At 42.3% G+C, this 72,089-nt stretch overlaps 1 protein-coding gene across 11 annotated transcripts; it reads right to left on the reverse strand.

Moving 5' to 3' along the window:
• Nucleotides 1-23,375: 23,375 nt before the first annotated feature.
• On the reverse strand, nucleotides 23,376-51,791 carry LOC121598604 (long-chain-fatty-acid--CoA ligase 6). Of its 11 annotated transcripts, none has more exons than XM_041925665.1 (9): nucleotides 51,664-51,791; nucleotides 45,752-46,434; nucleotides 40,058-40,212; nucleotides 28,977-29,150; nucleotides 28,590-28,876; nucleotides 27,620-28,516; nucleotides 27,324-27,552; nucleotides 26,002-26,175; nucleotides 23,376-25,935 (listed from the first exon to the last, which is right to left on the reverse strand). In XM_041925665.1, exons 2-9 carry the CDS (start codon nucleotides 45,828-45,830, stop codon nucleotides 25,798-25,800), a joined length of 2,133 nt encoding a protein of 710 aa, XP_041781599.1. In that variant the 5' UTR covers nucleotides 45,831-46,434; nucleotides 51,664-51,791; the 3' UTR covers nucleotides 23,376-25,797. The 11 variants fall into 11 exon arrangements, with proteins under 11 accessions (XP_041781599.1, XP_041781600.1, XP_041781603.1 ...); XM_041925666.1 differs by having other exon boundaries at nucleotides 51,627-51,791; XM_041925669.1 differs by lacking the exon at nucleotides 51,664-51,791 and adding an exon at nucleotides 51,539-51,557.
• Between the last annotated feature and the right edge of the window lie 20,298 nt (nucleotides 51,792-72,089).

The raw sequence follows: 72,089 nt of genomic DNA on the forward strand, positions 1-72,089 counted from the left end.
CTGGCTCCGCACGGCCCGAACTCATCCCTCAATGCCATGGCTAAAAGCGATGAAATAAATAAACATACCGAGAGAAGAGAGAAGGAAAGCAGTGACTAAAAAAACAACAAAAAAGTGTTTCCAACAGAACCTGAAATCGGGTTAAAACATAAACACACACACACACACACACATACATGCGGGAGCACTTCGGATGGATCGGATGGATCAGCAGGGAGATAGAGACATGGGAAAGGAATGGGCAGGGGAAATGAAGAAAAATGGCACAACGATGGAACATAACTGTTTTGTTGGTGGTTGATTTAAGAGAAGGAAGTGCATGCAACCCATTCGGATTCGTTCCGGTCGTTTCATAAACATCAAAGGTAAAGGAAGAAGTATGGCTTTTGGGGGTGGCGGTTGTGTGTTATTTTGAGCCCATTGAATGATCTCCAGGAAGTGGAGTAAAGCTAGTTACTGAAATTCTAAAGGAACCTTTGGTAGCCTTAAAGGTTAAAGCACAAAGAAGTTGATAAAAATGCTTACTTGCCGCGTCTTGCTCATGCAATTGATTCTAGACTGTTTTCTATTCTAGATTCTTTATTTACAGTTATTATAAAAGTCCTAAAATTTCAATTCAGAGCTATTTCTCGTAGTAGAGAGCTATCTCGAATTACTAATTTAGATAAATTTTTGAAGACTCTCTCTGTCCTTATTCTTAGCATCAAAATCCATTTTCCAGTCCTCGTTCGCCTTCCATTTTATCAAATTTTATTTCATTAAGAAGTAACACTTTTTCCCTAGACTTTACTGTTTTTTTTTTTATTTAATTGATAAGGCCTATCGCAAGAAGTTAAAGTTCTGATATTGAATTCCAATTTCCATAGACATTAAAATAACAGTGCAAAAACGATTTGAAACTGACCTCTAACTTTAGTTCTAGTATCGAAGAGCACCAATTTATTTGATAACCCCGTTTCTAATATGTAATTCACATTTGACATAGATATCGGGCCGAATCTGGAGCTTTATGCTAGAACATTTTAGTACCAAAAATCAGTAATATATTATCCAAGATCAATTAATGAACACCTAGAAAGATGATGTTTAATTAGTGGTTGTATGCCATATACGACACGTTTAAACAAGATGTAAGGAAGCTTTAATCTTCCTTCTCGAGAATGATTATAAAACAGAGCAATATTTTCTCAGCTGTTACGCACCAGTTGCTTTCCCCATTAGCGTCCATTTATCCTCATTCATCGCAAAAAGGTTTGATAATAACTTTTTCACAAGCATTGAAGTTTGATTCTAGCCATAACCGTCCACGATTAAAAGCGAATTTTATTTCATCGTTCTCATTTCAGGTGTTATTTTCTCCAAACGCAGCGCCATTCGCCACCAAATGCCGAGTGGGTGGATAAGGTGTGTATGTGCGTGTGTGTGTGTGTGCTGAGATAGAAGTAAATCATCGCAACCACTCGGCAGGCAAATATGTAAACATCGACAGCAAACATTATAACCACCGCACCAACACATAAGCGTGACACGAAGCCGGCCGGGATGCCCTCGGCCGGTCGCCGGTTTTACTTTGCCCCGGTGCCACACTACTGCTGCTGCTGCTGGCCCGGCAAATGGACAAGGGACGGAAAAGGAGGGTACATTTCCCCGTCCACACTCATCCACCCGCCTCAACCGCTGTACGCTTTTATGTTTGCTGTTGCTCTATACACAGCTCATGGCAAACTATGATTTTATATAGTTTTGGATGTCTTTTTTTTGTCGTTGCTCATAGCCACCATCGTGTGAGAGTGACAGAGAAAGAGAGAGAAAGCAAGAGAGAGAGATGGGTAATAAAACGCTATGTTTTATGTTTCTTTGTTTGTGCAGGTCGCACAAGCACCTCTCCCCCTGGGAGCTGCTGGTTAGCGGCTGTGTGCAGCACGGTAGCCGACCCCGTGCACGGAACGGAAAGCGAAAACGGTGTGCGAACGAGATGGCGCGGTGCGGTGAATGCATACATAGAGAGCAGAATGTATAGGGAGCGAACGAGAGCGAGATATATAGATGAGTGTGTATGTGTGTATGGGTATTGGATGCGAATTTATGCTCGCACATGATGCGCTGTTGCTAAGGGCCTCGCTCGACCTGCTGATGTTATCGGTTCCCCATCCCCCAACTCCCCCCCCCCATGCAGCTGCAGTTTACCTTTGCCCAAGCATGGGTGGTAGTTTTGCCCCATGTTGAGGATGCAAGAGGAAGAACACGCTCGGAGAACAGAACGGTGGGCCTTTCCCGAGGAGAAATTGACACAAAGTAACATTTGCTTTTTTTTTGCTGTCGGCAATTTGTTTTTGGGAATATTAAAATGTTTCAGGTAAAATCCGGTTCGAAGGACTATTTTTGTATGATTGCCTTTGACCTCTAAAATGATGTTGTTGCCTGATTAGCCTAATTAAAACCAGTTTTAAAGCGTAGAGTAAGTTCAATGGGAATGATTTTAGCTATATCAGGCTTTATTTTGTAAATTAACATACACAAAGTTCTTCAATGTTCTCGTTTTTTTTCTATCCAGCCATCGTTAATCATAACTGAAAACAATCAGAGCGTGTTCGAGAATATTCGAGAAAATGAATTTCATTGATTTTTCGAAGCAACAGCAAATTCCTTCCATAGCCAGTAATAACATTATTTTGAATAAGTCTCTTTGCCTATTAAAATCACTTCCAAATCCATCCGTCCACCCTCCTCCATCGCCTCCTAATCGATCCTAAGCGTTTCGCAGTGCATCGACGTGTATGTCGTTCATAAAAAGTGAAACACTCTTGTTGCTATGCGGATGCATCCAGTCCCGTCCAGTGCACTGGAGCACTGGAGAGCAAAAAAAAAAAAAACAAGCAAGCGGCAAGAAGAACAGCAGCAAGAGAACCTAAATTAAACATACATGAGAATGGGCGCTGCAAACTGCATAACCGAGAACATATGATGGCGAGAGCATTGCGATGCGATTGCCCGAGCTCACTACCACCAGCCCAAGCAAGCCGAGCGAAAGCCGGCTTCCCAGCATACAGAGCGCTGGTATTGCTTGTGTTTGTGTGTGTGTGTGTGTGTCTTGGTGCTTTCTCCCCGTCCGTCCCGGTAAATAAAATCAGCTGAGCGATCCATCCCCCCACAATTTCCGGTGAGGTGCGGGTGGGTCACGAAGCCCCCTCCAGTACATAAATGCACACATACACTAACATGTTATGTTATGCAGTGCTCGGTGTGTAGCACCATGCTCGGTCGATGACTATCTGGCATGGTGTTCGATACATACTGAGACCGTCGTCAGAACAGAGAAAGCAATATCCAGCAGCAGAAAGGCCAGAAGCAAACCGAGCGTAATGTAAAACGCTCGGCAACGCTTCCTTGGTGTTGGTGTTGCTCCGCGCGGAAAAGTGTTGGTGATGGGTCTTCGGTTCGGTGGTTTGTGTCATCCCTAACATCATCATCGCCATCGTCATTGCCATCATCATCATCGCGCAGTCATCTGGATGCCCTTTTTATTGACCTCTCACACTCTCGCTCTCTCACTTTCTCTTCTCGCAGCCCTTTTTTTGTTTTTTACACTGCTCTTCTTGCATCTCTTGACTCTTCTCTGGTACCTTTTTCGATGAGGTAATTATAGGGTGGTGGGAAGCGCTTAATTGAATGATTGTTCGTCCATTTGATTTCGTTACAGTAAAATTTGCCTGTCGGCGAGTGTCTTTGTGTGTGTGTGAGCGCTGGATGGGTTTTGCTTTTTTATGCTCTTTCATTTCTTGCTTTATTTGCTTTTGCTATCGTTTGCTGCCCTTACTGTACATCGAGTTTTGTTTACCACTCCTACGCATTAGCCATGATTACAGCTGAGAGCAAGTTCTGGGTTTTACGTGTGTTTTTTTTTTTTCATTAACAAAGAAGCTTTTACGAAATGTATACATAATTTAAAATTATTTTAAAAATAAAGCTTTTAAGATTGCGTATAATTTATCAGCCTGTGTTTTCGAACTATTTTAAACTTACTACCACCAACTGAAAGGAAAGATCAATAAATAAGCACTTCAAACAATGGAAAAAAACTGACTGAACATAATTGTTTACGATGAGCTCTTTACGAATATTGGATCGAACCCATAATAGCCTTTGCGCCTAAAAGCATGCAATCTTTCAATGAATAGTGCAATTTTAAGAATTACTTTGCACGCTTTTGAAGTTCATTCATTTGCATTGCATGTGTTTGTATGGTCTGATGGCTTATTGCAACAATTATTATTATTATTATCAATATTATTTTTACTAGTTTTATTGCTTTTTTTATTATTATTATTATTATTATTATTATTATTATTATTATTTTTATGATTTTTATTATTTTTATTATTATAATTATAAATATTATTATTAATTTTATTATTATTATTATTATTATTATTATTATTATTATTATTATTATAATTATTATTATTATTATTATTATTATTATTATTATTATTATTATTATTATTATTTTAAAATCATCATCATTATTATTATTATTATTATTATTATTATTTTTATTTTTATTATAATTATAAATATTATTATTAATTTTATTATTATTATTATTATTATTATTATTATTATTATTATTATTATTATTAATATTATTATTATTATTATTATTATTATTATTATTTTAAAATCATCATCATTATTATTATTATTATTATTATTATTTTTATTTTTATTATTATTATTATTAATATTATTATTATTATTATTATTATTATATTATTATTATTATTATTATTATTTTTATTATTATTATTATTATTATTATTATTATTATTATTATTATTATTATTATTATTATTATTATTATTATTAGTATTGTTATTATTACTATTTTTCTTCTTAAAATAAATAGTTCATCCTCTTTGAGCATTTTATTAACCATCAAATGACTTATTTTTGCCCATAAATGACCACATCCAATCCCATTGGTCCCGGTACACATTTTCCAAGCCGGAGAGCATCGAGAAATTACTTAACAATTTCCAACCTAACAGCTCTTCCCGTGCGCCCATCCCCTCCCGACACTTGTGCACGACTCCCGACCGAACATACTCGCACCATATGATTTCTTACACAATCATCCTCTCAGCTGCACATAGAAAAAGGACAACCCCCGTTTCGCCCTCCCAAAAAAAAAAAATCCTCAACTCAAATCGGAAAAGCAGAACCTCTCCTTGCTCTCGCACACACACACACTCGCGCTGCTTTAGCATTCAAACGTGCCCGGAAAGTTTGACGAACCTTCGTTTGACCGGAACGACCGGGAACGACCAGTTGTTGTTGATTTTTTTTTTCCTTTTCTTTCTAGTTTGCACATTTATTCTTGGACGCAGGCAAAACGACATCAGGGGCGGATGGGTGAGTTTCTTTTGATTTTAGCACCGTTTTTTTCCGCCGTCCATACCATTCCAAGAATCGAATGAAGTTTCCCTCCTGGGAGGAAGAAAAAATCGTTAATCGGTTTCACGGTAGCATAAAAAACAGCTGTTGCGATCGAAAGGAAATCGACCCGACTGGAGCGAACACACCAACACCAGCACACGCGCAAACAGCAAGCAAGAAGCAGTAAAAGAACGGTTCTCTCTTCTTATTTTTTTTGCTTTATTTGAATTGGAAAATCGATAAACAGCAGGCAACGAACGATTTGCCTGCGCATTGGAGAGAGAGAGTGCGAGAGAGCGAACGAATACAAGCCCTGTAAATGGAAACGAGTAGGGAAATAGAAGGGCTGAAGCATGACACACGGGGAAGAGTAAAGTGAAGCGAAACGGAGGAAGGGAAAACATACCGGTACATAAAATACCAACACACACACACACATACATGGGCTCGGAGCGCCGACACGAAGCTGTCAAATGCTACCGGCGTTTTTCTGTCTCTCTCCGCTTCCAACTGTACATAAGCTTTACCGGCATGCGCGAGCACACACACACACATACAGACACACCGATACTGCTTGCTACATGGGGGAAAACCCTGGAATAAATGCATGCCGAAAGTGGTGTTAGTGTGGCTTTGTTGGGGGTGCACTTGGGCTCGGACCGAGCCCGACCGGCTGTTTTATAACGAGCCAGGCGAGGCCAGTCGGGCGATGAGGAAGGGAAGGGAAGTGATTTTAACAGCCCCTGCTCCCCTCCTGCGAAAGGTGTACCCTGGTTGTTAGAATGTGTCAGTGAAGTGGTAATGGAAAAGCGGTGGATTTTCCTCACCGTCTATTTATATTATTATTGTTGTTCTTATTCGGTTGCAAAATTGGAAAGAGCAATGAGACAGCAAGAGAGAGAGAGAGAGAGAGCGCGAAATAAAGAGAGAGAGAGAGAAAGAGAGAGAGAGAGAGAGAGAGAGAGAGAGAACGAGCTATTGGATGGAAATAAATCTTTACACCTTAAAAACAAAGAAGGAATGAGAAAGAGAGAGATAGAGAGAGAAAGAGAGTGAGAGAGTTATAGAGAAATTAATGTTAAATGTAACGAAAAAAATTTACTTAAAAACCTGTTTTAAAAAAATTAAAAATCATTTGCTTCTATCATTACAAATATCTCAAACGTTTGATATTAGGCTCAGCAAATGCCCCGATTCTTATAAAAAGACATATATATTTTCATTTTTTATTAGCTTTTTAATAGAACGACATGCTTCCTTCAAATTCCGCCTGATCTTATTAAGTTTAGTGTTCGGATAACAAATAAATGATCAGTTTCTGTCAGTTAACATTTACATTTACTCAAATTCGGTCGCTTTTCACCTGCTCATTGAACTTCGCAATAAAGCAGCCATGCCAAAATGAACAGAAAACGAACAACGGAAGAACCGAGCAACCAGAACAGAAAGCAACATTATTTGCATGTTGGAAGAGATTACGAGCTTTACCCTGTGAGGGGGGGGGGGGGGGTAGTAATATTTTCATCCCTTCCCATGGCTCACGCTTGCTCGCTCTTTCTCCCTCACAACCCGTGTGTATTGGTGTAACCCGCGTGAAGCAACTGGGAAGGGAATGAGAATGGAGCAGCCCAGTACCTCACACAGGCCTGCTGCTGCTGCTGCTCGGTTTGAGTTTCGGTGACGGAAAGGTGATATTTATTTCGGTAGATAACGTTCACCACACGTTCACTGCTGGCACCTTTCTCGCACGCTCGCCCCCCCCCCCCCCCCCCCCCTTTTGTTACTATAAACACACACATACACACTATGTAATGGGCAATTAAAGAAGCATCATACTTTGTGCGCACAAGGTTTTGTTCCATTTTGGGAGGGGTGTTTAATGTCGAATTATGGCTACCTCTGCACACACCCACACACACCTCCCTTTCTTCAAAAATCGATCGAGAAAGCACGGAAATGATGGGTTCATCGGGTTTTGCGGTATTATTAATGCGCTGGTTGCTATTAGGTTGCGTCCGACGGGCGCATTATCCGATTTGAAAGCAAACGCACACTCACTCACACACAAAATCAGCACACGCAAACACAAATAAACAAACAAAACAAAAAAAAAGCTTAATTTCGCCTACTTTGTTTGCTGTTTCCTGATGGATACAAATAAAACTTGTTTCCTCCCCTTCGCATCGCATTTTCCCGGAAGTGTATAAAACTTTGCAAAGAAATCATTTCCGTACCCGTCCCCGGGGGTGTGTGTGTGCGTGTGCTGTCTTTGTCCTCGTCGTCGTCGATAATAAATTGATTAAAAAGCCTCCCAAAAATAGGGCGGCCAAACATATCCCTCCCTCTTCGTCGTTATCATCTTAATCTGCTTTCGATCAGCTGGTGGGTTGCCTACATTTAGGCGCTGAAGCGAACGAACAAACAAAAAAACGGCAGGACCTGCTACAGCTTTTCTAGGGTTTGTCTGTGTCTGTGCCAATCTTGTTTTTTATTCCCACTCAAAGTTCGATTGAACTTTGAGCCAGCACTGTTTGCCTTTGGCAGAAGTTTTTTGCCTTTCGTTTTGTTCCGCAATAATTTCGCATCGCATGTTTTGTGCATTGGTTTGTATCTTCGTTAGCGATTTGTTGTCGTTTCGTTTTGTTGTAGCTGATCCTTCCGGAGAAAAGTTTAAAATCGGATACAGCAAATAGGGAAGGAAATCCCTACTGACAGATAAAATTAAACAGCAGCATTGAAGAAGATGGGGAGCAACCAACAACAACAACAAAAAACTCCACCCCTGATGAAGATCAATACAGCTTCGATTGGGGCGAGGACAGAGTAAAGTTGGAACAAATCGAATGTAACAACTGTGAGGAAGAACAAGAAAACAAAACCTCGCCCTCCCGTTGGCAAACATTATTGGCAAACAATCCTGGAACAGTGTGTTCCCTGGGTTCCTCTTTTTTTTTGGTACTTTTAAACCCCCTGGAAGCGCAAACCTCCCACACGGTACCAGGAAGGCCTACCCTGCTGGAGGGCATTATCCCGTCGATGGGCTATCGTTAAATTTTGTACTTTGTTTTTAATTAGATTTTTATTGGCGGATTTCACCCCTCCCGATTCGGGTATCTGCTTTCACGGCAAAACTTTCCAACTTGCTGCGTGTGATGAGTGTACGAAAAAAAAACACACACACACACACACTCAGGGGGATGTACGTTTTAACTGGAACAGGCTGCCACTTTGTTGGCGCGGCTATTGTTGCTTTACATCTCGGACGGAATTTAATTACATTCCGTAATCAACTGAGGGATATAGATTGATTGAAATGAATGGATGCTGATAATGTGCAATGTGAGCGTGGTGGTGTTGGTGGTGGTATTGGTGGTTGGTGATGTTTGTAGGCTACAACAACAAGCGATTTAAAAGCTCGCGAAGGCAATAAATAAACTTGCAGCAGTGGAGCTTTCGATTGATTTATTACGGGAATGCTTTCCTTCCTGTGGCTATTTGTATCCTTTGATTCGGTGAAGGGAGTTAAAAGTGTACCGGAAGAAGAAACTGTGAAGAATATGGTTGGAATTCATACAATCAATTACATGGGGAGTATGTGTTTCGTTCAAAGTGTTCTTCTGTATCCAGAGTAACAACAACAAAATATTATAAATGAGGCTATGAAACTGTATTTTTCGAACAATGTGTGTCATATAATAAGGATATTTTTATTCAGCTGTGAAATATGTGCATATTTAAATAACAAAAAATTACGATTTGCTATATTGGACAGAGGACATTTGGCGGAATGAAATCTTAAAACTAAAAATCTTTTTAGACAAACTAATTTAGTTCCGATACCTATAAATTAAACTAAGAGAGATCCATGTTTTGTGTAGGTTTCTATTATGCTTTAAAGAAAACATATGGATATCTCTATAGCTATCCCCAAATCACAATATCCTGGCAGAAAATCAGCCCAAATTATCATTTTTTAAAAATTCAAACCTGTACCTGTAAAAAAGTCTCAAGAGCTTCTCAAGGTTCAAGGTATCAAGGTTTTATGTTCTATACTTTCTACTCTATACCATTGCCAGCCAGTAAGGAAAAAAACCCAAGGTGCGACCGAGCGCGACCAACAAAGTTATGATACATTCTAAGGGAAAAAATACAAAAAATACATGATTTTGTAGAATATACCCATGAAATATATTTAAAAATTATTATTAACCACGACTTAATGCGATTTCATATTTCATTCAATAAATATTCATGCTTCACAGTTTTATCCCTGCAGTTGCTGCAAACTACCCAAAAGTGCCTGCAGGTCAAAACATGACACACTTTCCGCGAAAGATATGAAGATAGATTTATTTATTTATGACGTATGGAAAGTTACTTTGTTACGAATAAGTAATGTCGTTACAAAACATCCGAGTAACTGGTTATTCTTGTCGTTGCAATAAATAACTCTATATTCCAAAGACGGGATACTTGACACTAGTCATTTTTAGCTAGTTAGTTTCGAGAGTATCGTCCATTTCAATCTGGAAATTAGTTATTTGTAACTAGTCACTAATTACTAAATGCATGTCTAGTTACTTTCACGTTTGAAATTCATTTCAATGTAATTCAAAGCTATTTGCAATTGCTCTACTAACACATTCAGTATGGTTTTTCGCTCTACCAGCTTTGATGGTTTGATAGCCAGCCCGAGGAAGCATGCTGGTTTTGTTACCTTTAGGAATTACTCTTACGAGCTACACTTGCCATCTGCTGGTAGCTAAATATGTTTGTTAAATACTATGAACCATGGTCTAATCTGGCGCCTAAAGATATGCAATATGAACTCTGAGGTACTTTGTTTTCCCACTGCACTGATACAGTTTAATTTTTTGAACTTGCCTCCAATGTTAAGAGTATTGTGCAACGTTCTAGAGATGTTGGAGATGTGATTGCGGTTAAATTTGAATACTTATCAGAAAACAATTTGACTATACTCCTCAAAAGGATGTGTGGTGGATTTGGCAGAATTTGCTTGTAATTTTGTTTTATTTGTTTTATTTCTTTTACTCCAGTTTTAGTCACATAATGCTTTATTATATTTATTGATCTATGAATAGTTTAAATAATATATTTTCCGTACTTGAATTTATTTAAAATTTCACATAATTTTTTTTCTGATAGGGAAACTTTTTACACTGGATAGATATATTTAAGATTAGAGTTTAGCGTAGCATTTTTGTAGTCTAACGCACAAGGTTTCCTAGGACTTTCCTTTATTAACGAATTGTATTTTGCTGCTGATTTCTCCCAAGAAAATGTTATTTAACATAAATTTTTGTCTATCTTTAAAAATTGAAAAAATGAACAGCTTTCCTTAGAATGATAACTTTAAAGCAGTACGGCTTGTTCAGCTCTTTTAAGCAAAATCAAAATTTTCCATCATCAACATTATGATTAGTAGCTTCAGGTTTTCCCTACCACCCAGACGTGGTGCAACCAAACGCAACCGATTGCATTGAATGCAATTGAATATATTCAAATTGTATGCACAATCAAACAAACAAAAAAAGAATCAAAACAAAACAACGCAAACCAAAAAAAAAAGCTAAAATAGCCTACAACACACAAACCAGCCACCAGCCGTTGTGCAAATGCGCACAGTTTCCGTTTTTAGTTTTGCATATGAAAAAGGGCACACACATCCATCGCTTCCTGGATGCGGAACGCAATCTCTCGTAGCTGCTGTGGTTTTCTTTTTAGCCGCTCGCCCTTTTTTTCCTCTCTCTCTCTATTTATTTCGTAGGTGAGCTTTGTGTTTGGTGCTCTCCTTTCATACACTCGCACACACACACACACAAATCTTCCATGGTTTGGAAGCAGTGAACCGATGCCTTATGCTAAATTAAAACGATGTCACGTTCACCGCACACTTCACCCTTTACTGGTAGGTGCATTGGTGTGTGTGTGTATGTGTGGGTACAAAGTGTCACTATGAATATTTGAACTTCACTCTTTGCTGAATCTGATGCAATAATTCATTCTCTGCCCCACCACGAGAACGGCAATCACACGTACACACACATACACAGATGCGGTGCAAAATGCATTTCATTGCCGGTGCTGCTGCTGCTGCTGCTGCTGCTACTAACTGCAGTAGTGTGTTGGTGATGAAAACGCTGTAAATAATTTAATCCAGTTGGCAGTGCCCCGTCAACCCTTTTCTAAGTCCTCCACCCCTTTTTCCTGCCATAGGTACACGGAGAACAATGCATTTTTATTTATTCTGCAAATGCACATGCGTCAATCTGGATTTGAAAAGCGTTGCGTTGGAGTGGTTTGCAAGGGAAAGGACCAGAGATGAAGAAGGGGAAAGCGGAGTGGGTGGGATTTATTTCATCAATTTCCAGCCCACACACACACACACAGCACACATTTCAGGGCAGCAGGAACACATTTTCCGTCGGTGGTGGCGCATGGGAAAGTCGGGGAAAAATGCAACCAACTAAAACAAAAGTTTATGGACGATTTTCTTCCACTTTATTGGCAACGCTTTCCCACCCTTCGGTTGCTCACCCATCCCTGCTCCCTTCCACTATCGCATGATTTATGCAGCTCGAAACAGGTTCTGGCTGCATCCTTCAAAAAATGGCTGCGCTCATCAGGCCATGTGGTCAGCCCGTTCAGCCCAAGGTGTAGTTGATGGTGGTAGTAATGATTTGCTAAACAATTGAATTCAATTCCTCTCAATAGGGCGGGTGGGGGGGGGGGGCGGTTGGACCGTGGGTGGGTGGTAGCAAGCACTCTGAAGTGGCCTGTCATAAACAGTCCATGGGGCCCCTGTTCGAGTGAATAAAATTGCCTTCAATTGCCACCCAGCGTGCAGCTAGTTAAGGGTGCCCGCGGGTCGGTGGGTGTGTGTGTGTGCCGTTGTTTGTCGATCGTAAAAATTAATGTCCAGCTCTGAATGTGTCGTTGCCTTTGTGGCCGATCGTAACCTGCTTTACTCTTCACAGACACGCCACATTGTTGTTGTTTTGGAGGGAGGGTTTCGGCTTTATTTTTGGCACCTCCAGCGCCTTCTTCGATTGGTAAAGAACAACTTCCGGATGGGCTGCAGCAAAAGGGGGAAATGAAAAACAATCCTTTAGGGAAGGGAACAGGGAAAATAAAGGCCTTATCCATCCCAAATCCATCCACAACGGAGGCAGTGTTTCCGGGCGGGAGAAGGAGCGGGTTTTGAGTTGTGAGCGTTTGATTGTGAATCGATGGTCGGAAGGTCGGCTGACTTGGAAGGAAATCAATTAATCACACACGCCGCTCAGGAAAGCGTCCATAAATTTAATGGTGTGCATACATTTTCGAGTGTAATGGAATAATCATAATATTGGAAAGGAAAAATGTTATGTTGGTTTATTACAAATATTGATCGGATCAAATGGTTTGCATAGTTTTTATCTTATCCTGTTAGCGTTTTATTTCCGATATGTTCCTAACAAACCTACCTCGGAACCTGCCTCGATTTGGGTTTACCATGGTCAAGTTAAAGCAGTTTTGAGAATTCTTATTGGATCCTAATTTTTTTTTCGAATTTTTCTACACTGACTCACAAAACTTAATCAACCTGATGGATATCTTACATGGTGCTAATAACTATGGGAGAGGACGAAATATTTTCTGAGCCGACCTTGAGTCAATTGAGCATCGAAATTGAAATACGTAAAACAAGGAATTTATACGATTTAAAAAAAATTAATTATTTTTTTAATATTTTTATCACTAAACTTACTAGCTCAAGACTTGCTGAGAATCATTGATATCATTTATTGGGAGTAACAATGTGCAAAGGCTGTGTAAAATTTGGCATGTTGGCATTTGGCAGTATAGGTTTCGAACCTCACAATTGACTGAATGTTTTGATGGACAATCTGAATTTAAGCAACAACTTGTGAAAATATGTTTAAATTTTCATAATTTTGTGATAAATTTAAATCATCTCAATGGCAATTCAATAAATATTGTGAACGCTTTTTTACTGTAATTGAAGTTGATTAAACTTATGAGAAAAAAGGATAATTCTAACGATGTTCTCGTTCATTTTTTAAAATTTCAAGCCGCTAAATTCAAGTTTACAGGATTTAACAGGGGTTCTCATAGTTGTTGGACACTTCCTTGACTCTTTCTTATTGGAAGTGAACTTCATGTGTTGGAAATTGGAGTCTACGGCACCCTTTTTGGAAAGGCTCCTTGGAAATGCCCATTAGAATAGTCCAACAAGGGTGCTATAAAGTCCAATTCCCAATAGTTGTTGAACACTTCCTTGACTCTTTCTTATTGGAAGTGAACTTCATGTGTTGGAAATTGGAGTCTACGGCACCCGTTTTGGAAAGGCTCCTTGGAACATGCAAATTAGATTTGTCCAACAAGGGTGCTATAGAGTCCAATTCCCATTACATTAAGTTCGTTTCACATATGAAAGAGTCAATAAACTGTTCCACAGCTCTGAGAACTCCTGGAAAACACTGAATGCATCACCAAGGTAGAGTAATTTCCAAATTTTACTTTCTGCCGTTATGACCTACTAGGTCATGGCGGCCTATACATTCTTTTGAGACTTATTAGGTATCACGCAGCCGGATAACGCAATCCTTCCTGCGGAGGACAGTCCATACAAGGCTTGCGCTCAAGACGGGATTGGTGATCAGTTGTCTGAATTAACAACTGTACCACGTGGCTGTTCCCAACTAATGAAAGCCATTAGTGACCAATTGGAAACAAATTCAGGAAAAAGCTATGGAAAATGGACACACAACAAAAAATAAAGAAATAGAGACGTTTCATGTTATTCACTGAAATGCATGAAAATTCTCCTACGAATTTACTATTAACTGGGACCAAGCAAAACGCTAAATTCAACAAACCGTCCCAAATTGATGCCCCCGTAAAGTGGCACATGTTATCCCGCCAAGAATAATTATCCGCTCCCGTGTGTCCCGAGCGTGTGCGCTAATTTTACAATTGTAATATCGCGCATTCCTTACATTCTCCGCCAGCCGTACAATCATCCCCCCAACACGGGACAGACAGAACATTTACTAATTGCACAATGCAAAATTTACACAACCCTTCGCTTCCCACCTAACGAGCAGTGAATCAATCAAGCTCGAGCGCGCCAGATCTCGAGCGCGGGTTCCGTTTCGTTCCAGCTGTACCAACACGAAATGGCTGGCAAGAAGCTTCACCGGCACGGTGGAATTAATGAATGGCGATCGTGCATGGTACAAGATGCAGCTTTTGCACCTCCACCAGCTGGGGGGGGGCTGCCCGTGTACCAAGTGTGTTTGTCTATTACATACGGTTTTGCAAACGAAGTGGCATGGCAGCGCACGGATGTGATGTAAGCTAGTGCGCGCCTTTCCCAAAGGCCAGCTTTCCCAAGAGCGATCGGAAATATTTCACTGTTGAAACATCGTTAAATACCACAGCTAGAATGCTTCCATACACATGAGGCAGCAAATAGTGTGCAATCATAAGGAAGAGAAGGAATAGTTGAAGGAAAAAAAAACAATGCACACAAAAAAGTATGATGCAAAGTAGAAAACCACGAGAAAGGTAGAAACCGATGCATCATCATCGTGCGCTGGGCTGGAAACGCGGGAAATCGGAAAACTTTATCAAAACTCTCTAGGGATCCTTCCCTTACCGCTGGGTGGAATAGGGCACGAGATAAGGAAAACAAAACCATTGCCCTTTCCACCGAGCGGGGTCTCGATGCGCAGCAGATGGCTGTGGTAATCAGAGGAGGAAAATCGAAGGCAGCGTTACATGTGATGTGCATCCTTGGTGGGCTGCATTCCTGGAGCGCGTAAAACAGGAACAATAAATTCCTGATCGTTAACTTCGTGCTTCGTGTTTCGGTGTTTCGCTCGTTCGGTTGAAGCGCCCGTGGCAAGACGTGGGTGGTGCCGCGAATGAACAAAACTCCCGAACATTTCATGTGGGACCTTAGGCTGAGGGGGGAAATCAACTACACACATGGTAAACGTTCCATTGATTGAAGCAGGATAGGGAAATGTTGTGGTAGTGAAAGTATGTTTTTTGAAAAGAATTTTTAATTTAATTTGTGTGTTTTTGCATATTTCCTGCACATTTTGAGAGTAAACGTTATCATTTATAAAAACAAGTTTTTGTTTTGTGTACCTTTATGTACACTCTAATGAACGTCTCTGTTTTTGACTGGAAAATATATATTTTTTCAAAATAAAAACAAATCGTTTACTCTTTATTAAAAGGTAATAAACACTGAAACGTTAGGTAACGTACCATAATATCTAGTTTAATTCTTTTTTATCTAAATGTTCTAAAGTTTGTAACGTTTGTCTCGGAACTGCAAGCTTGTCTCTACACGAATGCTTAATGCCCAAAAGGCCACAAACAGTAATCACATCAAAAAAGTATATTGAAAGGAATGAAAACTCCACTTTCCCCTGCACTGAACAGCTCTTTCGTCAGTGGCCCATGAAAGCACCGCAACTGATGATGAAGTTTCGATGCATTTGCTTGCGCACCGGCTCACACCTTCCCCGCGGAAGAGGAAATTCATATTTTCACACTTACATTTATTTCCACCGCCGAAACACCGTTTACCGTTCCGTCGTATCGTGTCGTGCAGGTAAGTTAGCGCAATCGAGCGAGAAGAAATCAACCAAGTTGGTGAAGAAACTATTCCCTACCATTCGGTGCACGACACAAAGATAAGACGATAGGGAAAAATGATCTGCAACAGCGTGGGTGCGAACAGAGGATGCGATGGAAGCGACGAGACGGAAGAAGAATCCTCCTCCTTGGGGTTGGTAAATTTGCACAATATTACAACATGTTTTGCACTCCCTGTCCGGGGGACCATTCTCCTCTCTTTTCTCGTCCTGTGCATCATTACACCCGGTTTGAAGCGCCGGTGCTTCTCCGATCTCCGGCAGATTGACTGAGTACGGTCCTGAGCTTGCCGGTGGGACAAGCGGCGGTCGTCGTGCTCTTTTCACCACGGGTAAGGATTACCGGTGCCGGTAGCGGTGCAAGCGGATCGTACTCGATGAAAATGCCCGTGCATAACGAGCAAGCTAACACCGTAAGACGTGGACCACTTGAAGCTGACGTGGGCTGCACAGAGCAGCATCAGCCAAGAGTTACTTAGTGCTGTTGGTTGGTTGGGACTGTCTGGCGTTCCACACGGAACATGCCAATTGTTGCCTTTTCATCCTTTCTAGGGGAGTGTAAGAGGGTGGCAAGTTGAGATGAGCTCGTCAGCCCGGGCGCAGGGTTGTGAAGGATCGCCCAGGACTAATTTGCGATGCATTGTTTGGGACGGGGTTCGCTTTTTCTTGCGCGATACCGTTTACTGTTGTGTATAACCTCACCAAGAAAGCTTAGGAATCAGTGGATTGAAAAGTGAAAAAAATGTTTTAAATTAGGGATAAGAACAGTTTGAATACCAATGGAAGAATTTTTTTTATTTAAAGTGTTACATACTCATATTGATAAAAATAATTGCACTAATTAAATTAAAAATGATACGATACTACAAAACAGATTTGTTTGATTGGTGCAACAGCGCCACCTATTGGACTGTAGCAACGGTGTGCAATTTAGATCAGTTTCAAGATTTTAAATATTTTGGAGAATCATGATGGCTGATTTTGTATCATTTAAATTTATTTTCCATTTAGAATTCATATTATCAAAAAAAAATATAAAACTTATCATGCGAAACATTTACGTATAACAACTTTACCTTGTTGTACATACTTTAATGTATCGTATCATGATATCCTCTACATCCTTATAATGTTTCCTAATAATAGAATTGTTCAAATATTTTGAAACTGCAATTTTCAACTGACATTCAAAAGACAATTTTTAATTTATCATTTATTGAATTCTGCAAGCTAAGATCATCTGTTACTTGCGTACTATGTTTTCAATATGTTTTGGCACAGATTTGTCAGGAAGATTAAAGTGTGCTTGGGACAGCTAAAGGGAATGAAATAACTTTCTTTTTTTTTCATGAAAACATTCCTCTTAGTATCTTTATTTATTTATCTCTTAGTTTATATAAATACAAGATAGCAAAGTCATACCCACATTGTCCTCAGTAGCATTTGTGATTTGCAGTGGCGCCATCTGTGGGCATGTAGCTGATTTACACGTTTTAGAGCAGTTTCGATATGCGATTAACTTCTTTTTCGTCGATTTTGTTTATATTTAAAATGTGCCCGTATTGCGAATTTTATTACTTTTTTTTTAATGTTTGGAGATTATTTTGGACATTTATAACATATATCAAATGTCTTTGTTCCTATACAAACTTACTTTAACTATCCAAAGAAAACACTCCACAGCTTTTGTAACACATGTTTTAGGTGGATTTGAACGCATTTTCCCCCCACGAAAGCCTCAGCCACCTACGTGTAGAAGTGGCCCGGTGCAGTGAAAGTTTCCCCTTGGGTGAAAGTTGCTACTTCCAGCGGCGGTCGTTGGCCGCGATACATGCACAAACACACAGACACACAGGCTTCCCCGAAAGGACGCAAGCGAACAAGTACGAAAAACGCATAAGAAGCGCCTTTTTTTCCTTTGCAGGCAAACGGAAACGGTGCTCCACCAGAAAGGAAAAACCAGAACCGGACGAAGCACCGACCGGCGCAGATTTGCCTTTCGAGCGGAACAGGAGCTACCCACCACCATCGCTTACGCTCACTTCCACACGTTTGACCAGACAATCGTTTAGGGCGGAAAGAGTTTTTCACTACCCCTTACCTCTCTCTCTCTTTCTCTGTTTGTGCCGGTGTGATGACGTCGTTGCAAATCCTTACCTGGGTCGGTTTCCGTTCCCCTCCCCCCACACTTCCGTCAGTGTTGCAAAGCGCGAGTGTGTTGAGGATTTTGCTCAAGAACCATTTCTGCCTTCTTGCTCGTCTTCGCTGTCGTTCTTCGTCGTTCGAAAGTTACCGTCGATGAAAGGGAGCAGTAATCTTTGTGCTGTGCGCTGTACACCAAAGATACTGGCAAATGTGAGTTTTCTAGTGCAAAAAAAAAACACAGAAAGGAAAAGGACTGATAGAGAGATGAAGGAACGGGCCCACCGGTACTACAAGAAATGGAATGCCGTACCGGATGGTCTTAAGTAGACTTGTGCCTTTGCTGGCGGGTGTAAGGTCCCTTGGCAACTAGGCACTAGGTGCCAGTATCAAGTACACGTGCGCACCTGACTCCTTCCTCTCTCTCTCTTTCACCTCTTGTGTTTTTTTGTTCAAATATTCATAGGTGAACTTTTAATCCTCCTGCCTTTCTGTCTGCTTTGCCGGTGGTGGTTGCACGGTTCTACACTAGCAGAACAAGAAAACTTATGCCACCTGCTCCATCTCCTCCTAGAAACTTTTTCTCCCTTCCCTTCTTCGAACGACACGACAACAAAAGGCACGAACCAAGAGAGTGATCTAATGGTGCGTCATTTGATTTCTGCTGTTGGTTGGTCGACTGTTTCGTTCACTCTTCCCTCTCCTTAGCCGTAATCGGTCGGAAATGTTGTGCATTTTAAATCGCTCTGTACAGGCACACTTGTTGAAGGATGATGATGATGATGATGATCCCACACCCGTACGAGCGAATGGATACGCGAACGAGGTGCAACGTACGGTGGGCGGATTATAAATAGCTTGCGAGGGATGGAACGATACTAGATGTCTTCCGATTACGTGGTTTGTGTAAGGATGTGCTACTTCAATTCTTAAATTGGTTGCTTATTTGTATTTCAAATCTTAAGTGATGATTTTTACTAGTTTGTAAGTGATGTTGTGTTTGAATGTTGTGCCAACGGAATAGAAGCTCGCCATCTGGTGTCTTGCCTTAGAGTTCGAACATTAACACGACTTGTTGTATGAGGGAAATGTAGGTAACCATGAGATTGATTAACATCTTAACAAGCTAATTATGATTAATCTTTAATAGCATAATTTTGTTAAAAAAATAACGAAAATTTATTAAAGTATTTTCTATATGAAAATCTATTTATGTTTTATCTTTCTACTTAAGCACGGTTGTAGAAAACTTAATTTCATTCATTCATTTTGTCTACCAAATAGTTTAACAAACATATAAGTGGCTTATAACTAGCCTAAACTTTGGTAGAATGTGAAGTATGGATAAACATACAGAGGAGAAAAAAGTAAATTTAGAATGGAAGCTAAAGAGGGAGTAGAAGGAGAATACTAGCTAGAGCTGGCAACGGTCCTCAGCCTAGATCTAAATGAAGTCAAAGAAATGTTGTGATCAAATAAGTAAGAGGAATCGTTGAAGTGTTGAATTTGTTATCTGTCCATAGGTTGAAGATAGCTCTTGAAATAATCACACATAGAAATGAATGTACGGATGTGCTAGTAGAGCACTAGACCATCCATACCGTTTGAATTAGCTGTATAAAACGGGTTATAAAGAATAATTCTTAATTTATTCCATTTTCTCAAACAAATCGCGAAAATTGAAGATTGATAAAATGTTTCCTTTAAATGCGTTGGTCTTTAAATTAAAATCAAAGTGATGGAACCATGTATTGAATTGTCTTGTCATAGCTAGTAACGGTTCGTTGTAGTATATGGATACTGTTCTCGCCGACAAGTAAGTTACGAGAGCGAAGAGGTTTCGATGGCGCGTAGATATTGATCTTTCCTAGTAAATAAGAGACGTCTAATTCGTTTTTTTAATACTTTGACTACAAATACACATTGGTTAAGCTTAAAACGGTGTTCGAGCGTCTGTAGAATAAGCAGAAGGCAACGCGAGCGAACCAAATTTAATTTCTATAATTTCTTGATTATAACCAAATTTAATTACTCTATCAAATAATTTGTCGATTTTCGGGACATAAAGAGTCTAGCACTGCAAGAGTGGACATATTAAGACGTGTTAAATACATATAATACAAAAAAAAAATCAACATCTCCAAACGAACCCTTTGAGATGATTCTGTTTGCAAGTGCATCATTCTTCGACAGCTTTTCCTAGGTATCATATGAAGACAAGAGACTGCTATCTACTCTTTCTGGTCATATCCATGTCTGCCATCTTGATACTGTGAGTGGACCACCTTTAACATCTGGGACAAAGGATCAAACAGTCAAAAGATTCTTGATTATTATCCAGTACGGTTCTTTGAAATCGGTGTCATCTAAGCATCAAATCAACGCCTCTTAAGCGTAGGAATGTACCGTGATTGAACACTATAACAAGATCTGGAAGGCATCAGCTGGTTACATGAATATTGCTTGTTTGATGCTTTACAAATAATTGTCCAAAAAGGAGTAAGAATTGGTTCTACTTCTCGGTCAAAGCCTGCCTCTGTACCACTTGTGGGGGTTAACTTTCAGTGACTTATTGATTTACCCATAGCAGTACAGTCATTTCCACGTATGGGGACACGATATTTGGGGCTTGAACCCATGACAGGCATCTTATTAAGTCGTACGAATTGACGACTGTACCACTGTACCAGAATTGATAGGAATTGGTTGCCAAAAATAAATAACCGATTTCTGATTTGGACAAGGTTACTTTTGGTCGCAATGTTCTACAGTAGTACTTTGAAATCTGAATGTTACATCTTGATGTGAAAAGGGCTAAAAGAGATTCTGTGTAAAATCTTCAAGAAGAAGAAGAATAAAGTGTAATAAATTGATATACATCCTACATCACAATGAATCCACGTGTGATTGCTTTAAAACCAAACTCAAACAGTCATTTCATTACAATCCTCGCCTCAGTGTCTCTGCATGTATCTCCAAAGACCATTACCACCATCATCGCCAACAGGTTCAATCAAACAGTATTGTAATACTGCAATGCTAAAATGTTGCATGCGCTCAATCGTGTGCTCAATCGTGCGCACCAATCGAATCCGCTACAACGTCCGGTGAGGCGTGACTAGAGTCGACAACCTAATTACAGAACTCATTACCGAGCATAATTTAACCGCACCACTCACGAATACGACCGACCGCAAGCGGCCCACACCGACCGACCGTGCAACAAATTAATTCGACAGGATTGGGTGATGTTGCCGGCGAGACCTGGCGCAGGAAGGAAACACCCGAAGGCGGTACGGAATCGTAATCGATCAAACTGACCGTAAGCTATCCCTGGGGAGCAATCTTGCCACTTCGATGTGGTACGATAGGGAGATGAAGATGGTGAGGAAAGTGATCAGGCAACTCAAAATGGGGGAAGGAAACGGAACACGTAGAAATGGGGTTTGGTCGCTCAGATACACACACACGTCAAGGTGGTGTAGATGATGATGCATCTGTCAATATGTTTTATCAGTTTGTTTGGAGTCTGGTCGGTGGTAGGCAATAGTTTCAAGAGGCTTTTAGCCCATACAATACGGGCGCCTATGGAGAAACCTTAAAACAAAGCCGTCTGCAATCGTACCAGACACGGAGGCACAACCGACACGGAAACAATGGATGCAACCTCGCAAACCACTCCAACCTACTCGTGGCCACCCATTCAGGGCGGGTCAACTTTGGGACGGGCCCGTTTGGAATTGGTAAAGGGTGACAGTTAAATTGCTTCGTAGCTGACTCTGATTGAGTGGACAACGGCAACTCGATAGGCCACTCTGCATCGGATGCGCCCTCGGTGTCTGAGCCCGTGTGCGATACATTATCTGTGCGCTGGTCAAGTGCAGTTGGGCAGGGTAAACATGATTTGTCTTGCCTTTATTCCGTGACTGCAGCTGATGTTTGCATATCGATTACAAAGACAGTTGAAGATGTTTTATTTTGTCCGCATGCTGTTACCCCAATATTTGTCTGTCAATTGTTGTAAATATTTGTCTCAATGAAATTAAACTATGGTCTTAATTTTATTTAAATTTGAAACACTGAAATTCACATTTACTTGTAGTTTTTATTTTGCAGTAAAATACAGGCGGTTGTGGTGTGTTGAAATTCAACGTTGCTGAGTTCAATGTTATTTGTAATTTGGAATACATTCTTCTTTGGCTGAGATCAGGAAAATTTCAAAAATAAATCACTTTTTGTAGATTTCTGAGTCATTTTTCCATTTCAACAACATTTTTCATTGCTTGCGAGATGTTTTTCAAACAGCTGTCAAATATTGCATTTGCATAACAACAATATTTTAACTCTTCCACATGATTTTCATCACGTCTCAAGCTAGATTGAGTTTGACAGTTAAATGTGATGTGCTGAAAATCATGTTTAATAACTGAAATTTTATTCTGATGCTGATACAATGTGTGACAGCTGTTGATAAACAAAACAAAATAAAAATTGGAAAAAAAAACTATGTAAATATACCACAACTTATTTCAAATTGACATCGAAAATAATAACATTATAATAAAAAAAGCAATAAATAAAGTAAACCTGCATCTACTTTTTCTAGAATCGTTAACAATATTAAACTTATGTCACGCACTGTGAACAAACACTCGCACTATGGGTTTGTGGACGATACATGGTGGACAAAAATATTATTGAAAGATTATGCTAAGAACGACATCCAACATTGATTATGTTAATGTTGTCTATTTCTTTTTTTATTTGAATAGTTTGACTAGGATGTATTATTGCTTATCCTATAAACTTAGCAAATAATGGTTATCTATATAAATCTAGTCGTTACTATTTGATTAAGTAGTGATCGAGCTTGAGATAAAAAATGGATTTTTTTGAGTTTATTGAATGAATTCAACATTTGACTGTTGCAATTAAAAAAGAGAAACAAAAAAAAAGAAGTAGTTTGAAGGAGACAATTTCAATGCATTCATTGATATTAAATTATAATACTTAATAGAAACACATGTATTCGGATACCAATGAAACATTTTTCGTTTAGCCCAGCTAAGGCCCACGCCGATCCCCAATAAAACGCTTACATTTCAACTAACTAAATAATTTTTATTGTAGTTTTGATCTAAGTATAGGCGCCCAGTAGTAAAAAGTTTCCTTTGTGTGTAGTTATTTTCCTTTCATGGGTTGTTGTTGCTGGTTTTTATTCCTCTTGCCCTCTCTTCACCCAATAGTTTAGTGATTTTACTGTGCTATTTTACCTTTAAATCATTTTGTTTGTAAATTTCCCGTATTATTTTATCTTTACTTTCCCTTTTTTTTGCGTACTTTTGTGTGTAGGTGTGGTTTGTTTTTAACCCTTCCTCTCGTATGCTGTGATTATTTCAACTACTACATGGTTTTGTTTTGTTTTAGTATTCTTTTAACCGTCCATTCTTTCCTTTCTTCCCTCGAGTTTCAAACTTTTAGCGCGCACCATTGCTAACATTGCTCTCACTAACATGCCTTATTACTTGCTGCCAAACATCCTACACACTATCATACTGTTCCGTCTCTTACTCACACTTTCCTTCTCAAAGCGAACAGCAAACTGATTTTTTGTTACGGAAAAACGTTTAACATCGTTTATTTTGCTTACACTGTGTGTGTGTGTTTTCTTACAGCTAAAACTTCACCATCAATTTCAACTACTGACAAAAACCTCCAGCCAAGGCTTTCGTGCATTCCTTCCATTCCCCATGTCTAGCTGACCTGATTTCCTAATATTTGTGTGTGTGTTTTGTTTTTAAATGGTAAAATTTATGCCGCTTTTTTACTACGCAAAACATGTAGCGATACAATTTCCGTCCCTGCTCACTTCCATTTTCCTACTAATTGCTCTATTCGAGTTTCTTTCCCATTAGTTAGATTTGATCCATCAACACGCTCACACTACTCTTCATAAAACTGTACGATTTTTCTAAATAAGTGAACGGAATTCGGTAAACAAAATAAGGAAAAATGTTCCTTTTTTACTTTGATTTTGAAGAAAAAACAACCTAGTATCAATCTAATACACCTACGTAACTATATTGTCACTTATCTAAACCTTTATTGCCTGCTCAGGATAATAAATTAAATATAAGACTGAAGAAAAAAACAAAACAATCAGAAAACAAGACACCTGGTCTGCGGATTCTTTTTCAAAAAAGGGAAAAATACCGTAAATAATAAAGCAAACTAGCAAACACAAGGCCTAACGAAATGTCGAACGGTCGTTATTGTATGACGAGATGCTAAACCATGACTAGAGTTTCATCAAACGAACGCACATAAACAGTTTTGTTCTTTTCCCTCCCATCATTGGTTTTTCGTGTATACCATTCCCTCCCCATTGCCCTCTCCCTTGTTCCTACACCCTCATACCGCGCGGCAACGTGTCGCCTGCTTATCGATTATTTTGCTGCAAACACTGGCCGTTATTTACAATGATCGATTGAAGCGTGTTAGCGTTGCGCACGAAGACAAGCGCACACTGGATAGGATGTTTTTTTTTACTTTATATAATGGAATTAAACTGTTTGCGATTGAATTAAATAAAGCTCAACAACAAAAAAAGAACCTCTCTAATGTAGCGACGGCTTGCAGGGGATGCACAACCTTCTCGCCATCTCTCTCGCCTGCACTGAAGAATTGACGAAATTTGCACCAGCTTAATCGAGTCCCAATGTAGTATAACAATAAATATCCTTGTGGCTATTCTCTCGGTCACGTGCCTCTTCTTCTCTCCCTTCTAAGCTAGGCGGTTGTTCGGTTTCTGTTCTATTTAAGCGTTTAGCGATCACTGTTTGTGTGTGTGTGTGTGTGTTTGTGATTTTTGAAACGATGATTTGGGATGTGATGACGAACGGCCGTTTTCGTGCATCCTAATATTTATGGTAAAGTGTTTGCTTCGAAGATAGTTCGCGCTCGCGGTGCTGTTTGCGAATTTTGTGTGGTACTGAGTGGGAGAGAGAGAGAGAGAGGGAGCGAGCGAAAGATAATAAACGAGACGAAGAATATTGTAGCTTATTGTACATGCCGGATATAGCACCTTCTTCGAACGGCTTGCACTTTTTTTTTACATTTTCTCTCATTGCAGCGGCAAAATATAACAAAAGTCGAAATGTGTATATCATAGTTCCGGGCTTGGGGTTTTCGTATTTATATTCTTTACTCAAATTACTAGAATAATTAAACGTTCCCTACACTTTTGCTTTCTTCACCTTTGTTCGCCTCTACTTCGAACGGGCGTCAGGAGCGTCAGTTAATAAAAAAAAGTATAACACGCACACATTCAATACTAGCAGCAGCAGCAGCACCCACCGCCAGAGGGCGCACTCTGGTGTGCTGGACTGGGCGAAGAAAAGGAACAGGATGATACACCGCACTGCTGTGGTTGCGAACACCGGGATCCGGGATTGCACTGCTGTTCCCAATTCCTTCCGTTTGCTTCGTTTTTTTTTTTGTTTTACCGCAACTCAGTCCCTGCTCAGTCAAGGTGTTTGTACATGTCATCCAGCTGGGGCGCAAAGTAACTTCGGATCTGGGGCCGCCGGGATTTGTAGGTAGGCGTTAGCAGACCGTTCTGTACGGAGAATGGATCCGGATGCAGGTAGATGTCTTTGACCTAGAATGACAAAGATAAAAGAACCTTAGTTTTTGCACGAAACAGAGCCTTAGGGACGGCATGTACCTGTTCGAAAGATTTCAGTCCAAACTCTTTGCCCCACAGGATCATGTCGTTCAGGATGAGCTGCTTCACGTCTGGGTTGTTGCACAGTACGCTCAGCGTGCCGGGAATGTTGTTCTCCTGGGCCCAGCTCTTGATGACCTCCACGTCCGGGACCACGATTGCCACTATGCAGCTCTGGAATTAATGAAAAGTTCAATTAGAATCAGATTTGGATCAGCTGGAAACAAGCTGAATGTCTACGACTTCTTGATAGACAAACATTGTTACATCAAACTTTATAACAACTCTAATTGTCTTATTTTACATGTTTTGCATGGCATTTTCTATTGACCCGACATGTATTACATCAAGATTAAAGTACATATAGACTTTGGCTTTTCTAACTTGTTAATTCCCCATCACGGAGAATGCTATTTCAGGGTTAAGCGACAAGATTTCCTTGAAGAGATATAAAAAAAGCTGCTTGATACGTTGTCTGACATACGCTGATTGTCTCTGGTACCATGCTCTGAACTAGTGATAGAAAGTAGGCAATAAACTGATTCGACTCCAAATATTTGGGGGATTTTGGAGAATTTTGGGAGCCGTAGCCGTCCGGAGTCGTCCAAAGTCCGGAGAGTCATATTAAGTAATTCGGAGTTGGAATCATTCAGAGTCGGAGTTTGGAGTTGGAATCGCCCGGAATAAGAGTCCGGCCAGAATTGAAGTCGGAGATGCCCGTTGTCCAAACCAGAGTCGGAAGGAGTCGCAACTAATCGTTCCGTTTTCGTCGAAGTCGGAATTTAACTAGTCATATCTGAAGTAGGTGCGCTCCAGAGAGCCTTTTGATACATCGAACGTTACCCGAGATCACTAGTGCATGACCTGATCTATCAATTCTAGCGACTTTAAATTCTAGCGAAAATTTTGGGGATTTTGGGGAATCTTGGGAGCCGTAGCCGTACGGAGTCGTCCAAAGACAGAGTCATCTTAAGTCATCCGGAGTTGGAATCATTCAGAGTCAGAGTTTGGAGTTGGAATCGCCCGGAATTAGAGCCCGACCAAAATTGGAGTCGGAGATGCCCGGTGTCGACACCAAAGACGGAATGAGTCGCAACTAATCGTTCCATTTTCGTCGAAGTCGGAATTGAACTTGTCATATCTGAAGTAGGTGCACTCCAGAGAGCCTTTTGATACATCGAACGTTACCCGAGATCAGTAGTGGATGACCTGATCTATCAATTCTAGCGACTTACAACAGAAATTCTTGTCCTCAAAAATGACCTTTTTGAATACTAATATCCGTCATACATTCATTTCTTTGTCAGCTCTTCACACCATACCTTTAAGCTTTCGCCGTGCACGAACACCTGCTCCACGTACTGGCTGCGGATGTAGGCGTTCTCGATCTTCTCCGGCACGATGTATTCGCCCTGGCTCAGCTTGAAGATGTGCTTCTTGCGATCGATCACCTTGAGCGTACCGTTCGGTAGCCACTGCCCAATGTCGCCCGTATGATGCCAACCGTCCTTGTCGATCGTTTCTGCCGTACGCTGTGGATCTTTTAGGTACCTACAAGAACAACAAAAAGGCACGTGTTAACACTGCCGGCAATGGCCTTACGTTTTGTCCTCCCTACCCAATGAAAACGTTCGCTCCCTTGACGCAAATTTCGCCCTGCTGCTGTGACGCGTAGTACTCCATCTCGGGCACGTCCACCAGCTTGATACCATTGCAGGCGACCGGTGGCCCTACGTGCCCAGCCACGAAGTCACCCTGCACCGTCAGCGTAATCGGTGCGGTGCATTCCGTCTGCCCGTAGCCCTCGCAGATCAGACAGCCAAGGGCGGCCCGCGAGAACGACAGTACCGCCTCGGACAGCGGGGCCGAACCGACCACCATCAGGCGCAGCCGGCCGCCGAAACCTTCCTGAATTTTTCGGAACACCAGCTTGTCCCAGATGCTGTTCTTCCGCACAATGCCACGCTTGATCTCTGCCTCCTTCGAGCTGAGCGCCATGTTTAGCAGCAGCTTCTTGACGGACGATCGCTGCACCTCGGCGAACACTTTGTCGTACACGCGGTTCAGCAGCCGGGGGACGGCCGGCATCAGCGTGGGCTTCAGCGCTTTCAGGTCGTTCGTCAGCTCCTTGATGTCGCCCGAGAAGAAACCGACCGCACCGCCCATATAGTAGACGCCGTTCTCACAGCAGCGCTCCAGCATGTGCGCCAGGGGCAGGAACGAAACCATAATGTCGCCAACGCGTGGCCGATGCGGCCCGAGCTGCAGCAGTACGCCCGCCACACCGGCCAGGACGTTGGCGTGCGTCAGCATTACGCCCTTCGGGTTGCCGGTCGTACCGGACGTGTAGCAAACCGTGCACAGATCGTCCGGTTTCGGCTCCAGCTCCGGGTTGTCACTGATGGCGCCCAGCTTTTCCACCTCATCGAACGTGTGCACATCGATGCCGACGTTCTTGGCCCGCTGCAGCGTGGCCGGCCGGACCTCCTTGATTGCGACGATCTTGCGGAGCGACCTGCAAGAAGAGTTGATTGACAAAATTGAGTACAGTGACCAGATCTGCAGCCTAACGCCGTCGCGATGCTTACCTCGGTGCCTTGTCTAGCAGCAGGTTCACCTTCTTATCGTCCTCCACCACGACGACCTGCATCTCCGTCTGGTCGACGATAAAAGCGCACGCATCGGGCCCGAGCGTATCGTACAGCGGTACGACGACGAGCGAGTAGCAGTAGCAGCCCTGCTCGAACAGTACCCACTCCGGACGGTTCTGTGAGTAGATGCCGATGAAGGTGCTCGGCCCTGGCCGCAACCCTAGCGAGATCAGTCCGGAGCCGAAGTTCTTTGCGCGCAGCAGCGTCTCATTGAAGTTCATCCACTGGTTGAAGGAAAGGGGGGAACGGACAATAACAAAACGGTCAGCGTCGTCAGGGTCATGTCACGTCAGTTTTCAAGATTTGGGGAACGGTCAGGCCTACCTGATATGGTGACTGTAGGTTCTCTCGCCATCCCAGGCAGGGTCCGTTGTTTGACGTGTAGGCACCCTTGCGAAATGATTGATACAGCGTTTGGATGTCCTCCTCGAGACAGCTGACAAATTTGCCATCCTTTGCCTCCTTGTAGAACTTTGACACGTGTACCTGTTCCGGGCCCTGCAGAGAAACCGGAGGAAGCAGAAATATTGTACTGAGTTAAACAATTTGTTGCACAGCAGATACGGCAGAGATAGGCGGTTTTGTCAATGATCCAAAAGTCATACGTCGCTTAGCTCATCAGATCATTAATTTACCGCTGCTCCCGACACCCAGCTTCGAAGATCGAACTCATATTTATAGCGTCAACCGTAGGTCGCTTTGGCTGTGCTAAGCTATTCTTTCAACAGGCAATTTAGTATGATTTGTTTGCTACCACAAAAACACACGAAGCAGCTCGTGCAGCATTCCTAGTGAAATTACATCATCTCCCGTTTGCTCCAACAGGGAGTTAGCCCTTTTTCGAGCGCCATAAGTCACCGTGCAGCTATAATCTTTAAACGTGCCCATATGCACATCTGTACAGCCGAGCGAAACTGATCCTCCTCTTTTGAGTGGATGATCTTACTGCCCCACGGTGTCTCTCTCTCTCTCTCTCTCTCTCTCTCTCTCTCTCTCTCTGTGTTGGCACCAGTGTCCAAAAACCAAATACACACATGGCGGCGCACTTTTGCTGACCGTGAGGCCTATTTACGGGGCGGTTTGTTATTTATTGGTGGACAACAGCATGGTGCGCGCACACACTTGAGGGATGCCATAAATTTTCCACTTAACCATTGCAGTTCGGTTTTTACTGACCAAGAAGAAAGGTGCGTAGGAGCACATGCAAATACGGTCTGGTTTGTTTTTATAGGGACACAATCCTTTTTCCTGTGCCGGTGGTAATTTTCCACGGGCTGGAGACACGCTAAGACACTACGGAATGACGGTTTTGCAAAATAATAAAACCATCGTGCTTGCAGTGGTCGTCTTAAAGGTAATAAAAATTTAACGATCGTCACAATACGCGATCTCTTGCGCCGTTTTAATAGGCGTCAAAAGCTTTGGAAACTCTACTTCCATTGTCCTCGCTGTGTGGATGAATTATTGTGTTGATCGTCAACCAGACAACGATGATTCGATGTCGTGGCATTAGCAAATATGTTTTTACAACCCCGGTGTGACAAATTGAATGTTTTTACTGCGAGAGCGGGAACTCGCTTGGGACGTCATCTGTTATGCAACTCGCCTTTGGTCGTTGCTCCTCTTCCTTCCAACGCGATTCATGATGCTATATTCGAGGATGGGTATTTAATCAAAAGTCAACCATCATCCGAAATGAGTAGTGATTGTGTTTGTATGTGTCTTACAAATCTTTTTCCGGTGCCCGTTCCCACATTCGTTTGCCAGGTGGTTCGTTTACGGCTGCTGGTGTCGCATACGGTGGCAAATCGTTCCGAAACATTTCGTAGTAATAGTAATGGGTAGGGTTTACGAGGTCGATGCTAGCATCATCACGCGACCTAAAAATAACACTAAACTAGTCCATTTTTCATAACCTTTTCCCAATCCCATCCCATCCATCCATTCGTGCATTTGCCGCGCGAAGCGTGTCCCTGTCACGGTTATTAGCTATTGCCTTTACGGTTTGGGCCACACATCAAAATCGAGGCATGGAAACTGTCAGACAGAGGGCGATGGGACAGGGTAAAAACATGGGCGTTGGGGAAGCAGGCACCTCCACGTGGAAACTCGCGCTTCCGGGAGAGTGTACGACATTTCACGGTCGCTACGGCGCTACTGTACTGGTGGTCGGGCGGGTGCCAAAAAACAGGGAGCGACTGAGCAAAAGAATCTTGCCCTGTTCGTGCGCCACCGCTTCAAAGTTCAAGTTCAGACAACGATGTGCGCGTGGGGTGCGGGTGGTTCGTGTAACAAGCACACTGTTCTGTGCTTATTTTATACACACACACATACACACTCTTCCCTCTCATCATAGACGATCAATGCACCGCTCGATTGCGATCATCGAACCCCGCGATCCGCGAGATGATGCAGCTTTCGGGTGGTGATGCAGCCACTCGCACACACACACCCAAATACCACACAAATGCCGAAGGTTGTCTGGTGGTGATTTATTTATTGCAGTCCACGACGTGTGTGCGCGCTCCCTTGCTCGGCAGGTAGGCCTTGAGTAGTCAGTCAAAAATTAGTTCGAAAATCGCAAACCAAAAATGCCACACGTTGACGGTGACGGAGCTGCGGTAAGGTAAACAAATACAGCTGCAAACTACTGACACCTCCGGGACCTCCGGCCACGAAGATACTGAATTCTGACTGTGAAAACACGGCACACGGAGGTTGATTTGGTTGGCAATCGAAAGGGTGGAAAGCATAATAGTGGGGAGGCCAAAGCAAACATTTGCCGATGTTGATGGAGACGTCAATGTTGTTGTTTGGAAGTTTGGAGAAAATAGGCAAATAGCAGCTCGGTAGATCATCGGCAGAGACGTGAGGATCCTGGTTTGATTCATTATTGCACACAAATATTGGCGATACGTTTTGGTTGCTATAAAAGCATCCTCAAAGTTATGGACTATTGAAGATTGATATATTTGACAACTTTTAAGGCCAGGATTCTGCCGGAAGTAGCTTCAGGTGATGGATTTCAAAGCTAGGTTCTTTTATTTTTTCAGAACAGAGACGATCTCTTTGTGCTCTAATTATAAGTTTTTGAATATATTTTATGGCAAAATCGTATAAAAAAATTATATCTTTCTATAACGTTTCAAAACTGAACTAAACAGAGCCGGTGATCGACAAAAATGATCGTAAACCAATACAATATAGTAAATCTAAACCTCAACACATTTCCAGCCCTACAAGTTTGCGTATTCTACTATCATTTGCAGTACATCAAAAACCAAATTCTGAAAAGTGGAAATGTCCTGTCATGTTATACCGCAACAGCAGCTCAAAGCGTTCAATATCTATACAAGGAAACTCAGTAAAGATATGTCATTTTATTGAACACTGATAATTGTTTTTGTCATATTTTTGTGACCATTTATCATATTGACGGTATACCCGTAAAGCACCAAATGGAGCATGGGTGTCTTATAGTATATACATTATAAGTACACAGACTATGATATTCATCATTCCATAAACGTTACATTCCATAAATTATTAACCTTATCTTCTGCAAACAATTTGAATAGTAATGATCTATGACATCAAACAAGAGGACGCGAGATAGTACAAGTTCTTGAAATGTATTTTTCCTTATGGACATACAATCGTTGAAGATATCTTTACGAAGGATCTTCAATCAAGGAATATCAAAATTCACAGCAAACGATCAAAAGTACGATACAGTCAGCTATATCAGATCTCTATTATTTTCCCCAGGAATGGTTTTTAAAGTAATTTGAGTTAGCACAATAACAATATTAGGGATCGAAATCAATGACAAGAATGTTTGTCACTAGTCATAACACTAAACAAGGTGCGCAACAGTGTACAGAACAGATCATCATAAATGATCGTGTTTCTACCCTGTTTTGCACATGAATCCGGTCAACTCTACCCCGCCAAGTGTTTACGCACAGCCGAAATATAAGCTAATGACAGTTATTTGACATAAATATAGCGTCAAAACTGCTTACCCAAAATCATTCGCCCATTCAAACCACTCTGTGTAATTCGAACCCACCGAACGTCACCTTCGGTTCGCAGCTTGGTCACGAGTTGCGCCAAAACATAAATTGACAAATTCTAGATTCTTGCCTCGAACACAAAACCAAAAAAAAAAGAAGCGTCTACGTGATCCTGGTCATTCGTGCGCCACGCTGTTCGTTATCGATAATAGCGTCATCATCTTCGTGCGCTCGAGGTTCGGGCTCGGTTTGTCGTGTAATTATGTAAAATTAGTGTTAACAGAAACACACGCCTATTATTCGCTCTGTGGCTGTGTGTGTGTTGAGTTGGAAACGGCGGAAAAAACGCAAATCGCGAGCCGCTACGATAAATTACCTTCGCAACAAAATTAGTGTACGGTGCGCGATAATTTACGGTCAAGGTCCTCGTTTGCTATTGCTGCTGTTTTCCACGAACAAGTGCTTGTTCACGATCGTTCTAGAGCAAAACCGCGGGGTCCCGAGTGTGTCACACAGCACAACACACAGCACACAAAGCCGTGATTGACAAGGAAGAATTCACCCACTGCCGAACCATTTGTGGGAGCAGGAAAAAAGCAAGCTAGACCTAAAGATCCTCGTGCCGTTGTTACGCTACGCTCAGCTGTCACTGGGACGAGGATTAATGAGCCTCTCTCTCTCCCTCATTGCCCGGGGAGTGGGTCCACCGGCAGCATGTGACTGCTACTGCTACTACCACTCGACCAAAGTGTTCCTCGTGACCAGAAATTCGAACGGTCTTGCCGATGCATGATTTAAGCGTCCAATCTTCTTATCTTGTGATCTTGTGGTCGTAGTACGAATCAATTCGTGGGCAGCACAGTATTAATCATCACCGAGTCGTGCAATCCCCGGGGTCAATTGTTCCGTGCTTTATTTGCTCGCCCCACCCTCAGCCAGACGTTTATTTGTGCACAAACAACATCATCATCTGGCATCCGTACACCCGCTGGTCTGGTCACGCGCTCGAATACCTCCATACCTCCACCACGGGAGTGATCCTCAGCACAGTTGGGAAGATGGGATTCCCAACCATTCCCACCTGTTCCGTTCTGCAGATGGGTCAACCATGCCCAAGGGGGTGTGTGTCTCTGCGAGAAGTGTGCCGTAAGATTAATTAAAATGCCACACAAATGCCGACACACAACACAACGCTGTACCCGTGGTTTGTTTTACTTCTGGTTTGTTTTGATAGTGCCACCGTGCATGCATGTGCGAGCAGAATTTCCTGGGGAGAATAAGGCGCTTGCACCGTGGTACAGCTGTGCGAGCAGAAGTTGCGCAAATTGTTGCTACCAAGTGGATGTTTTTTAACCGTTGAAATCAACCAATGTAGCTAGGGAGGATGCGCCCGTAGGATATGATATGTGCGAATATAATTGCACCTTGACGGGGCTTGTTAATCAAGCGACGCGCGGATACGAAATTGTTTGTGGATGCAGTCCGCGACAAAAAATGATATTTTTATCGTTTTATTTACACTGAAATACATCATTCAAATGGTGGCTGCGCAGGAGGATAATGAAAGCGACGCGCTTTGTGATACAAAGTGTATTGAAGCCAACGCCATTTAAAGTGAAGCTACACTGGCACTACAGATAGGGCTTAAATTGTGTTAAAAAATTTAAAAAAATATAGTAAGAAACCTACAAGAGGTACTTAACGGGACAAACTTGTTGATCAAATATCTCAATTGTAGGTTTAATTTCATCACTGAACATGATAAAAGACTTCAATTTCCACATCCTTCATTTAAAGCGTGAAGGGTACATATGGAACATTAGATTAACCAAGCAACATTTCAACCTCATATCCATTTCGGATGTGTAAACGACAAATACCCGGGTCCCCGTTTATTTGACTGCAGAGGAAAAAACATGATATTTTAATGACTCTCCCGCAAAACAACCGCACGGGTGCCAATACGTCTCTATTACACTCTGCTCGGGTAATACGATACCGCACAGTGCCATGAAGGACGATGTATATCTTCCTCCCAAAATGACCAGCCGCTGCATGTGTGCTCTTTGCGAACTAGCGTAAATAGTAGCCTTCGCATTGTTGACATTTACTCCAATTCCGGTACCAAATTTTTAAACACTCCTGCTGGTTTTTTTTTTGAAGAGCAATGCTCAAACAAACAAAACACTTGAAAACATCATTAACAGCAGCACCAACACAACGCACTAATTATAGCACTCATCACTGAAAAACACACATGAAAAAACATCAACCTTGGCGCACCGATGTACCGAATCCGAAAAGTTTAATTATCCGCATCGCTCCGTACGCCCGGCTGTTCCGGTATACAAATGTGCATCACATGACAATATCGCTTTTCCTCCCACAGCGGCTCGCAACCGTTTGACGGGTGAGTGAGTTTTCCTTAATAAATTTTCCACGCACCAGCAGCACCTTGTACCGGCAGGCTGCTTCCCACGCGATGCAGCTAGCATGTTCTTCGTGTGGGGTTCGATGATTTTTCGCGTAAAATGTTGGCTTTCTTGTAGCCGGTGGTGCATTTTGCTCTCTTCGCTTGAGGTTAGACAGCTAGCAGCTAAGCTGGTGCTGACAGTGTTTCCGTTTTCCGCTGGACGAATGTGCGTCAGCGGTATTAAATAAAAGACCTTTTGATGCTTGTAAAAAAAGCCATATGGCAAGCTGCACTACAGTGGGAGCCGCGTGTATTAAAAATAAGTTCCACTTGAGCCGGAGGATCGTCATTTTCCGATCCATTTGCGGATACGTTCAGTCGAGCATTTGTGTTGAATAAGCAACAAGTATGCGTTCAATGTAAGGTATTTCTTTCGCAAAAGTGAAATTGTATGATCTTAGCTTACTTAAACGTAAGAAAACGTGTTCATGTGTGATAAAAAATAGTGAATAAACAGAAACTGATTCAATTTGAGTTGATCAATCGGAACAAAGCCGGAAGAATCTGATTTTAGTAGGTAAATTATTAAATTTCATACATCAAATACAAGGTAATATTTGATATTATAAAAAAATATCAAAATATGTCGCTCTTTCAAATGTTTTCTTCTGAGGAGTCCTCTTTTTTTAATCTATTGCAATGGATTCGACCTTTTGATCATTTTGCACTCTTCTATCATTAGTTTGTATCATCTACTCTAGACGATTTATGGAAAATATGCTTCAGAAATATTTTTATTGTTACAAACCCAATTGTTTTATCCAAATGTCCAATGATGCTTTGTCAAAATACATCGGATGGACTGAGCCGTATTTACGAACCTTGAGAGTACCATAAAATTGATTAGTACACACTTTTTATAAGCCGGTCTCATGGTACAGTCGTCAACTCGTACGACGTAACAACATGCCCGTCATGGGTTCAAGCCCCAAATAGACCGTGCCGCCATACGTAGGACTGACTATCCTGCTATGGGGGGGGGGAAATCAATAAGTCACTGAAAGCCAACCCCACAAGTGGGTTGGCAGGCCTTGACCGGCATCGGTTGTTGAGCCAAACAAAAAAAAAAAAAAAAAAAAAAAAAAAAAAAAAAAAAAAACACTTTTTATGCCATAATTCGGACATGCCATAATTTTGAAGTCGTTTCTATCGTGGATATGCTTCATGTAAACTTCCTTACTCTTTTAATAAACGTTAAATTGATCGGTCGTTTAATGTAGAATATATGCGCCCTAAGTATTATTGGCATTGAGTCGTTATGTAGGTAGCAAATATTTTCATCTCATTGGAAAGTGTGAGAACACCTTAGTACACCCAACGAAGAGCTTAAAATCGTTTCCAAAGGAGTGAAGCTATTTCTATTTTTTTTTTAATATTTATGTCAATCCAAATATATAATGTGTACCAAATTCTCGCGGAAACTATGTCCAAATTCACACTAGCACACAGGCATCACACCATTCCATACTTGTCATTATTGAGATGACCGACATTACCTTCAAGATGTCACTCTGAAAGCCGGGATTTATCGGTGGCCGGATCGGTTCCTGCGAACCACAGCATGACATGTTGTGGCCGTGCCGTTTGTCTGCCACTCACTCCTTTGCACACTCCTACACAACACTTCGCACGTTTCTCACTGCACCGACAAAGACCACCGGCCCGGCTGCACTCACTATTTTGAAGGAGAAAACAAACTGATGCGAAAATTACACCTCCAATTCACACGGGGTCGCGCTTTGTTGGTTCTGCCTTTTGTATCCTTGAGCTAATATTTTCAACCCGACCGAACGTACATCATCGCAACCGTACCCGTCAGCGGGGAGAGGTGAGACCAAAACCCACCACAGTGAGCGGCCAGGGGTGGATCATAATAATTTTAAGCCGCACTGCCCTGCACTTCTTCCCTTCTATCACCTTCACCTTGGGCAGCAGCTGGGTTGGATGAACACACTCAACTAGTGGGATTTTGATCGCACAATCGCGCCGCGCACAAGACTTGATCGCGTTGTGTGTGTGAGTGTGTATATACCTTCCACTGCCTAACCCGATCCCGCCTAACTGTGGGTTAGCTATGATTTTTTAAGCTGCTATTTTAAACCGCTAGGCACCGCACCAATCCAACACACAATTTAGCGAAAATGTCACAAAAACTAGCGATAGCCGAACGGAACGGTACCACCCTTTAATGGCATCACATACGGTGCATTCAGGCGGGAACACTTGATTGTAACAGCTTTTGAAACAGCTGTTTTTTTTCAATTCCAATTTAAATGATTCTTCTTGGTAGAAGGAGCACGCTTTACAGTAAACAAAAATCACTATTCACAAATAATACGATCATTCGCATATAAATGATCATGAACCACTTGAAGGGAAACCGTTTTTTTTCTCTCTTTCTCTTGAGAATCACCCCCTTTTATTGGCTTGTTTTACTTCAGTTACAAAGGTGCACAGGAAGAGAGAACGAGAGAGGTTAGATTTATATTTATTTTTATCCTATTGTTACACTCGACCAAACGACCAAAACGTACGCCCAATGTTAAGGACACGGGGTAGCGCAATCGACGCACACGCAAAAAATACACAAAAAAACTCAAGACACACCGCGACGTCCACCGGCGACAACGTCTTCTAGTTCACTGACCAAAACGGTCCCAATAGCAAACGAGCCAACGGAGCCAAGGCACCGTAAGCGTCTTTGCTCCTGCGCACAAAACACGCGCGCGCTCACACACACGCACACGATCATCCGGACCGGCATTTTCTCGGTCATCATGATCGGCGATGATCATCATCAAGACACAAACGAGGATTTTCCTTCGCAAAATGTTTTGCTTTTTTTCATTTTTTGCTTTAGTCGCGATGAATTAGCACAGACGACACTTGAAGCAGCGGGGACCGACTCTGGTCTTTGGAATGTGCTCTTTAAGTGCACGTCATTGCTTCTATGATCTATGAGTAGTAGGAGCACAACTGAGGGATGTGCTGAGCCAAAGCGCCAGGGAAGGGTACATGAAACTCGTACAGGAGTGAGAGAGGCTTTTCAACAAAAGGAAAAAAAGCATCAAGACGCTCTGTATGTGGGAGATGATGCAATGCAGCATTAAGTTTGACGTTTCAAGTTTCGCAATTAATATGGCCACGAGTGATTAGTATTGTGCAATAACGTACCAGCAGAAGGAGGCATAGAACGCTATTTTGTTATAAAAAAATAGCAAAAATATTCCTATTGGTAACATTTTTACCATAAGCAAATACAAAAATCTTTGCTTGGCTAATCAGAGCAAAAATCTAATCAGAGCACTAAGCTCTAAAATCTAATAAGCTTGTCTACACGTTTGTCTTTTACCATGCATTGCTGGTCGATTTTATACTTCAACCTTCAATGTAAACCATTCTAAAATCTTCTACCCATTGGTTGAGAAATGTTTGTTAATTGTATTCTACATCTATTTTCTGCGTCTGTTTATCGAAACGTCAAAGATCATGCCGCCCCTATTATTGCACTCTCACAAAAAGAAAGCAAAACTTCATGGTCACAGTGATACTTGAAAAGGCGTTTCTTCACCCATTCAAAAGTGTAATATCGATTAGCCCATCGCATCTGGCACGATTCGCCTAACACCCCGAGAGGAACATGCCGGCAGAGGTATGAAACTTCGCCGCTAAATAAATTACGAACAACGATTTGCCGCGTCGAAATCGAACAAAAATGGTTCGAAATGTTTGTAACGCGAATCGATACCGTTCGCGAAAGGGAAAGGAGTTTCCCCTTCCTCGATTGCTCTCTCTCTCTCTCTCTCTCTCTCTCTCTCTCACTCTACCGTTTCTGCTCTAAACAAACATGAGCATAAAAATTTGCAACAACACCGATTCATTAGCGCCCGCGCGTTTTATGAGTATTTATAAACGAATTAATAAGATCAACACATTGCCGTGGTTTTTCTTTTTCACCTCCCTATCCCCCTGTGCCATGATCACACAACGAGTGAGATAGAAAAATAGGAGCGGATTTCACTCGTCGGCATCCAGATGCTACAGCTCTGCCCCATCGGTGTCTGGCGCGCCTTCGCATAAATATTTGATCGTTCCGCTTCCGTCCTTGGCAGTGGTCGATTGATTCCCGATCGATGACGCACCCGTCGTGAAAGAAACCCCCTCCGAGAGTTTGGCTTCTGTGGCACCAGGCGCGAACCCACTCGAAAATGTTCGACCATTGTTTAATCGCACGAGCTCGATGAAGGAAGCAAACGAATGGCACGGGCGTAGGGGCTTTCGATGCGCAGGGCCGGCCGGTTTTTATCGGACTCCCGTTTCATTGAACGCAGTAAACGTTAAAGAGGCTCATTAATTTAACAACCAATCGAGCAGACGGGTGCTGCCTCCTCTTCTCGCACGCGGATGGTTGCTCGAGCATAACTCTTCTAAACATTTTCATGATCATTGCTTTTTCTCTTCTTATTTGCTCCTGGCAGGGTGCGCTTGACTGCGCAGCTCAGCAAGCTGCCCCCCCCCCCCGCTTGGCGTGGTTGTCCGCCTTTGCCTGCGTGCGATCTTGTATGTCTGCACCTTTTTCTTCTGGCGCTATTCTTAGCTGATAGCAGATTTTTGCCGAAACAACAACGCAAATAACACCTCACTAAATACACCACGCACACACACACACGCACACCAAGCTCAGACAAGCATTGGACGGGTGGGAATCTATTTATGAGACGATCCCATTTGGCTACCGGTGATGATGACACCCTGCCAGCGCGCTACAAGTGACGCCGCCAGCACAGCGCACGGTGCGGCACTAGGCGTCTCCACCGGCGCTCGTCACGACGTCACCGGTGTACCGGTGTATCATGTGCTTGCGCGACGTATGACGGTATTGTGGGTGTGCAAAACACACGGTCGCGTATACTTACGGCTTCGATTGGACATTGGTTATCTAGAGGCACTAGCGGTTTCTCCGGCACGGGTCTGGTCGAGTAGTAGTAGGTGGCGGCGGCAACGGCAGTCGTCAACGCGACCGCACCGGCCGTACCGCCGACGTACTGCAGATTTTCCTCGATTTCGTCTACTGTTTGGATGAAAAGTGGAAAAAAGGAAGGTAAATGGTAAATACATTAGTGTTGGAAATAAAAATAAATATTACGAAGGGTAAATGTCGATTAATGGCAATAAGTCGACATGATGAAGAGGTGCGCCTAAAAGTATGCAATGGTTAAACACGCAAAATAAATTTAGCGAAGGCACAAACCTGAGGGTTAGGATTGTACAGGGAAATATTGATAACATTTTAAAATACTTTTTTAAGATTTTTTAGATAATTGTAGTTTTCTAGTATTTTTCTAGTTGTGATTTTTCTCATTTCATAATATTTTTGCACCATTTTTGTTAAGTATCTGGGAAATAGTAAGCCTATTTTTGTCTTTGAATCAACATTAATTTTCTTTAATTTTTATAATTATTTGCGTCGTTTTGGAAGATTTAGGACTGTTGTTAGGTCATTTAGTAAATCATTAAATTGTTTTGTATTGCTCTAATACGAATTACTAATTCTGATACGAAATTCCCCAGTACATGATCGAACTAGAACCAATTATGTTAAGCTGTGTAGGAGCTAAATCGGCAAAGATACAATTTGTTATAAATGTTGTACATTACACTTATAAAAACTATTCCTGCAATTCAGCATATGTTTAAATGCTTTCTGTTATCACTTGCTGGGCACTCTCACTTTATGTAGCAAGGTAATAAATAATCTCGTGGTACCATTTATCAACCACAACAAGAAACAGTCGTATCGGGTCCGACATATTTGATAAGTGCCAGCAGCACACCTCGCTCAGGAATTACATAAACTGCTCGTATCAACACAAATTGTTGGCCCAACACGAGATGGGAGCCCTCTCAGTTTCTTCCCTTATCGCACCAAACGGTATTATTATTAAGCCATCGCAAAGGTGAACCCAATAGTGGTGGGACTTTTATTTTCGCCTCTTATCAAACACCTTCACATACCCGAGTGCGTTATCGGTGTGTCCAGTACAACCATGATCATGATATTTCATTTTTGTGCTTCTTCGAAGCGAGCGGATTGATGACTCGCCGAAAAAAAAATCACACCTAATTCGCACGTGTGCGACCACTCAACAATCGCAACGCTTTTAGATTGTGCGCCATGATTCGATCGATTTCCAATCATCACTCGGACAAGAAATCGATGCGATCGTGTGGAGTTGTTAGTGATTTCCCGCTGCGATTAGTGAACCTTCCCGTGCGACCCTGAGCCAAGCTGCCAATAAAGCATTGGACGCGTCAACAGCAACGAGCCAACTAGCCATAACCGGCGACTAGAAAGGCCGGTTTTGCGAAGTATAAAACTACACGTGACTTTACTACGACGTCCGGCGTGCTAAGCGTGCACTACCGCTCACTCTAAGGTGCGGTACAGTAAGTGGACCACACCGTCTGCCGAGAGTAACCGCATTGTGTGTTGTATATTTTTTTGCTAAGAAAATAAAATATTTACATAAAACTCCACAACAACACACACACACACACATGCGCCGCCGTAGATGCCTATAAACTAACCTAACAGTGTACAGCACGATCTGAGATACTTTCTCTGGGCACATGCTGCACTCAGGCTGCACTGTGCGCAAACAATTACAAACACCGCCGCATACAACGTATAATTAAAATTAAAAACACCAGAATCGGCAGATGATACTGAGCAGACGCAGCGAGATCTTTACCGCATGTTTTGATGAACTTCAACATTGTGTTGCTGCTGCTCGTGTTAGCTACCCGTTTCCTGGTTTTGCTGTTGATCCTCTCTTGCACTTTAATATTCACTCTCTTTCTCACGCTCTGGGTTACAGACAACACTGTGTGTTTACTTTCACTTCACACTTGGGTCTCTTTGCGAGCAATTTACAACAGCCTGAGAAACTGACTGCTCTCGGCAAACTCAACCTCCCTAATAAAGAGAGTCTGAGAGACCCAGACCGGTGAGGGTGAATTAAGTTTGCGATCGTGATCTCGAAGTTGTCTGCAAAAAACCGCAGGGAGTTGGGAAATGATCACAGCTGCCACCGAATGGTAGGTTCAGAAAGAGGTTAGGTTGGAAATGTAGCACACGGAGAGAGAGAAAAATTCACACAAAAAGCTACACTTAACACTAACACAGACACAAAAAAATCGCACACACTAACGGCACGATAGTTCACAGCACACGGACGGGGTTTGGCACGAGGTGGGCCACAAAACAGCACCAGCAGCTGAGTACTGACTGTTGCGTACTGCCACCGCGAGTTTGGCATTTACGTCTGGCGAGCGGTGCCTGCGTCTGTTACTCTGAACTCTTGGGTAACCGAACGAGGGCGGGGTGTGAGGGGGTGAAAACTGTCAGTGGTCTTCAGCACACTCGCTCTAGCACAGCGCTCCCCCATCCGCGACCTTAGTGTGCGAGCGCCTACGTGTGTGAGAAGATAACGGGGGTAATTTTTTGTGATTACAGCAGTAGCACAAAAAATTCCGAACCCCTTTCCGCTGTCTGCAACACTACACTTCTAATTACTATGACCCCGGGCCACCCGGCCCACTGGAACAGGTAGGTTCCCGCAATCGCCCCTGTAAATGCCGCCTGTGGGTGGGATCGATTAGTGACACGAGGTGGATGGGTTACGCATGGTTTCCCGAACGCGTCCCCGGTGCTTCACGCCATAAACATACTCCCCGCTTGCACGGTCGCACAAGAACCTTACGGACTGCGCAGACGCCGAGTGTTGGTCTTCGGGCGATCTGCCGACAAATTTTGCGACAAGATCGCGCTCAAGGAAATGGTTATAATAATGCACGAGGTGAACGATCGCGGGACTGGTCTCCGTCGGTCCCCGGGGCCACCGCGTGTTTACAAGCGTTTGCTGCGCGTGTTCGTATCGATAACGATTGGCGCATACCGACCCGGTGACACTAGGGGAGCGAGCGATCGAGGCGAGGGGCTGGGGGCTTATCGTCGAGCGAACTATTGACGCAAGGGGGGAGGACTTTCATCTTGGGAGCGATTGTGGGATCGTAGAAATGGTGGGGTTGTTATGGTAAACAAGCGAGAGAATTTATGGTGTTGTGAGCATTGTGCTTGACCCACATTGAAAACAACGTTCCAATCGATTCCAACCGGGTTCGTCTTCGTCGTCGGTTATTGGAGTAAAAAATAGAGCCCGAATTCTACGCACTTTAGGTCACAGGTACTATGGGATTCAAGAATAGCAGAAGTAGTTTTCTTCGTTAGGGAAAGAAATTGAACTAACTGATGTCTGAGATGTCTGCAATAATCATGTTTATTCTCATCGAATCTGAACATTTCTCATAATTCCTCAGAAAAACTCTATTTTCATCAATATTCAAGGATTTGGCATCAGCTTAGATATAGGCGTAGAAATAGAATATCTTGAGTGAGATCTGCATAAAACAACAAAGCAAAACATTTTATGACCAGCAATCCCAGAGTTTCATGCCTCTATTATCATTGAGATATCGAAGGAAGAATGGCTATAACAAATATGAACAATGTCACAACCAGACTGAAAGATGTATCTAAATAATTATAATTAAACCCAACAGCAGTCAGTCATGTTTAAAATGTGTTAAGCTTCAGAACCTTTAGAGTCTTTGCTGTTGAGTCACTTGTTTGGACTCATAGTAAATGTAATGTAAATAGATTTAGAAGCCAAACTGCATACTGGCATTAAGCAGTTAAATCGCAACCTGCTCAGAGCATTACATTAAAGTTCTTAAAGTTCATAATATTGCACAAAAAGATGAAATGCAAAACAAATCCAATAGTTTAGTTCCTACGGACAACGGTAGATCTCACTATTCTTAAAATTCTTTGGTATTATTTGTGAGCTTAGGCATCTTTACAGTGGTAAATTACATAAAAAAAACACTGATGATTTTCTGTAAATTCTGTAATAAGGATCATTCCTACTGGAAGAATGACTCGAGCACCTACGAGAACTTACGAAGCTTGGCCGCATTTACTGGCCTATTAGCAGCGTACAGAATTCTACCTCTTATGGCCTGGAGCAAAATTCCTTACATTTTGGTCCCCAAACACGTTCATAGTACCTCATAAAAATAAAACAGCCGCTTCCTTCCTCCAATCCGATTCCTCAGCACAGCTCAATAGCGACCGAATATCAATCGCCAATCACCAGCCCTATAAGCCCACCAAATCATGTGTATTCTGGAAGCGTTCATTGTGCGCCCGAGCGACGCTCGCAGAACAATTAAAACCTATCTCGCCGTCCATTATTTTTACATTAGCTTCGCACCCGCACCAGATATCGTAAACGCATTTTAATGAACGCCGGTCACCGGTCGCTCCATCAAATCCTTGACCTTGCTGATAGCGCCGGCAGCAAAAGTAGCCGCATTCATGGCCCACGTGCATTGCAACCGAGCGGTACGAGTGGGCACCGTAAGGGTTTTTTGGGTGGGTTTATCAGATTTAAAACTAATTCCAAAATCAGTCCCATTGCAACCGGGGCCTGATTTTATAGCACCCGGTCCCAAAACCGCACAATGAGACCAAATCCAAAATGGAAACAATGCTTACGTAACCCAAACCATCGCTAAAGAAGAACCAAACGGAAAAAGCAGCCCGATAAACGTCATTCTCATGCGTCAGGGAAAGCAATTTCTTCCTCACCCTTTTTGTTCGATAGATGGTTGGGGTGGCACAGACCACCTTTGAGCACACCCATTCCACATTCGCTATTTAATCGTAACGTTTTTTTTTTATTGCTTAATTAATCCTACTTCCTTTGCTAACGGGTTTGGTAAGCTCTAGCTGTAGCGCGCACACAGCACATCGCAATATGTTGTCAAGCGTTTTGTTTTACAGTTGTCATAGCTCAAGTCGTTGTCCATTACGAGGCTGGTGGTGATATGACGACTTGGCTTACAGGAGGTTTCGTAGATGCCGCGCTAAGCTTTTGATTTTATGTGTCTTCTTATTCTTTGGTGCGTGTGGCATGTGTGACAAGACGTGTGGGAAAATGTCTTCCTACCATAATACCAAGCCGAGAAGCTTAGCCTGATAGTGGTTTAATTCATACTAAGCTCACTTCAATGTTTTTTTGAAGTGTGATTAACGATTTTTTTGTTTTTGTTTGTCTTATTTGTTTCATGTTTTTTTTAACATTTGAACATATTTTTCATACTTGTTTTTCTTGATTCCTCTGTTTTCTGGCTATTTTTTGTGTAGGATTTGTTATATCTTTTCTTATTTATTACTTTACGTTTGGATGCATTTTTTTGTTTTGATTTTCTCAGTGCCCTTGTGTCGTTATTGTTTTGTGACTTATGTTTTGCTTTGTATTTTATCTTATTATTTTCATTGTATTACTTTACATTTAATGATTTTATAATTTGCACGTTTTTTCTTCAATACATAGCAGACAAAATTAAGATAATTTAAAAAAAAACAAATATTTTCGGAAAAAGTCTTTAAATCGATAAAAACAATAATACAATGGAACATGATCAATAAAAAAAACCAAGACAAAATACCTAACCAATAAACGTATCAAGTGCAAAATACTTACAAAATCCCGTCGCGTTGGACATGATGGTAGCCTTTGCTGATTTCAACCACGCCAAAAAGCTACTCGGTACTAAGAACATTCACTTTCACCGTGCTCCTCCGGCCCCAACACCCCAGACGAAGGGCAATCCGCACACGCTTTCGAACACGATCCGGCCCAAGCCCCTGATCGATTCCCTTTTTGTCTTTCTGCTGTCGAGACCGAACCGCCAGGACCGGTTTTGTGCTTCTGCACGGGTAGAGTTTGTTGTGAACTGCACACAAAGCGACACACAAAGAAGGGCTGGAGAACGAAACAATCAGCTGCTGCTGCTCGTACTGCTCTTACTGCTGTTGCGGGTGACACTTCCACTGGCGTACTAACGTGCGCCGCCCAACGGTTGCCTTGGTTTTGATTTCGCGCCACAAGTGCTGCACACTACGGTAGCTATCAAAGGGCTCAAGCTTTCGTGCAATTGCAAATACACACACACACACACGCTCACAACCGTACTGCAAATGCAACTTTCCTCGGCAGCACTGTGGGTAGCATGTTTCTTTCACTGAGTTGGGGCAATCGGGCTGTAAAATCTTGCTCGTTCTCACACACTCTCACACTTCACTCGAAAGCACACTCTCACTTACTCAGTCTCTCTCTCTCTCTCTCGCTCTATATTTCTGTCTCGTTGCTACTTTACATGATTTCTGCAAAAAGAAAACAACCACACTCGTTACACGTTACGTTTTACTCTACCTCCCCTCTGCCGGGGCATTGGGAGGGATCACTGCAAAACTGAGATAACAGCACACATTAGCCCACTTGGGCTTATCACACAGACCCTTTCTGCGTTTCTGCAAAGTAGTAGCGAGACACAAACACACGACAAACAAAACACCACCCCCAGTCCTCCGGGCTGGGTTAACAAGCGAGATCTCGACAGAACAACGGCCGATCGCGCACTGTTTGCGTTTATCCGCACAAAGGATCGGGGAGGGACTGCGATCGCGAATCGCACGAAGAAGCATTAATTGTCGCCGTCGGCCACAGTTCACCACTTTATCGCACGAGTCGCCAAGTCAGACGACGATCAACGCCTTTGTGTTGTGCTGTTGATGTTCGGTTTTGTCAAACGGAGACCGCTCCAGTCAAACGACGTCCCCGTCTGAAAGGCATGCGTCGCGCGATCGCGACCATGTTCGTAGACCAACACGTATGCGAATAAAGAATCTTAATTATGCCGGCCACGTACGTTACTGTGCAGGAGATTCCTCAATGTGACGAAATTACGCATCGTCATTACGCGACCGCACGCTGATGTGGTGCTGACAGTAGTTGCTATAAACGGGTTTGTCCGGCTGCCATAAACAGCGTGTTCTGCTGTCGCATATGCTGGATTTAGGTCCCTATAGGAGTGTCTTCCCAAAAAAACATATTTGTCGGTCCAAAAGATACTAAATAAACATTTTTTACTGCTCAGCTTTTTAACCTTGCCTGTGACATCCCAAAAGACTCATTTTGAATGCAGACAATTTTGCAAACGATATCAGAAACTGTGTTGAGATCCGCAAACAGTGACCACCACTCCTCTATTTCCAGCAGGACCGTGGTGGTGCCGTGTGAACCGATACAACCGGTTTATTCATTATCAATGTATCGATCGGATGACCTTTCCCGTGCGGGTGGCCGTGTGTGTGTGTGCGAGTGTGTGTATATTTAAATCATGACGATAGTTCTGGCACAAAACACACGTACGTCGCCCGCTTAATGATATGTAATTTCTGGTGATGGAGACACGAGGAGAGGGTTTTTTTCTGTCTCTCTCACTGACACGCTATCACTACCTCTGTCAAGGTCTCCAGAAGAAGATCCAGTTTCTAGAAAGGATGGGCATATCGCACGTACCTTGCCATAAATAAAACATTTTTTTTGTTGTATCGACCCCACCCGCTGATGTTCTACAGCGGGTCGATCGGTCGTGCAGCAGCACCGTATGCTAAAAAGGATTCAACCGGTTGACAAAACATCCATTGCTGATAGCCCGGCCTGTTGCCATGGGTACCCGATATACAGTGAGTGCAAAAGGTTTAGGTATGGGCTGTAGGGATGTTGTTCAATAAATTACAATCTGTTGTGATAGAAGATCGATCAGATGTGGTTTTTGCTCAAAATTTTGATGTAGAACAGTAACAGCTATACATTCTTACTTACAAATCTAACGAAACAGCATTTTCGTGCTACAAAGCAAGTATATTCATTTGTTTACATTTTTTTGGGCCTGAGTTATACGTGTAGTTTTACCTAGTTTCTGCCGCAAAGTGTCGAAATCCATGTAAAAATTTGTGTTAAACTTCACATAACATAATTCACAAAAATAAATGTTGCATTGTTTTCTCAATCTGTCATACATCATAAACTTACTAGTTGAACTATCATCATTGCCTGTCAAGTATTAAATTTAGTAGAGCCAAGTTACTGGTACAAGTTGAGATAAGAGTCAGAATGACTACAATGGCTGTAGAAAATCGCAGGAAATGTAATACAGGTCGTTTTAACGTTCAAGCAGGATTTTAATCCACTTTTTTGTTGCGAAATCAGTGTACAGAACAATCAAACAATGAAGTCACAGTACTAAGTTACTGTACAGAATGTTTATTTTTGACGCTTATTGCCGCTGAACTTTAATAATTAACAAGTAAGATAAATAGGCGTAAACAAATCTGACTCAATCGAGACATACTGACACAGAATAAGGCAAATTAGAGAAAGTCTTAAAATAGAAAAAAGTGGGAAAGATTTGGGACATTTCATATTATTCCATATTAATGTTCATAAAACGGAGGCGATCCCGTGGTACAGTCGTCAACTCGACCGAACGACTAACATGCCCGTCATGGGTTCAAACCTAAAATGAGCCGTCTCCCCGTAGCAAGGATTGACTATCCTATCAGGCTGTGTGGTAATGGATTAAGTCTCGAAAGCCTGTATAGGCCGGCATGTCCGCGTAGGAAGTTACGCCAAATAGAAGAAGAAGAAGAAATTCATAAAACCTACACATAGTTTGCTTATCAAGAGCCTACAAACTGCTTACTATTTGACCTACAATCACACCTAATTTATCTACCTATCCTCGTTTATTTGACTGACTCATACGGCAAACGTCCGTAATCCATCGTTTCGTATCAAGTATTCGGCTAGACGAATACTTTTGACCATCACTGTAGTTGCAATCTTGAAGGTAGTTTGAAGGATACATCTCGTGCAATCAAACCGCATGGAGTCGATTCCGTTTGCAGATCGTTATTTTTAAACTCAACACATTTTCACTTAGGCAGCTATCGGGCAAGGAATTTCGCCACTTTTCGCTACATTTTCTAAATAGTTTTCCCATTCGTTTTCCAATCAGAAAACATGCTTCAAATGCTTTCCTTAGCGCATTACCGCACATCATCCGTTTTTTGGTACTTCTCACATTCTCTCCGTCTCTCTCTCTCTCTCTCTCTCCCTGCTGTGGCCTTTTTCAATCCTGCTGCCACGCGGTTTTTAGAACAGAAGCACACACATACGCATCCAAACGCACACACACGCACACTCCTAGCGATAGGGGAGCTATATTCCTCGGATGACTTATTTATAAGTTGCCCACTTTTCTCCGCGCCGGGCACCATTGGTGATAAAAAAACACACACCGTCCGGCCGTGCGTGTGCTGCTGCTGCTGTTTTTCGCGAAATACTACGCGCACCCACTGTGGCGCGTAGTGAGAAACGTTTGCGTATTACTACTGCTCCAAACCGTTCCGAAACCCCCAATTCAATTATGTAATTGTTGGCTGGCACACTGGTAGAGCAGAAACATTGTTGTGGTGCCGGGTCACTTTTCCGGGTTTTTTTTTGTTTTACTCTTGCTGTGTGCATAGGCGTAATTGAATTACAAACAACTCGTCTGCTGCCTCTAACGAGGACAACATTTTAAGGCGACATCACTTCTATACGGCCACACACAGACACACACACACACACGTACACGCAAGAGCGGGGGGAAAAAACTCCGGTGTGTCGAGCAATGACAGGATGACCTGGTCCGGACGTTCCATGTGCGTCTTCCCCCCAGGCAGTTATCGTACGATACTTTTCGATCGATTTTTTTAAACCGTACGTAGGTAGAGAGAGTGCTGTCAGTCTATGTTCGATTGAAAGGCACCTGCACTTGCGGACAAACAGCACTGAACATTATCCTTTTTTTTTCGGTTCGATTTTCCATTTGCTCTAACCTCTCCTAGATGTAGAGCAGCGCCATGAATGGATAACGCCAGGGGATTGGAGGACGGTCTCCTTAGTATTTCACCCGTATCAGCCTAAAAGTATGCAATCACGCGATCGATACGATACACGCGAGTGGTGAGATGGCTTTTCGCTTACGCTGCACCACATTCACAGTCGACATATTCCTACCGGCAACACAGAAACGGACACAGAAACACGTTACAGGCTTCTGAAGTGCTTTTTCACAATGATAGCAGCCACATTCACAACCTACAAACTGTAATACAAAATTTTCCACACTTAGTTTTTTTTTCTCAACCCAGAAACACACACAATCACTATAATACACACTTCCGCAAACGGCTGCGAGCTGACACGTTTGTCTCTCTCTCTCTCTCTCTCGTTTAGTCGATTTCACCACACATTTCAAGGAGAGCGGATCTATGCTGTCTCGCATACAGAATAGTTTCTCTCCAACATTCGCCCAGCATATGCTGCAAACAACGTGTACGGCGCCACGTTTAAATGTGTATGTGTGTGTGTTTATCTGTGAGAGAGAGAGAGAGAGGGCAAACACACGAGCAAAACGTCAACTGTCAAAAACCGCCGCATCTGCAAAATGGTCCTCTGTGTGTTTGTGTGTGCGCGCATATGTCACCACTCACGTGTGCGTGCGGAGCAGCCGGTTGTGGTGGGTAGGAGGGCTGGATGTGTCACTGCTGCCGTTTAAAGCACTGGTCAGTTAGCACTGTATGTTTTCCAACACGTTTGATGTTTGTTTGCTGCGTACCGATGACTACGCTTCTGGCATGAACTGGAACGAAGCAACGAAGCGATAAGGTACAACCCCGCACAGGGAACGCGCAACAATGCGCAACGGCTTCAACATGGGCCCGGACACTCCCGGCATATGCTGTACGCAGCCAAATGGGGCCAAACCGAACGGAATGTTTTGCACCGGCCAGAACGGATTAATTGGCCAGCCACGGTAGCTGGTAATTAGCGGTTCGATAATGATTTCTTCACGGTACGGCGAGAGAATAGCTCTCCCTTCAACGTGGTCTGAGCATTCCGAGCTGTCTGGGTTTTTTTTTTTGTATCGTTCACCTTTTTTTTGAGCTCTAGAAGGCCACGGGAAAACGACAGCTGGGATGCAGATGGGTGCACGCCACACGGTTCACAGGGGGGGTTTTACCGCGCACTTACGCACCTCCGCTTGGGAGCTAAACCTCTAGCCGAACACCTTTAAAACTCAGCACGATATCTTTTTTCAAAATTTTTCACTTCACACAGCTATCAGCAAACGAGCTGAACTCTACAGTGCTTGAGCACACGGGCAACGGGCCGTGCGATCTGACATTTCTCTCTGGTTTCCATTCTTGGGTCGGTACAGCGCATGATTCAAGTTTGCGGCTCGTACGACCCAGCACAGGATACCCCACAACGGCACACTCCCGGAGAATCAAACGATAAAATAAACATAGAGCAATGTAGGAGCTGCTGAAACGCACACGCACACACACACGCAGACCCGATAGAACAACATACTAAACCCGTTCGTCTGTGTATTTGATCGCCCGCATGACGTCAAATGCAAAATTTGCAAAATCACACCAACAAACAACCAAAATCGTACGTAAACACACTGTGGCAGCACATTCTTTTCACTTTACATCTTTCCTGACTGTCGGCGCTCTCTCGTCCTCTCTTTCTTTCACCGAAATCTCAAACGCCCAACACACAGCGCCAAGACACCAGCAAGAAGTCCGTCCTGCCTGTCTGCCTGCCGTACGAAAACTGCAAAGAAGCTCTACGCCTGCTATGATTTGTTACCTGAGGAGCGAGGTTTTACCTTTTGGGCTGTGCGAGCCAAGGCGCAACGCTTTTTTTCCCTTGCCCTCTCTCTCTCTCTCTCTCTCTCTCTCTCTCGTCCCTCGTATTCCTTCTTTACTTCCGTTCCGTTGCCGGTCTTTTGAATAGTTTTGCTCGCAATGGTGTGCGTGTGGCTCGTACACGTTCAGGAAACACACTGACACAAACACAGTCAGTACGGCACAAGTGGAAACGTCACGCGATGGATGCAAGGATGCGTGGTGCGCATGTGTGTTGGTGATAGCGCGAGCCAGGACGAGATATGGTGCGATTGATGACGTCACAGCGATTTGATTGCACCGTTTATTTTCAAAGCTCGTACCACGCACTTTGTTGGCACGACCGTTACAATTGGGTGGATTTGTTTTTTGAAATGATTCGCCAATCGTATGATTCGATAACAATTCGCCAATAATCCAACGCTGTCCAGTAATGGTGCAGAAAGAGGGAACGATAATTCGTATTTCACAACGCAACAAAGAGAACGCGAAGAACACGAAAGGTGCATCGACCCGCGGTGGAGCGACAGAGAGTCAAAGGGAGCGGGTTAGAGATCTTCAGAGCAGCGTTCAGAAGCAGTGTGTAATGAAGGAATCGGCGCAAAAACTGTTTTCGCTCGAGTGGGGGCGATTTTATTACGTGCCCGGCATTGCAGGGTTGGTGGCTTTGGCCTGTGCGCGACTTGCTTAGAATCGCGCTGGGGTTGTGCGGTGCGTTATGCGCGGGAAGTTCCATTTTCTTTTGCGGGAGAAAGTTCTTCGACGGAGAGGTTTCTGTGGTTTGCAAGCGGAGTCGGTAGAGCGTGCATTACTTGTGGTTATGTGGTAGAACAATTACGGTTCAGTTGTTTATTCATCAGCGATGATAGTGGTAGTGTGTTTAGGAAGTGAAGTCTTTGCATCATGGCTTGTTTGAAATTTTAATTCCTACTTTATTACAGCAGTTTTTTGGAAGTTTTTATATTATTTGTATCACCTCCTTCACTTTACTTACTACAAGGTATTATACATTTATTATAATTTTGCGTCACTTTAAAACTCATGCATCAATTTTGTGTTTAATATTCCATAAATATTCTGCAAAATGTTTAGATTTTTCGAAAGGATGTCCATAACAGTTCAATTTACAGTTGTTACTTCAATTGAAAACGAAAAAATGTATGAACTAAAACTTTATTTAAAAGCTATCGTTAAATTTATGTGAGTTCTGTACGAATGATGATAATTTTTATTGACTCTACCATAGCTTTACATTCCTGATCACCCTCCCAGGGGTTTACAACACTTTATTTCGTAAGTGTTGTAAACCCCTTATTTTATCACGTAAAATAAAAAGGAGTAGGCAATATAGCCTTTGAGGATTAAGCCATTCGTCTGATTAAAAAAAATCATAATGATTGACAAGACTGTCAAGGGGTTAATATCTACATCTATAATCTTATAATGGTGAGGTGTTATACACAATTTCTAACATTATCACGTATCTGAACCAGCACTGGTATTGTACTGTATAACACTATCAGCTATACGCATACTGTTATATTTTATAGCATAGTTAGCCATAAATAATGTTGAACGTTCTGTGCAAACACAGTTCTGTGCAAAACAAATGCATTTATTTTCTGATACATATTTTTTTCTCTGAATTTTTTTTCTTGAACTATTTGTTAGAACGTATAATAAGAGTGATTATATTTTATTTACTTTACTTCGCCCATTTCTTCATAGTAATCTTCATCATAAATAACTCATTAATCATATCAGGATATATCCTATGCCATAATTGAAATTGAAATAGTATATTTATTTATTATGCAATAATTAGTATTTATCATCACATAAAATAGAATAATAATAATAGTAACTACTCCATTTGCTAGGAGTTAAACTGTCACTAATTGAATGCTCATACATTCCAGCGCAGCTGTTGACATCCATCCCTCTCATATCAAATTAGTTGATGAGCATATCGTTACTTACACGCCACACTCTTCCCATACGGCTCGTGGTGCATCTTTACTATCAACATTAATTGACATCGCATCGCTGTTAGCGCGATTGCATTCCATTACCGGTGGGTTCAGTATATTTCCGATCCACCAAAAATCTGCCACCATTGTTCCACCAACGCTTCCCCATTTTCAATAGCATCGCCCGTCAACTGACCGATTTGTAATGAATTTACCCTCAATCACGTTTATCATTCACTAGCACCATTCGCCCAACACCCTTGCGCGTTCGCGCAGCGGGAAGAGTGTATGTAAAATGATTATGCAAATTTCGTCTAAATCACGAACATCGGTAAAATGCATCAAAAAATAGAAAGAAAAAAAAATCGGAAACGGAAGGACGAACCATGCCGTTGATTGCAACATTTCATCGTTGTTGCACAAAGTACACTAGGGATGATGGTGATGCCTATAAGCAACAAAACTCTTCCAAAATGGAGTGCAAACTCGCTAAAAAAAATGGGGAAAAAGGATGTAGGAAAAATGGCTTCAATCAAAACAAACAACCAAAAAAAAAAAAGCTGCATCAAACTACTACACACAGTAGTAGCAAATACAGTAGTAGCAGTGGTGAAGGTGGGCTGTAATGGTGCAAGCAAATAGGTCTGCACACAAGAAAAAAGGACGAACAAATATAAACGACACGACACAAAAATACCACTCGAACACAATTGACTATTGATTGAGTTTACGGTTCGCGTTAGTCGCCCGATTGGGGATTTTTGTTTGGGGACGCTGTAAACAGAGTGTTTGATAGTGTCAACACTCGAGTTTTGCATGGAAGGCAGTGTTTTGATGGAGCCTGGGCGTTGGAATTTGTCACGTAAAGCATCAGTGGAAGAGTTCAATACGCATGGTGTTTAAGCAGGGTGAATAGGGGAAGTAAACTATTTTTATTGCTTTTATTTATTCTGTAAAAGTAGATTAATCGCAGGTTTACATATCAACGATTGAAGCATATTGCATGCTTTTTTAGATATGAGTTTAAGAAAGTTAGTAATAGATATTTTAGAATATTTTTAAGATTTTTAAAGTAGAATTCATTGCTATTATTGCTAGAGTTTAAATTTACACATGTAGCTTTAATTGCACATGCTATTTTACTGCTGTTATCTGAATGTTGATCCAAGGTAAATACAGAAAAATATCTAATAGGAAGCATTTTGTTATACTAATTTACGAGAGCATACGGAGCAAATATCGGAAGTTTTTTTTTTCTCAAACAAGTTTAACATGTTTGTATTTTCAATTGAAGCAATTAAATGTCTGTGTCTGGTTTGTCGCTGCTCTTCTACTTTCCATGTGTTATGTTTAAAATTCCAAAAATATGATTGCAAGTTAAATGTTGCTGAAATCTCGAACATGACCTATCTGTTGCTCATCAAGTGAGAATTTAGAAAATATAATACAAAACAGGACCATATCTCTAAACTTATGCGAATTTAATGCATAGGCTCTACATCAACTACTTGGTCCTTTTATTTCAGATCATTTTGTACATCTTCATTCATAAAATACCAATCATTCTCTGGTGAAACTTTCTGACTCGTACCGAGCAATCTTCAAACCCCTATTCATCACCACACAACATAGCCCAATGACATTTGCATGTTAATGGATTGTTCGCGCAGGACATTTCGTGGACAGCTTCCATCCACCAGCGCATCGACTCGTCCAGAACAGCCCTGGAAAAGGGTAGCACTATTAGCTTTTATTTGTACACACGTGTGAACTTTACTGATGAGAATGAAACTACCAGGGGAGCGCGGGAACACGGGAACGCGGGAAAAAACGAGTAAAACGAAGGGTTATGAATGCGGTTCTATGAACTATCAGCGAGAGGAGCGTACATTTTCCTATCGCAATTCAATAGGATTCACGTTTCGAAGTATATTCACGCTACATCCGCTCCGCTCCGATTGTGTCAAATGCAGAAGATACAACCGGATAGTGGCAAGACGATGGATCCCCGGATGCCGCACAGGTACCGCAGCGGATGTCGTCAGAACCAGTGGAACCGTGCCATACCCACACCGACACGGGAAGGATATCAGCAAAAAGGGAGTAAACAATTTCCCTCCGTAGTTTTTTTTTTTCTTTCTTTCTTAACTATCCCGCTGCTCGCTGCTCTGTAAAGTGTAAGCAATGCGAGGCAATTTCCCGTCTTTTCAGGTTGACGCTTGTTAGTGGAAGTTACTGTATCATTTGAGCAATTCAGTAATGTCTTTTGCAATGCGACTTTATTCTTTTGCTGCTACTACCTCTCTGCAAGAAGCGCGATTTTATCCTGTTGCTTTTTGGGGTTTTCCAAATTTTGGTCCCGTCTTCATACGGTCGCCCTGGAGTCATTAGAGACAAAAAGGGGGTTTTGCTTGGTAAGGGAAAAGCATTGGAGCCAGCTGGCGGTGCTGCGGGGTACATATTTTATGAAATATTTTAACATCAGCACGGGACGGCATTCAACTGGGCGCTGAGTTAGCGTCACCGAGGGTTCCGGATGAAGAAGCTGATGAAAGTGATTCCTATGAATATTTATCGTTCCTTTTGCTGGTGTTACTTTTCTTTTACTTTTAGTAGGGATATCATCCATCCTATGCATTTGTTATTCTTTTCCTGAATCGATCAGCATCCTTTTGACTTTATTTGTAAGCTTAAAGGCATGCGTTGTAATGCGGATTGCATACTTGTAGGCTCTATTATTTAAAATAATTATTTTACTAATTCGCTGCCAGGACACTCTTTTCTACAAATTGATGTACAATTTATTTCTAAATCAAACTAAACCTTAAACCAACTTAGATTAAATTTAGCTACGACTTTACCAAATTATCGAGAAAATCTAATAATCAAAAGTAGTAAAAATCGCTCTTCCGCAGCCTTAAAAAGCGTTTGAAGGTGAGCGAAATATTTGTATTTACTTCATCATGCCAAACATACATTTCGATAACCTTCGTTCTATTATGTATTATTTATAGAACATTTCTGTAAAAGTTTCCTAAAGACAAAAACGACAGCTGAAAAAAGTAGAATGAAAACATGTTAACGTAACTGAAATTAAAATTAAAAAAAAAAAAACAAAGCCTGATTGCATGTATTCAGGTGCACTGATGCACCAGGCTCAGAGCTATTGCGACCAGGAGATTTTCCAAAATCTCTTACAGCCTATGCTGGTTCCTGGAAGGACACATGAACACACCACCTTTTGAATAGCCTTACAACCCAGCCCAACGATCTTACGATAGCGACGAGCAAACTTGCAACCCACAATGGCCCTCATCGAAACGCTCGTCCGTGGTAGGCCATTCTGCACGCATTGCCGCTGCAGGTGCGCTGCTGGTCGATGGGCACACAATTGAATAAATTAATTTCCATTTGCATAATTAGAAAATTTGATTACACGTACTTTAATGCTCCGCATCGGCCGGCACTGCTGGGCAGAAGGGTCACTCGGAAGTGACACTGCTTGATGATGCCGGCGCTGGCAAGGCGGGAGAGATGATTTAAGTTCCCGGTCGTGCAAAACGTTGCACTGGCAGCGTTGCATCACGTGGTTTGGTGGAGAGGGCTTTCACGGGCTGTCCAAATATTCCTCCGTTTGGTGCGTACCCGGTGTGCTAATCGATGATATTGACAATCGTGACATGGGATGGGAACAGGTGTGGTCAACATGTTAACTCCATTTAATAAGTTGATAGCGCTTTTAAAAACTAACTTAATAAGCATAGCTTGTAATTACAATGTATCGTTTTTCTAATAAGAATCACTCTCAATTCTATTGCATTCTATATTTTCGATCCTTTTATATCGAACAGAAGTCCTGCAGCTAACACAACAACCTTCAGTGTCCCACCACGCACCTGAAGCTATGCCCTAACCTACCTAGAACAAAGTGAGTGATAAAATGTCGTCCCCTTTTCGGTCAGGTGACGACACTATCCAGCACGGGGTGACAATGATGCAACACGATGCAATTTCTTCCCATTCCCGGGTACATCCGAGGCGGCCAGTACTTCGCATAATCAACCCACACACACACACACAAACACACAGCGCACAGAAGCGCACTCCGTCATTCCTTGGCTGCGTTTGCGAACAGTGCGTAATTTATCATGCAAATATTCATGAATTTCGCAAAAGTGAATAACCACTAATTTAAATTGGAAAGTGTAACGCCGTCCTCAACGCAGTGGTGTGGAATGTGGTCCGGTTGGCGTTGGAAACAAACACCGAAGATCGGACGCCATCAGTCCCAGCGTGTAGCCGGCGTCCGGCATGATAAATGTTGCATCGAGCCTGTCCACTGTCCCGGAGCGTAGTAAGCCGATGATGATGGTATTGTGGCACGCTGGCAGTGGTCTGGCCTGGGGGTCAGAGTGACATAGTGCATTCTCTCCATCCACCGGTAGTGTGTTTGATGTTTCTATTTACAGTTTGGAAGTTTTGAAAGCTGTTAATTGATTCGATTTTAGATAAGATTGCCCATGAAGTTGACTGACCACTCTCGCTCACACCGAAGAGAGAGTCAGACAACACAACACATTGTCAATAGTGGAGCGTTTGGATGGCCATCAGTCCTCCTCGCTGGCCGGTATCGCCTTTGAAAATAGTTGTTTAAAAGCTGTCAGTTGTCAAAAGTTTAAATGCATTTCGGCACGGGGGAGTCAGTTTACAAATAAACAATTAATGGATGGGAGTGTCACTCGACTGAAAGCATTAGCCGATACAAACTATTCCAAATACTAAACATTTGGAAGTAGCATTAGTACTAACACTCCGGAATTGACCTTTATCGCCCAATCTACATTGGGGTTCGTTTTGCGGTTCGTTTGACACCCGAAAAACCGCAAACATCAATAGACTTGAAGTCCTTTTTGTACTATTCTGTTCAACTGTTCGCAATGTACTGTGCAGTGTACATCGCTACGGACATCAACGGCCACGTCGTCGTATCGTTGTTGGTCGGTTTCAAAGACCACCGTGCAACGTTAAACTTCACAAACGTGTTGGTTTTTGCTCTTCACTGCACTGCATACGCGTACGCTGAAAACGGGTCCGCCTCGTAGCCTTGTTAGTATGCAAACCATGACAACTTGCCCCCCCCCCCCAACCCACACTGAAGTTGCGAGGATTTAACACCCCCCTCGGATGCACTTCCGGGTTGAAGAATGACCGGATCGTGCCGTGTTGCGTTCGGCAGTGTCATGGGGTGCAGCTGACACGGATGGTTTGCAGTTTACTTACACTTTAATATTTTATTTGGCGAGTTTTGTTCTGCGTTTTGTTTTATAGGATTATTCATACTTTGTTTTTTTTCTGGCATTTGGTATGGTTTTTGAGCCCCAATGAAGTGGTTTGACGAAAAAAAAGTTTATTAAGATAATATTGTTGTGCAAATTGCATAATTGTAGGAGGCTTAGCTTGGAACTGTGTTAAGTGCGCCTAAAGTTATGCAAATTCATTTTATGGATGTTCAGATATAACTTTTACTTTTACACAACAAATCATCATTATTTGAACATTTTCTAACTCACTGTATATTTATAATGGCATGCAAATAAATTGACTGAAATTACTACGAAGTCGTTTCGTCACAAGCTTTAAATGCCATTTCTTTTACATCTTCCTTCGCGTGTTCGAAAGTCAACACGACGACATCAACAATTAACGACAGACGTGATTTGTTCGCCCGTCCGTTCAGCAGGAAGTTAGTTCAGCCACACAGCACAAAAGCACCAAACTCACACTCCGGAAGCGAAAGCGAAAGCCAAAGCAATTGATGTTGATGATTTTTATTGCTCCCCATCGCTGCGTGTCGAAAATGGGAGGGGGAAAACGCCAACGGAAAAACTGAATGTGTCGTGGCAGCATCAAATGAAATGCGATCCTTAATCGAATTATGGCTTTTCGCCCGGCATTTTGCGCGAGAGAATACGCCAAAACCGAGTGTTTGAGCGGTGTGGTTTTAAGGCAAATTAGGCGTACGCGCGACGGATTGTGCAGGAAGGAGCAGGCGGTAGAAGTCAGAATGGTTGCGGTTTTTCTTTCAATTTTTTGTCCGTTTTATTGCTTAGCTCTTTTGACGAACCCGGATGCTGACGGCGGGACGAGATATGGTGGATTTATTCGCAATTTGCCGTTTTATTTTTGGCTAAGATTGGAGCTGGGTTGGAGAAAATAATTTATTAATTTATTCATACGTTTGCGCCGGGGCGCAGAATGATGTACGCATTGACTGAAGGAAACGTTGCAATCGGTGGTCTGGTGGGATTTAATTTAAAATGTTTATTACGGAATCGCGTGCAGTACTTTGCATTTCATGGGATGGGTAAGCTAATATAAGATTTTTAGATAAACACACTGGATAACGTTGGTTGATCGTTGATTTTGGATTTTGCCATGTATTTTACTAAAAAGTTTACTTCAGCAGTTGTACAGCAGGGTTTTTTTTAATGAGGAATGTTGGAAAAATAAATAAATTAAATGTTTTTTGCATTTTGCAGCTTTCAGTTGATAATAAACAATGAAACTTATGGAAACTTTATATCGCTTTTATATTATTTTCATCTTTTGATAATCCATCTATTAATCCATCATGAATAAATAATCATACCTTCGATTTAAATTGTATGATTTTCGATGTCAATTATATTCGGAACAGCTTTATGCTACAAAAACCCAATTCGATCCTTTAGTGGAATTTGTAAAAAATATTTCATTAATAAATACAATAACAATACAAAAACCAGAAATTGTTTTAAATAAGAACAAAACTAAACAACCCAGTCCCATTCGTTAATAGCCTTTTTATTTGCCTTTTCTCTGTTTACGTGTTCAATATGTTACAAATATCAGTCCGACAATTTCTCCTTATTTCTTTTATTTCCTTAAAATACAATTTCTATCACTAAATTGTACAAAATTAAGGTATACATGCATCTTTCCCTTTAATCTCAAAATCAAATTGTTGCACCTGTAGTAGCTCCCTTCGAAAATCTTTCTCCAGCTTTATGCCTACATCTACCAATACCTCGAACGATACAAACAGTAAAAACTGTCGAAAATGCTCAATTGATTCTGTCACGTGCTTTGCCAACCGCGTGCATGTCTTATCATCATGCCCATCGTGCTGTCGTCGCAGCTCGGCAAATCGCCCAATTACTTCGCTCGCTCCATTCTCCTTGCGAAGCAAACTTTCAAACGTCTTCCCGGTAGAACTTTCGCTTATCGCCAGCACCAATCGGTACCCAGCGGCAACCGGCAGCCGAAATGGTAATCCAATCGAGCTGACTTTCCCCTGCTGCACGATCCAGTTGTGCAGTTGAATTTGCGCCTCGAAGAACCGGCATCGTCGAAGGATGGCAGTCAGCCCGAAGGCGGTGAGCGCTGATAAAACGCGCGCCAGCTGTGGAAGTCCCTCGGCCGTGTCCCGGCTGGGGAGGACGAGTGTATCGTTCAGCACAACGACATCGCCGGTAGGAAGTTTGCGGGCAAGTTCAATTAGTATTTTGTTAAATACAGCCGTTGTGTTGGTGAAGTGTTTCGGTGCCCGCTGTAGCTGGAACGGTCCGAACGGTGTGGCGAAGGTGAAGTAGCGCTGGGAGTCCGGTTCCAGCGGGATCTGTAAATGTCCCGCATCGAAGTCGAGTGTGGTGAAGTAACGGAATGCGGCCAACGCTGGCAGAAGGGGCTCTGGGACGAGATAGTTCGGTGGCTCTCGGTGGATTGCTCCGTTTAGGTGGGATAAGTCTAGCACAATGCTTTGAGCATCGAAGTGATGCATCGGATGGAACAGCGGAGGAGCAGTGGAAGACGACATCTTCCGAATGACATCACAGGTTAGGTGAGAGATTAAGGAACTTTGCAGCAGCCGGGATTTGGCGTGGCAGTCGGACAGTTTGACGGTGTCTAATTCTCTCGAGACAGTCGGTGTCTTCAGCTGTACCACGATTTGGTGTGTTTTGGAGATGCCCAAATCGGACAGGTTACAGGACACTGCCATCCGATGGCAACGCAGTAAGGATGACAGCTCCTTTCCGACTACTTGAAGCACCTGGGGATTTCCGTGAAGAGTTTCGGTTAGATTTTCGCCACCCAAAACAATGTCCTCCATCCTATCGGCTAATGTTTCAAAGTGGTCCAGCGTCAGTTTTGATTCGTTGTACTGGCGCATCAGCCCATCCAGCTCCTCTTGCCAATGAATTGCATTTTTTAACTGTTTCAAGGAAGTTCCAAATGGAACCGATTTTGACAGGATCGGGTCCTGAAGTCCTGCCACGATGCAACATACAATGGTTTCCTCTGGTAGGTTCATATGTTTGCCCAACCTTTGCATCTCTTCGGTGTACTCGTCCAAGGACTCGTTTGGTAGTTTTTTCCTTCTTTCCAATGCACGCTGGCGAGCTTTCCGAGATGTTGAGTTGAACTCATTCTCTGGGAAAGCCTTCACAAACGTATGCTGAAACTCTTCCCAACTGGACACCTTTGAGCGGTTGAGCCAAGTCTTTGCCGAGCCTTGCAGCTTGCCTCGTGCGAAGGAGTACAGCTGGTCTCCGCTGAGTGCACTGCTGTGGCCGAATTGCTTCACAATATCCAACCATTCTTTAGCGGTTAATTCGGCACTTTCTGGATCGTAATCGTTCACGTGTTGCTCACAAGACATCGTCATTACTCTCAATATCCTGTGAAATCAACCCCAAAAACACACTCGTCCAAGGATTTCACCAAAAGCCGTTTCACTGTTAAAGTTTACTAACAAATCACGCCGCAGTTGCCGCTTAAGTGCGACTGGCTGGGATTTTATCGACCGTTCCTGATTACGGATGAAATGCGACTCGCAGCACAATTCACGCCGCCGACGAGACATGCCCGATTGTGATCGGGTGGAGTTTTCCCGGCGTTTGCACTTTGCACACAAAACACCGAACCGGCTCGCCCTCTTCCCTTTCGCTCCGAAACGCTGTGCCTATGCGCACGGTTGGGAAAGATTTCCTTCTGCGTTTTTCCTGCCGATGTCACACCGTGTGTACGTTGTAGATGGTCGGTAGGCCGTTCCCGTTTTATCCTACAGGGAGCAGAAGCGTAGCATTAGTGCGTGGAGTGCGTTTTTTGGGAAGGGGAAGGCGAACGAGGGTGAACTAGAATGAAGTCAGAATAGGAAAGTACTTACGCACACCAGTAAATCAGTCTCGGTGGTGCGATTGTAGCAAACGATATCCTTACGACAGGCTGAAGGCTGTTGAGCGTTGTGAGTGTGTTGATGAGCAAAATAAATTTGAAAGCAGGTGAGATGAAGCAACCTGTTGACACGGGAAGGAACGGTTTAATTCGATCAAAGTATATATGTGTATAGTTTTTGTTAAATACTTAAAAAAATGTGTCATAATTTTAAAAATCTTTTTTAACTCAAGAAAATAATTTACAGTAAAAATTGTCTATAACTAATATTTAACATCGAGCAACTGAAATATTTTTCAAAGTTTATAGACAGGCAATGTATTGAAATTGTAGATGCAGTTTAAAAATTCACAGTAAACTGTAAACTAATTTATTGTTTGAGTAAGTTTTGATCGCATACGTTTCCGTTTTAAATGATTTTTTAGTATCAGTAACAAGGCAATCTGTTTTGTATTGTTCAACTATATCCAAAAACCCTGTGTAGATCGGCATTTGCCGAAAAAAGATGAACAAGAGAGTTATTTGATACACTTTGGAAATTTGGCAAAAGCTTACCTGAAAAATTAAGCGTAATAAGTTTCCAAAGGCAGATATTTTTTTGAAATATAAATATACAGTAGAGCGCCGTTTATCCGGGCTTCTCGGGACTTGACCTCGCCCGGATAAGCGAATAACACGGATAATGAGTAAAATGATTTATTTTATTACCAATTCTTATAACCGCTTTTTCAAATATCCTCCTAATAACTCAATAGTTCCGATTATGTGACTCAACAGCTTGAGAAAAAGTATCAAAAATGCTCATTTTCTATTATGATCCGTGTTAGGGCACTCAATTTGTCTCTGGTTTGATATATCGAACTGAACGAAGGTCATTTGCATTACCTGACTCAAACGGAGACTGTTTTTTGTCCAACAGATTTCCGTCAGGTTAAAGCTACGGAAAACGTTTTGTTTTACGGTTTAACTACTAAATACATATATTTAAACCACACGAATTGCATGTAATTACATTCAAAAAGGGTTTTTTTGTAATTATTCATTACAAAAAGGGTGGGAATAACAAAATACACAGAAATTAGAAAATCATACCACAAGCGCTACTTTGCATGACATTGCCAAACACATTTAAAGAACAATAATATGCCAGACGTAGAAATAATTATAAATTGGTACGATACTTCCTGCGTTACGCGTTGCAGTTTGTTTTGACAAGCAAATCCATTTCAGATCCATTTGGTAGCAATCTCTCGAGTCAACGAAAGAAGTCTCTAACAAGCTTGTATAATAACGATTTCGTTTTAGTTCGTGTAGCGCGATTTTGTTTGACACATTTCCGTTTGAATCAGATAATCGACACTAATGTCACCTTTGTATTTAACTGTCATTTCTCAACAGCACGGATAAACGGAAAGCCGGATAAAAGGTACCGGGATAAACGGCACTCCACTGTAAAACGCAATAGCGTTTGCCAGCATGTCCCATAAACTCACAAGTGGTAGAGCACTGTCACGGCCCTAATAATAACCAGAGTCGTCGCAGCACTCCAGGCAGCACATCACTAGCAGGAACATCCCTATCACGACTGGTAAAAAGTATTCAATAAACGCCTGAAAGTATGCTATGTGGATTTTTTTCCTTGGTAGCAGAACCAAAGTCTCGGCGAAAGAATCCGGCGAGCAGAGTCACGGGAAAAGTCGTAAAAATCGCTTTTATTTTTATAAAAAGTGGCCAAACAGAGTCCAAATATTTTAGTCTCTCTGAAACTATTTTCCTTCGCACAACTAAATCATGCAATTCTGAAAAATACTTAATGTACTTTAACTACTTTCACGATATCTTCACGACGGAGAACACACAAACAAGACGATTTCAACTTGCTACAACCATAAACTACCTTCCACACACATGTAATCGCAACTTCCTTCGGGGACACCCAGTTCGATAAGCTTCCAAATGTATTAGTTGCTGTCGAGCGTCTCATCCCAAAGCACTTCATCCTCGCTTATCATCAGTAAACCAGCTGGATGTAATGCGATGTAGTACCAGCAACCACCCGCGCGCACTAAAAAGTCCACCCAAACGAAAACGATGTGGTGTGATAAATTTTTATTATCTTCCCCACCGGAGCTTTTATTGCCACCCATCTAATTACATCGACCCGCCAGCCCGCTCAACGGCTGCGGTTCTGTTTTTGCGTGACTTTAATTGGATTACTTTAAAAAGTTGTCACCCGGAAGTACAGCCGGCGGTAGTGGTGGCGATGGTGGCGCGTACCGGAATTGTTTTTAATGGCTTTAACTTTCTGGCCCGGCCCGCATTGCACTGTCAAACCGGTGTCACGCTGGGCAGTAAGGTTAAGGATGCGCAGGTCTTCAGTGCGGGTCCAACACCATTACTAGCAAAAGTTTCGGTCGGTGTGTCTGTAAATACTGACCAGCAGCACGGTGAAGATTGAGTGGAGAAGAGTGCTACTGCTACAGTGAACCGTGGCAGAATGGAAACAAAAGAAATCACTTACCCTTAAATCAAATTATCAAATTAAGCATCCACCCGGGGATGTCGATGAATGACGGTTTTTTTGTTGTTGTTGTTGTTGCTGTCGTTGGCTTGTTGTTGATGTCGTTCCCTAGGAAAAGTCCACAGGATATGAGGCCGGACGGCCGCCTACATCCCGTATCTGTTGTGGATGAGCGCAGCAGTAGGATAGCAATGATGACACAGAAGCCCTCGTTTGTGGACCGAAGTGGAATGAACCACACGACGAGTGGGTTTTGGTTCGAGTGCACTCATTTTGTATCCTCGACGAGCATCCTTAATGCCGATGAGCACAAGCTTGAAGGAGTCAAAACATGGGACATGCAAAAAAAAAAAGAAGGAAAACTCGGCGGCCCCATTTCAAACACCAATGTCTATTCGGTTTGCAAAATGACATAAAACCACCGGTGGGAACGGCGAGAGGTAAAAACCACGATGGGAATTATACGAAGATTCGTGGCAGCGTACCAGAGCCAACAAAAATAAAACCAAAAACTCTTCCCCTCTGTGGTGATAAACATTCTCACACAGCGGCCAGGTTTGCAGTTGACAGGATGTGGAATTTCTCGTCAGCTGATGGTTTTGTTTCCGTTGCTCGTGCTTTGCGTCCACGGCGACGTACAAAAGCCACAGTCACAAAACATGTCCACCCGCTCGGTGCAAGGTGTCATCATCACGATGAATCGTTCTGCGGTTTCACGGTAGATGTCGCTCACATTTCTCGGTGTAGTGTATCGGGTATGGCGGGTTGCCTTCACCACCCGGCATTGGTGGAATTTTTCGGAAGTCGGTATGCGCTTGGAGTGTGTAGTGTATTAAGTGGAGCGCTTGGAATGAAGATGTCAATCGTTGGAGAGCGAGAGCTCCATCTAATGACCATTAATTTAGTGCCCCTTATGAATAAAACATCCACACTTAGTAACGCTCATAATAATCCAGCACATCCGTGAAAGCGGAGTAGCCTGCCGTTGGGAGGTTGGTAGAAAGTGTTCCGACTTAATGAGAGCAGCGAACGCGGGTGATGATGGGGCAGGTACTTTCCCGCACAAGCACCGATAAGAAACGTCAGCCAGTGCCGGTGTGCATTACTCTTTCTCAGCGGCTCCGCTACACGAGTCGGGGGCGAGCGGGTTAAGAATAAGCAAGCTAGTAATTTAACCCCACTGGCCGGTGGCATTGGTGGTGTCTTCCAGATAAGACAGTGAATGATATTGTGCAAGATTTTTCACATTCCCAGGAACCGTGGTCTTCCGGTGTTTGTGCGCTGCACCTTCCGCATCGGTTTCGTGCATCGTGCCATGGGTTAGCAATTTCGCTTCAATTTCCGAGCATCGTTTGTGCGATAAGCAAGCTTACGGACAATACGCCCTGGCCATGGGGTTTGGGGTTTGGGGTTTAATAATGACGTGCTTATACTGTTTGGATGAATTCTACTCCATTTCTTCGAATGAAAGGAGCATTGTCGGTACGGGCTGGTAGACTTATTCCATCCAGCTAGCGTTCTATCGGCCAATTTGATGGTGGAACTTCACCACTTACTCGCCGCGGAGGGACCGCGATCGGATTTGTTTGATTTTTACGCGGTACTGGTAAAGTGCGGAAGTTAAGCACTGCGCTGTTGTTACAGCAAGAGTTTTGTTGCCCCCGCAAGCTACAATTTGGGAAAGGAAGTGGAAATATTGAAAAATCTCTTTGATGTTTTGCCTTAGCTTCACGATTGGGGAATCGCCTTGAAGTGCATTTTGAATTGCTTTATTGATATGAAATGGGAATGAGGTAGTCACAGGGTGAGTTGCTTTCTTTTTCTTGCAGTTTTTTTTTGTGTGGAGAATTTAAGGAGGCATCGGTTTGGGAGTTTTAAGTATTTTGGTGTAAAAATAAAACAAATCCATCAAATTGCTAACAAATTCCTATCGCAGTACCTAAGTTCAATTCAATTTCAATTAAACTCAACAAGGTTTGTATTATGTCAGCTTTGGATCAGCAAATCCAAAAATACAGCCTAGAAGACACCAATGTATTTATAAAAAAGACTAAGGGACCTTCTATACCATACATATTGTTTTAATACATTATTATTATGGTTTAATGTTGCTGGGATCTTAATTGACTTGCTTTTTATCCATATCAGCAAGTGCTATCGAAAATAATGTAACGGTCTCACCTTCTACATACTTAGAGCTCAAACTTAGAAAGAAACCTTCTCAAGTATGTCTAGTGATGCGTGGCATTACTCGTAAAAAGTACTTTTACGTTACTTTCCGTCTAACTTTTGGGCCCTTAGATGTAAGTTTCCCATTCCCCATACAAACTACCTTCTCCAAGAAACGCACGTTACAAATATTTATCTTAACTTATAAATCCAACGTCGCCATCAAGCCTTTCTCAACATTCACACCTGAACGATTTTGAATAATAGCCTTTTCTTGGAGCATACTTTTCCCTTCTCACAATAACACAAATCCACCAAACTTTACCGTCTACCGGCATGCAAATATGGTTGTTTTACTAGACATTACTTACTTCGGGCGTAAACCGGGCGTAAAGTTGTGCCGAGAAGGATTTTCTCTTACTTCTCAGAAAAACCCGCATCCAAACAAACGTACCTCGTAATTACCGTGTGTATTTTTGTATGATTCACATGGCAAGAATTGTAAGACGTATCTTTTATCAGCAGTGTATTTTTCCTTCAACAAATGTTAAGCTTGGGGGTTCGTTTTCTTTTACAAACGTTTACGATCCTTCCACCAAGTGAGTAGGAATACACACTTGGGAATAAGGTTTGAACAAGAAGAACAAATTCTTTCACAGGAATTATGAGTATAGTTCTTAGGAAAAATCAATCTTTTTCCCCTCTTGGTTGAGTAACTCGCAAGTGCTTGTGTGGGTTTCAATAATTCATCAAGTTCAAGAATGAACGTAGCAGCGGAAACTTTTCTGCGCGAGGCGCTGGGCGCTTTGTTTCCGCTTCCCACCTAACCAAGCGCGGGTGTAATCGATCAGCTGATGAGCAAAGGATTTCACCGCGAAACATAAATGGAATATGTGTTTCATATGCGGATTTGATTTATTTTCCCAAACACGCAAAACTTCCGGCCCAGGCTGGCGGTGCCCGCACTGGGTGAGAAGCCTTAATGTATTGTAATCACGTGCCCGAATCACCATCCCGGTAATGGTAATCCAATACCGGTGCGTGTGCATAAATTGATACGCACCGTAGCTTTTATGGCATGTGTTTAAGGATTTTTTATTGTGCACGCACAGCGAGCGGCAGTATTTATGTTGCATGTGGGATTATTTTTTGAGGTTGGTTTTCAATGCTAAGTTCGGGTCGTAAATCTTCTTTACTCCTATCACTGTCCTAGGGGTGCCGGGGTGGTGTTAACGCTCTACAGTAGCACAGCTGAACACATAGCCACGCTCCATATGGTGGGTCAATGATTGGGGAAATATGTTTTTCTGGATTTGTGGGTTGAAGTAGATATGGTTTTTTTTTGTAATATTTAATAATTTTACGTCAATGTAAGGCAGCACATTGAAGCACATTAATACAAACTAATGCTATGAACTAATAAATTAAAGCGTGAGAAAAGTAAAGAACGAAAGAACCACACATCTAAATAACTAAAGCTGGAAAAACTGATAACTAAGATCTAACGTAACGTGTGAAAATTGAAATAAACATTCGAGAACTAAACCAAGTAAATTAGCAAATGATGCAAATGACTGAAAATGCAAACTCTGCATATCTGAAACTAAAAATAAAGCTTGATATCTGAAGAAAGAAATAATGAGCAAAACACTAGTGGAACTTCATGAAAAAGAGCTAAACAACTTAACAAAATAAGCCAAAACACTACAGATCTAAGCAACGAACGTACAATAGATTTAAAGAATTGAGAAAAAACTGAAGTGCTTACTTACTTACTGCCACCTCAATTTTTGTCTTTACGGGATGTATTATCCTGATTCATGCGTATAACATGACCAGCCTATGGGAGGGTTTCGCCAGATACAGACACTGACCATGCCTCACAAGTGTATGTGAGTAGGCGTGAAGTCCTTTGACAGCTGATGGAATGTCTTCAACGACTTCAACATCGCGTTCACCTTGCCGTTCGTACTTAGATTTATTGATTCCTTGGTAGGTTTCAAATACATAGAAGAGCCATATACCAACGATATCTACATGATCAGTGTATGCTGGGGTCTTGTATTCTTCCTCGTAACAGGCGCTACAGCGCTGTTTTGCGGCATTGGCCTGCTGCAGGAGTGTTGGAAACTACTCAATAATTAACTAGTTCTCCAATTCTAGTGCGGAAACAACTTGCTTATGAATAACAATGTCCACCTCAATTTCGTAGCAATGCAGCATGTTTTAATTACTTTACCGCACACACACAAAAACAAACCAAGCAATAAATCCCTTAGCTTTCATTCACTTACCGTAAACAAAACTTTAGCTCACCCAAACATTCACACACGCACACAACAATGGTCCCCGAAGTTCATTAGAAGTGCTGTCAAAGAGTCAATCGCATCGCAAAATTGTCTTTTCCCGGGAGGAATTTCCGAACCGATCGGCATTCTGCTGGTGTTTGGAGATGCTGGAGGGGAAAAACAACAATACGAACGGACATGCCGTGTGCCATGACATGCCAATTATAGACGTACGGGAATTGACTTGATACATCTAGGGTGTGCACGAGACCAAGTTATCGGGAAAAAAGCAGCTAGACAAGGCAAAAAAACACAGAAACAACTTCTGCTGTCATGAGATCTCTCTTCCCCGTAAAGACAGTACCGGTAGAATATCTTGGTCATGTCACAGACGCAAGGCAGAAGTTTAATGTATCATATCATTGCCATGCTACCAAATGGGCTAAAGGTCATCAAAACTTCTAGGATGGAAGACGTAAGAAAAGAGTGAACGAAGAGTTCAGCTACCTCTTTGGATGTGAAAATTCAACATTATTTCGTACTTTTCCGCATCGCTAGGTACAAAAACTATGGCCAGAAAAGTAAACTCAACCACATTAATGCTTAAGGGCAAAGGTTAAGAAAGAGAAAAAGTTATGGCTTAATAAAAGTTTGCCAAAAGAAACCAGGGATGGGAAAAAATGGTTCCTTTATTCAAACAGATTTCACTTGGAAATAGTAAAAGTTATGATTCCTTCTTCTGCGTTTTAACTCACTTCACTTGTGCGCTCGATTGAAAGCTCCACCCAAAACTCAATAAGATGCAAATGAACCGTGTAGCTGGTGCGGAATTCTTCGCATCAACGAGGAGCAGCTCAGGTTTTGAAATATTTTCATGATTAACTTTCCATGCTTTCGTTTTTGCTGTTGCTGTTGCGCTCTGTCTTCCCGAGTGCCCCCAAATTAAGGGAATGATTGACTCCTTTGCCCGTCCCAAGCTAAAGCAAACCAGAAACACAAGTTGTGATTGAAATTCGTTAAAAAGGGGCAACAGGAATTTGGTCGGAAAAGTCAGCGAACCATAATTTAATTGACTCCTTTCAATCAATAGCACCTCAGCTTCTTTTTTGCCTTGTGCGACTAAGCGACATCCGCACATGTATCTTTCTTTACTGCAACAGGATGTGGATATTTAGAGAGAGAGAGAGAGAGAGCGAGAAGAATCATCTTCATCATCATCAACATCATCATGATGATCCCATCAGAAGATGGGACACGAAGAAAATAGGGGCCAAATCCACTTGAGCTGACCGAAGCTGACCGAGAGGCCCCAAGCCCTGTGAAGGGAGTGGGATCTCTCAAATAATCTTTAACCCTCGGGCAGGCGGTTAAACATCCGGACAAACAGCGCCACTGGGCTGAGGCGGTGAGTGTTCCCGCTGTCGATTCTCTGATCAATAATTCATCTCGCCAAAGGTATCCCATCCCGGGAGGGTTCCGATCCGGAATTTGTAAACCGATTTGCTGCACTGTCTAGAAGCGGCCGAACGGGGTTTCTTGGGCTGTTGGGACGGATGGTAGAGGCTGGTTTTTGAACATCTTAGTAGTAGGTTATCCCCACTCCTGCACCACTCCTGGGCACTGAATGTTTGATTCCTTTTTTGCATTTTTACATCCAGACACACACTGATGGGGAGTTTGAATTTTTCATTTCCTTTTTTGGCCTTGTCTCGCTTTGAAGGGCAAAAGCGGGCAGAGAGTGAAAGGTCTTTTTTATATTTCACCCGTTCAGTGCGCCCTTAATGGGGCGATATGGTGGCAGATAAGGAGCGTTAAATGGGAGCGAAAAAAGGGAGAAGCAGGTGAGTGATACAAATTGTAATCAAATTGTAAAGCGGTTAAGGAGCTGTTAATATCTGCTGCCAAACCCGTTCGGTTCGACCTTCGATGACTCTTCGGTTGATCAAAATCAATTTTATATCTCTGTTTGAAATTGACAACACGCTCTGCATAATGTGTAGCGCGGGAAGCTTTTGAACGCTTTATTGAAATGAAATTACGTATGTATGGTCTTTATCGTCATATTAT

Source organism: Anopheles merus, chromosome 3L (assembly GCF_017562075.2).
Source record: "Anopheles merus strain MAF chromosome 3L, AmerM5.1, whole genome shotgun sequence".
In the NCBI taxonomy this organism is placed as follows: Eukaryota; Metazoa; Arthropoda; class Insecta; order Diptera; family Culicidae; genus Anopheles; species Anopheles merus.

What these genes read in the sequence shown, in the direction of transcription:
- LOC121598604 (XM_041925665.1), bottom strand. Translation starts at nt 45,830, where the DNA reads ATGTTCTTAGTACCGAGTAGCTTTTTGGCGTGGTTGAAATCAGCAAAG. An exon ending in CTGCTAGACAAGGCACCGAG is followed by an intron (nt 28,517 to 28,589) that starts GTAAGCATCGCG and finishes CTCTTCTTGCAG; the next exon opens with GTCGCTCCGCAAGATCGTCG. An exon ending in TGCACGGCGAAAGCTTAAAG is followed by an intron (nt 26,176 to 27,323) that starts GTATGGTGTGAA and finishes CATTAATTCCAG; the next exon opens with AGCTGCATAGTGGCAATCGT.